This window comes from Zea mays, chromosome 2 (assembly GCF_902167145.1).
Source record: "Zea mays cultivar B73 chromosome 2, Zm-B73-REFERENCE-NAM-5.0, whole genome shotgun sequence".
NCBI lineage: Eukaryota > Viridiplantae > Streptophyta > Magnoliopsida > Poales > Poaceae > Zea > Zea mays.
Genome location: NC_050097.1, coordinates 166891252 through 166962951, shown reverse-complemented (window position 1 = coordinate 166962951; position 71700 = coordinate 166891252). Strand labels below are relative to the sequence as shown.

General features: G+C 49.8%; 1 protein-coding gene, 1 long non-coding RNA gene and 1 pseudogene across 3 annotated transcripts; 2 read left to right on the top strand and 1 right to left on the bottom strand.

Annotated features, from left to right (window-relative positions):
* Positions 1 to 33091: 33091 nt before the first annotated feature.
* LOC109944038 (uncharacterized) lies at positions 33092 to 34933 on the top strand. The gene is made up of 2 exons (XR_002267297.1): positions 33092 to 33691; positions 34104 to 34933. It is a non-coding gene; the product is annotated as an uncharacterized lncRNA (long non-coding RNA).
* A 3577-nt stretch (positions 34934 to 38510) lies between these two features.
* Positions 38511 to 39791, top strand: LOC103647238 (disease resistance protein RGA2-like; annotated as a pseudogene).
* A 17060-nt stretch (positions 39792 to 56851) lies between these two features.
* Positions 56852 to 62422, bottom strand: LOC100502035 (uncharacterized). Of its 2 annotated transcripts, none has more exons than NM_001350118.1 (9): positions 61863 to 62275; positions 60776 to 60894; positions 59952 to 60608; positions 59806 to 59883; positions 59628 to 59717; positions 58472 to 58609; positions 57728 to 57892; positions 57453 to 57653; positions 56852 to 57373 (listed from the first exon to the last, which is right to left on the bottom strand). In NM_001350118.1, exons 1-9 carry the CDS (start codon positions 62125 to 62127, stop codon positions 57122 to 57124), a joined length of 1965 nt encoding a protein of 654 aa, NP_001337047.1. In that variant the 5' UTR covers positions 62128 to 62275; the 3' UTR covers positions 56852 to 57121. The 2 variants fall into 2 exon arrangements, with proteins under 2 accessions (NP_001337047.1, XP_035820881.1); XM_035964988.1 differs by having other exon boundaries at positions 56894 to 57373; positions 57728 to 57874; positions 61863 to 62422.
* Between the last annotated feature and the right edge of the window lie 9278 nt (positions 62423 to 71700).

Here is a 71700-nt window from a genome sequence, read left to right as displayed (position 1 = left end):
GAAACGATTAAGAAAAGTACTACAACTTCTTTATAATTTATAATAAGTTATTCGAAGTTTAAATTGGGCAAACAAGGTCAGCTTCGAAATCTGAACAGAATCTGCACAGATTTCAAGACTGGACTTGAGAAAATCATAACTCCCAAACTACTAGACCTATGGTCATGAAATTTTTACACAAGTAAGATAAAGAAGTTATCTACAACTTTTATATATAACATCTCTACAGAAAAGATGGTTTACTTCATTGAACTAGCTGCATAACTAAAACTGGTCATGCAGTCCCAATAGCAAGCAATAGATTTTATCAGGTTCATTACTCTTCTAAGATTAAGCGTTCATTGAAAGACTAATAACTTTAGGTTCTTCATTACGAGACACCTAGAACAAATATAAGTATAGAAGCAATATGATAACTTTTTAAATCATTTAAGCCTAATCTCACATCATGCAAACAAGAATCAATTTAAGCATGTTATGTCTCCCCACATATTCATCCAAGCACATTCTATACATGATATCATAACTCCCTGCAGCTAACAAAATTTTGCAAATATAAACTCATTGAAAAGATTATAACATTCCCTAGAACTTTTATTATAATGAGTGTCTCAGAATTGGTTTCCAAACCGATAAAACAATGCAACTCTTTTGTTGCAAAACTGATAGGATTGAAACAATGGACAACTAAAATTCAAAAACCTATAACTCCTGCTATACTCAACTTAAACTACAACGAACACGCGTTGGAAAAGTTTTGAAAATTGTCCACAACTTTTGCAATAAAGTTGCACCTAAATTTATCCTTATAGCCCTCAACTTTGCATGACCTACAGCTAAACTCAGCCTGAGATACTGCACATTAGAGATTCGACTTATATCCGGGCAACCACCTCTCCAAATTTATTTAACAGACAGTTACAAGTAAATACCCATTAAAAAGGTACTGAAAAGACCTACAAGTTTTGCTTAAAGATAATTCGCAAATTTGTGCTATGCAACTATCAAAACGCGGTCGATTTATTGGTGATTATAACGACGCCTAAAGTTCAGACACAACAGTGCAACAACTTCAGAGCAACCTAACTCCAATTATATGCAATGAGAATTAGAAACCCATACTCTTTGAAAAGATCATGAAATTACTAAAACTTTCATAATCCACAAAGACCAAATTATACCGTCTTCAATGTCTACTCTTTCGTACAAAATTAAAGACTCACTCTGCTAGAGACATCAACAAAGATGTTTTAAGAAACCCATATCTCTCAAATGTTTAGACCAAACATGGTGATTAAGCATCCTATGGAAAGATGAAGAAACATACTACAAAACATTCTAGATAAGTGAAGCCTGATTCAGCCTCCAACTAATTTAAAATGCCTCCCGAAACCAAACAACACATTATCAACAATAAAAAAACAATATAAAATGAAACCCAAGTCGTTGGCAGGTGCAATCAACACTAGGATTTTCCACTACCAAACTGGGATGCAACTCCACAAAGTCTTTAAATAACACTCTACCAAATAGGTTAGAACACTAAGCACAACAATCAATGAATTCAACAACCTCGTTTGTTAATGCCACTAAGGTCAAACATCCATGTATCGACAATGTATGAAACACCTGACATACCCGTCTCCAGCACTATAAAACATGGTTGTTATTACACTAGAATCCAACTACTAGAAATCTCCAAAACTATTCTGTTGACGTGAAGCAAATGGTGCTCATGTCATATAACATCTTTTTTCTCCTCTCAAAAGAGATAAAATTTGCAATACTCATAAAGCAATGGAGGGATAACAACAAGAAAAACTAATGTACTTCTTGACACAGACTCATGCAAAAGCTTCATAAATATTACTTTCAACACTAAAATAATAACACGATACTATGCTCAACGGGAGTAATTGGACTTCAATAAGACAATCCACCTAACCAAACTACCTTGATTAACCTCACATACAACAATACCTCCTATTATTGCACTTGAACAATTTGTACCTAGTGATGTCATAGGATGAATTCAAAGTAGTAGACATACATGATCTATCAAACCATCATTCATATAAAAAAATCTCCATCTGATGCAACAACCACATCATTATAGAGATAGATGACTAACAAACATAAGCAACTTCCAGTTAAACATTGACTTTGTTTAAGATAAAGCGGTCCAAATAATAATTCAACAAGCATGCATAGAGAACTGATCATATAAAAAAACTATCATATATCATCGGCGATTAAAAACAATATAAAACGGGTTGTCCATATCGTCCACATGACTAGCCTCCAACAAATAAAAATTATGCATAACCTTTTTGGCTATAGAAACAAACCATAGAAGGAAAACATGCATGCCTCTTCAACTATAATATAGACATAAAATCCACTTGAAATCACCCTATTTATTATTAAAGATAAGGTTGCACACAATAAGAAAACCTATCATGTAAACATGGTTGAACTTATCTATCCACGTCATCTTACAAATTCACTTGAGTTCTACCAGTCTCAAGATTTCATAGACAGTACAACATTGTCTTTGCTCTATGGAGACATACCTATTGTACTCTAAGATCAAGTTGGCAAGTAGCCACACTAGCCAAAAAAAGGTGAGGTGTAAAGCACTGCACCCATGGAAATATTACATTGATAAGTTGGGTTGTAACCCAACAGTCAATCAAACTCAACAACACCATAAAACTACATTGTATAGTGTTTTCACACTACACCAAGTCGGATTAGATCCTCTATACACAAGCTCAATAAACAATCGGTCCTACAAGTACTAGAACCCAATAATCCTTTTGGGAAAAAAACATCCACAGTCAAGCATATAGAAATATATGATGGTAATAGCTCAGAGATTAGTAAACATTGCATCCCAAAAAAACATCATGACGATATGTATATAAAACAAGTACATTAGTAGCTTCACTTGCATAATAATTTCAATAACAACCACATCAAGAAACCAATATTAAATAGAAGTAACATTTCATATCAAGCATTACGTCATTAATGACATACCCAATCAAACCATAAAGGGATTTGGAGTAAGGAAATTCTAGTCATCTATACAATAAAATACTAATATGAAAGATATATGAACCCATACCCTTCCTATATGTGCAAGTGTGTCAAATTTATCTTCAAATTGCGTAGAATCTAAAGCCTATCCTCTGATACCAACTGTAACACTCCGGGTTCCACAAACAACCCGGAATGCTACTGAACTACACTTCCGACGTCCATATATAAAATTTCGGCAGCATCCCCTTTGCAAGATTGCATAAAAGAGGGGGCAACAGAGTATAAACATATATCATGACTAAAACATACTAAGTATTATTAATCGACTAGCAAGGAAAGATAAACATACGACCTGAACTGAATTAACCAGTGCGCACGACCATATAAAGAAAACAAACTTCCTTTGACAATAAGTTTCTAATTAAATCATGGCTGCGCCTGGGCAGCGTTATTGTGAGAGTAAAAGTGGACGTGCTGCTACTCCCCTCATTCCCAACATGTATCAAGTACCTGCATTGAGTAATGCAAGAGTGAGATGACACATCTCAGCAAGTAAAATAATATCAAACAATTTAACCACATAAGAACATTGTTTTACCACCACTTGATTCCACAACCTTCTTATTACGAAGGTGCAGCACGTATACAACGTACAACACACCTAGTTACCACACCTCGCAGGTAGAAACCACAATAGTAACATAGTAATGTCACACTTCATATATTCCTCATGAGTGCAAATGTCTGCAAATACAAGGATGACTTCTGCCTTCATACCACTAAGGATATGAAGCCGCATCGTACCCCTCCTCGGGCAACGTACGATGCTAAAAATGTACCGGTACGGTCGGACCATAAGATCACGACATAACTTCAAAATGCAAGATGGATGATGCGATGTGCATGTCATGCCTACAACACTTCATATAACATGATTCAAAAAGATACTTCAACTTCATCCAAGATGGGAATCAACCACATATATCATTACCAAATTATGATCATCCACAATATTAGACAATTGAGAATTAATACTTCCAAACAAATAAACTTCATCATAGAATTCAATGATTAACATAATTAAAACTTATGCATACTCAATGACAGGGAATAGGATGCAAACCAAACGGTAGCAACCACCACTGTATTTACTTGCCTTTACCGGAAGTTCGGGCAAATCCCTAAGTACGATCCGGAAGTCCACCACATGTTTTTGACACCCAACTTAGTGCACCAATTTCACATAATCAGGCTCATAAGCGACGCCGCACCTACGCACAAACTCAAACCCCGCCGCGGGTTACATCTCTCCCTACACCCACCAAACTGCAGCGGCGCTGCTTAATAATTTCATAACTTTAAAATTATGACAGCAGTGGTAACAAACAAAAACTCCAGAGACATCTACATAAAATTCCCCACAAGTTTTGTATACAATTTATAATTAAATTCCAATATCTAATTAGCCCAAAACAGTCCACAAGATGAACCATGTAATCTGTTTTTCTTTGTCTTTTGGACAGCGACATACCCGGATTCAAACAGCGATATCTTTTAAAATATAATTCCAAATCAAGCGCATAAGTACTCATTGGAAAGATAAGACAAATCCCTACATGATTATCATACTGGTTAACACTAATTACCCATGAAAAATTCCCAGAAACTGCTAATACCACTGCTGTTCACCCACCTGCAAAATCTGTTTTTTTGGACAGCAACATAACCGGATTCAAACAACGATATCTCCTAAATTATAACTCCGAATCGAGCGCATAAGTACTTGTTGGAAAGATAAAATAAAGCCCTACATGATTCTCAAACTGATTAACACTAATTACTCCCGAAAAATCCCCAGAAACTGCTAATACTGCTGCTGTTCATCCCCTAAAAATCTGTTTTTTTGGACAGCCACCTACCCGGTTTCAAACGGTGATAACTTTTAATTTATAACTCAAAATTGAGCGCATAAATACTCGTTGGAAAGGTATGCCAAAGTTCTACATGATTCCCAAACTGATTCCCCTTAATTCTCCACGAAAAATGCCCAGAAATCACTAATTCTGCTGTTGTTCGTCCACCCCCTTAAAATTCTGGACAGCCCTTCTACCAAATCGCACACGCAACATCTAAACAATTGGATTGCCGCATAAAATAAACAAGAGATAAACACAAAAATCACCTTGGGTTCTCCCCCTTTTCTTCCTCCCTTCCTCCCTCCACCGAAAACCGTTGAAGATTTGCACCACGCGATGGAGATCCGAGCGGCAACGAATGGCACCATGGGAGGAGGAGATGGGGGGGGCGGCTAGGGTTTGATGTGTGGCTGCAAGTGCTTGAGAAAGGAGGAAATGGGAGGGGGGCGGCCAAGAGGGTAGGGGAATGGGGGGGTGGTTGCACAAAGAATGGGGGGGTTTGGGGGAGGGCGGCTAGGGTTATGGGGGGTTAGTAGGCCGAAACAAGATTTGCGGCCCAACACGCCCACGCGACGGCTCCCGACCCCGATGCAAGCGCCTAACCAAAGAAATTCTACTGCCCTACTGGTGAATGTTTTTCCTCAAATTCCAAATTCCCAAAACGCAACCACCGAAAGAGAGAAAAAAAAACAAAAAGAATACCCTCCAACTTCTCTTCTTTGCAAACCGGGTGTCACATAGACCAAGCAACATTCCAAGTCATATAGTTGACATATTCAAGCCCTCCCAACCACCTCTATTCATTGATCCATCCTATACACAAGATTTAGACCACTACAATCAACACAAGTGCCACAAAAGAGAGAGCAAGCAAAAGAAAGCCTCTCGTGTGAGTTTAGCTCTAGTGCCATGTGAGATTCATTGAGAGAAAGTGTGTGCTACATCTTGTGTTCATTTGTGCGTGGAGTTTTGACTCCCATTGAACTTCCTCCAAAGTTTTGGAGGCTTGTAAAGCTAGCAAGAGACACCTAAGTGTGTGGTGATCCTTGCGGGGTCTTAAGTGATCCTTGAGAAGAAGAAGAGCTCTCCGGTCTTGGAGATCGGTAGAGAGAGGGAAAGGGTTGAAAGAGACCCATCCTTAGTGGACTCCTCAACGGGGACTAGGCCTTCGAGGGCCGAACCTCGGTAAAACAAATCACCCGTGTCTCTTGTGTTTATTGCTTGTGATTTGTGTGTTTTCCCACATTCTAAGTTCTCTTGCACTATTCTTTGCTAATATTATTTGGTATTGCTTCAAGTTAAATTCTCATCTAGTGAAGCAACGCCTTGCAAGAAAGAACTTGTGTTATTGCTCTTCTTATCTAAGCCCTCTTGCTTTATTCTCCATTGACCTATTAGTTGTATTGTTTTATCAATTCCGTATTATTTGAAAGCAATACTCTTTACTAGCAAAGGACTTAGTTTTTATACTCTGATAATTATGTATCTTATTCTAACCACTAATCAAGGGATCTAGTTGGGGTGTAAAGTTATAATTTTCAGGTTTCGCCTATCCACCCCCCCCCCCCTCTAGGCGACTTTCAATTGGTATCAGAGCTAGGTACTTCATATTGAGTCTAACAACTCGAAGTGATGGCTCGAAGAAGATCCCAAAAGAACAAGAATACCAAGGAGAACAAGGAGGTAACTCTTGAGATATTACTTTCTGATTGTTCTAATTATGATTCATGGGCTACTAGGGTGCTAAATGCTTTTAGAACTGTAGATCCACGATTAGAACAAATCTTATACAAGAGTATTATACCTCCTAGTTATGATAAGAAAAATACTTCCGAGGAAGATCAAAGATGTATACGCTTAAACTATCTAGCTTATGACATCTTAAGTAATTCTCTTAGCAATGAAGATTATCGTGCCTTCATATCGAATTATAATGAATCTATTCATGATGCGCATGATATTTGGACTAAAATTAAAATAAAATTTGATGAGTCCAAACATGATAGTTCATTTTGTGCTTCTACTTCCTTTGGTATTTGTGAAACTAACCCTTTGAAGAAAGAAGAAGAAAATGAACGATGGAGACCAAACGATGAATCCACCTCTCCAAAAGGTTTGTCTTCCCATTTCGATTCCCACATATGTTGTGTGGCTAATGAAAATGATAGCGGAAGCACAAATGAGGACGAGGAGGATGAACGAAGCTTCATGCAACTCTACGCTCATCTAAGCCTAGAAGATAAGGCGGTCATGCTCAAACTTCTAAAAAGAGCGAGAGAGCAAAGCGAAGCTCGTCAAATGTTAGAAGATGTTCTCTCCATGAATATGCTACGCTTTGACGAGTTGACTAAAGAACATGAGGAGCTAAAGTGCTCTCATGTTGATTTGGTCCAAAGGTATGAAACTATTTCAATTGAGCAAGATAACTCTTTACATTGTATCGCTCAATTGGTAAATAGGAATACCTTGCTTAAGGACCAACTGGAAAAGCTAAAAAATGAAAATCTAGCTTTTCAAGAAAAATATGATATGCTTCTATATTCTAATGAAAATCTTATGGATGATCATATCATATTAAACATTGCTCATGACGTTGTAATAGAAAACTTAAAATCCCAACAACCTCACTCATGCACATGTATTCAAATTGAAACTATATTACCATGTGCTAAAGCTTGTTGTTCGTCGACAAGCAAATTTTCCTTTAAGCTATAATTTGCAGGAACAAAAGATGATACATTTCAAAAGCTCAAAGAAGAGAATGAGAGGCTAAAGATGAGCTTGACACAACTTAAAGGGAAGTGCTTTGCTCAACCTTCTCAAGATAACCGTGATCACATGGTGAAGAAGCTTGAGACGGAGACAACCGTGGCATGCATTAAATCCCTTGAAGAAAATATCAAGGACTTGAGGATTGCCAAGAGGAGGAAACAAAAGAAGAAAATCAATACCTCTTCCAAAAGCCTCAACCTTGCCTCCATAAAAGGTAACATCCAAGGTAATAATCAAGTTACACTTCACACTAAGAGAAGTAAGAAGTGTAGTGAATGCTTTGAAAAGGGGCACTCGATTAGGTCATGTTCCTATATTAAAATGACTTGATTACTAACAAGGATGATAAACTTTGTTTTAAATGCTCAAAGAAGGGACACTTATTTAAGTCTTGTCCCTATTTAAAACAAAAAGGCATAGTGTTAGAAAAGAAAATATTGACTAACCATGTAGCAAGCAAGAAACAAGGAAAGAAGAAATCTTCAAAACTTGAAGATCGCCTTTGCTACATATGCCGAAAGAAGGGACATCAATGCAAGGATTGTCCCATTGGTAACGATCCCACTTCTAGCTTATCAATTATTTCACATGTAACTAGGCAACCCAAAATTGCAACTTGTGCTAAAAAGGTAATGAGTTTACCAAGTGCTAACACAAAGGACTTTTGGGTTCCTAGATCTTTATTGACTAACCTTGATGGACCCATCAAGCGATGGGTACCAAAATGTGCTTGACAAGCTTTGCAGGAGAAGGAGATGATATGAAGCTTTGGGGTGCTTGAGAGAGTCAATTCAATTTTTATTAACTCAAGCTATCAATCTTCAATGATCTATATCCATCATTGACCCAAAGTTATTTTGAATTGTTATATCTAAAACTCATATCATCTCGGGGAAGATATTGATGTTGTAGGAAATAAAGAATTAATCCTATGCCAAAAAGTCAAGGCCTACAATATGGAGGAAAGCCAAAGGATGGTAACAATTATGCTTTAAAGTGCAAGTATCTTAAATTATCATTTCTTATGTGTCTTGTGTAGTCACATAGAAAAAGAAAGCACTTCAAATGTTTTTAAATTATGTCACCATTCTTTTAGGAAATTCCTCTCATATGGTAGATTGTATATTCATCATTTCTATACCATGGCAATCTATATGCTTTAAATTGTTGTAAGTATCTCATGGCATGCTTTACACTAATCATCCTATTATTGTCATGTTCTAGATATAGAAAAATATTCCATGTTCTTAAAAGAATAAGGTGTCACGTAAGGAATTCAATTCCTTAGGACACTTATAAAGGGAATCTCTCTTTATATCTGGAAATCGTGGGACTAATGTTTTTTATCTAAATAACCTAAGTAGTCTCACATGTAGAGAATAAGTTTCTCTTTGGAGATGCGCAATCTAATATGAAAAGGAAAGTCAATCCAATGATTTATGTTGTTTTGCCTCTTGCTTAAGTTGGATATGATTCTACTATATTTAACGCTCTTCATGTTATGAATTAGATTTATTCCCATAATCTTAAAGAATTATCTATGCTTGTTTTGTAAGCAAAATTAAGCATACATCATGGAATGACCTAGTTCATATTATAAAGTTTACATGCTTTAGTAATCTATTTTCCATTCCTTATCAAAATGATTACACAAAGGGAAACTAGTGGTTGTGTTACTAATGACATATCTCTTGAGCTTACTTATGAAAATCTACAAGAGAGTAAGTGCAAGCCGCAAGCCTCAAGGGTTACTCTTCACCCAAAGGAAGAAAGGTAAAAGCAAAGGTATGGGAACTCATCTTCTTAATCAAATATAGTTCCTATCAATGGTTATTTACTCTAAATTCTACCTATGTGAAGAATGGATTCTTTATTGGACTTAAGTCAGGCAGATGTGCATTCAATCTCATTCTCATAAAATGCACTTGTTCATTAGAATCTAATTCATGTCTTTGCTATATCTGTTCTCATATTGATATGCTTTTAAGTCATGATAATAAATTCAATATGAAGAAGTAAAATTCCTATGATTGATCAAGATATTTAAAAGGTGCTTATCCTCTTTTCTAATAATGTGCACTAATGTTAAGGATTTTACTTCATGTCTGTGTGACTTGTGAATGATGAATTATTTATATTCCTTATCTAAAAGAAATCATTCTTCATCATATACTCCCTTGTGCTATTAACATCTCTCTTGAGTATTTTCAATAAGTTTGGAAGGCAAAAGATTCAACTATAAAGGGAGGATACTCAAATGAAAAAGGAAGACATCAAGAGCAACAACACCTACTTGGATAATTATATCTTCAAAACAATCAATGGTGTGGTTGTAAGCATTCTAAATCTTTTTCATTGTGAGAATACTAGGCACAAATTGTTTATTGCAAATTTTGTAAGCCTTGATCAAGATGAATAATGCTTCTCCCTATTTGTATTTAAAAGTGAGTATATCTATCCAATTCATTCAATTTCTTGATGCATATCTTTAGGGGGAGCCTATTTCTATATCTTGATTATATTGAGACTAACACTTCATCTTAGTAATCTCATATAGTCTCATGTATGAGAACAATTTTATCATGAAGTATGTTACTACATATCAATCCATATTGGTAAAGTAATGTTACCTTTATCAAGGATTGTAGCTTTCATTGTTAAAGTAGCTTATTTACTGGATTCTCCCGTTTTAAGCTTGTTTAATGATCTAATGCCTATGTTGTTCTTTTGATCGCATCTGTTGTTTGTTTGATCATTGAATAACTTCAGTTAACACTTATGTTTCTTAGTGCCTCATATAATTTCAATCAATATCTCTCTTGATATGCACTAAGTTAAAAGGAGAATTCATGATATATTTATACAATTTGTGATCTACTTGATATATAATAACAATGACTTAAAAAGGATCACTAGTTGTAGAACCCTCTCTTGTGCAAAATATTTCCATACACTGTCTTGAATATAGGTCTTAAATAACTAATACTAATGACAATGCACAATGAAGAGAGCGTCTCTATGTGAAGGTACAAAAGGGTAAAACTACTTACTCTCATTTACACATGTACCTAAATCTTCTATACATTCCTTGCATATCTTGTATAAAAGGAAGAGAAAGCATGTCTATGCATAACCCTGCTTCATACCAAGTTTAACCTCTCAAAAATTTCATTCCTGCATTTATGCATTCTTGTTAAAACTAGGTGAAGTGATTTTGTTGTCAAAGAGCTTAAAGCTTAACCTTGTAACGAGGATAAGCTACCTTTGTTTCAAAGGTGGAAGGTCCTTAAGTCTCTTTGAAATCCTTAAGGGTAATTGCTTAAAATGTTTCCAACATGCTTTCATACGTGCATAGTTTGTCGTGAGCATCACACTTTTATTATGACACATTGCACTTCACAGTTTCTATGATAAAGATATGTTCTCATTAACCTAATTATGTGCACTTGGCATTTAAGGCCAAAATTTGTATTCCTCTCAAGGCACATATTTAGGGGGAGCAATCTATATTATATAGAACTGTTTAAGCTTAATTGACATATCCTTTTAATCATGTCTCTTTCCTTTGGTACATTTGCATATTTCCTATCTCTATTGTGCCAAGGCTAAGACTAATATGTTTCCATGAGCATCTCGTGTATTAAGTTTTAGATTGAAAGGGAAATGAAGTATTCGGCAAAGACATCGCTTCCACTCTACATCTTTGGTATTATCCTTCCTTGCCGGTATTCCGCCAGCTCTCCAATTTGGTATAATCTTCACTCATATATTGTTTGCCAAAGGGGGAGAGAAAGTAAAAAGGGCTTATATTTCACTCACAAAGTATCCGTTTTTGGCGATTCATGCCAAAGGGGGAGAAAGTATTAGCCCAAAGCAAAAGGACCGCACCACCACCAATTTCAAAAAAAATGTAGTCTTTCAATTTGTATTAAAGAAGTTTTCCAATTGGAATCTTATTTGATATAAATTCAAATTGGTATGACCTTTTTCAAAATTAATATCTAAAACCCTCTTGAACACTAAGAGGAGAATTACATTGAAGGGGAGTTTTTGTTTAGTCAAAGAAAAAGCATTTGAAACAGGGGGAGAAAATTTCAAATCCTAAAAAATGCTTCTCGAAATCTTATTCATTTACCTTTTACTATTTGCAAAAGACTTTGTGAAAGAATTTCCAAAAACATTTGCGAAAACAAAACATGTGGTGCAAGCGTGGTCCAAAATGTTAAAATAAAGAAAGCAATCTTTACATATCTTATGAAAATGTAAATTGGTTTAATTCCAAGCAACCTTTGCACTTACCTTATGCAAACTAGTTCAATTATGCATTTATATATTTGCTTTGGTTTGTGTTGGCATCAATCACCAAAAAGGGGGAGATTGAAAGGGAAATAGGGTCAAATCTTTTCCTAAATAATTTTGGTGGTTGAAATGCCCAACACAAAGTTTGCTCTAGATCATACATTCTACAGGTGCCAAAGGTTCAACACAAACCAATAAAAAGAACAAGTTAGGCTTCAAAAGAAAGAAGCAAAAAGGAAACCGAAGTGTTCCCTGGTCTGGCGCACCGGACTGTCCGGTGTGCCACCGGACAGTGTCTGGTGCACCAGGGTGAATCAACTCCAATTCCGCAGCTTCGGGTTTCCCAGGCGCAGCTCCGCTATAATTCACCGGACTGTCTGATGTGCCACCGGACTGTCCGGTGCACCAGCGAAACAATGGCTATCTGCGCGCAACGGTCGACCCTGACGGATGAACAGTACATCACAGTACCACGGCAGAAGTCAGAGCAGCAGGTCAGAGGGGCACTGGACAGTCCGGTGTCACACCGGACTGTCCGGTGCCACATGAGGACAAAGCCTCCAACGGTCGACCAGCTCCAAGCCCTAACGACAAGATGACGTGGCGGCGCACCGAACACTGTCTGGTGCGCCCATCGCCAGCAGCCTTCTCCAACGGCTACAATTTGGTTGGTGGCTATAAATACCACCCCAACCGGCCACTTCAAGGTGTGGGAGCCCAAGAAACATTCCAAGTCATATAGTTGACATATTCAAGCCCTCCCAACCACCTCTATTCATTGATCCATCCTATACACAAGATTGAGACCACTACAACCAACACAAGTGTCACAAAAGAGAGAGCAAGCAAAAGAAAGCCTCTCGTGTGAGTTTAGCTCTAGTGCCTTGTGAGATTCATTGAGAGAAAGTGTGTGCTACATCTTGTGTTCATTTGTGCGTGGAGTTTTGACTCCCATTGAACTTCCTCCAAAGTTTTGGAGGCTTGTAAAGCTAGCAAGAGACACCTAAGTGTGTGGTGATCCTTGCGGGGTCTTAAGTGATCCTTGAGAAGAAGAAGAGGTCTCCGGTCTTGGGGATCGGTAGAGAGAGGGAAAGGGTTGAAAGAGACCCGTCCTTAGTGGACTCCTCAACGAGGACTAGGCCTTCGAGGGCCGTACCTCGGTAAAACAAATCACCCATGTCTCTTGTGTTTATTGCTTGTGATTTGTGTGTTTTTCCACATTCTAAGTTCTCTTGCACTATTCTTTGCTAATATTATTTGGTATTGCTTCAAGTTAAATTCTCATCTAGTGAAGCAACGCCTTGCAAGAAAGAACTTGTGTTATTGCTCTTCTTATCTAAGCCCTCTTGCTTTATTCTCCATTGACCTATTAGTTGTATTGTTTTATCAATTCTGCATTATTTGAAAGCAATACTCTTTACTAGCAAAGGACTTAGTTTTTATACTCCGATAATTATGTATCTTGTTCTAACCACTAATCAAGGGATCTACTTGGGGTGTAAAGTTATAATTTTCAGGTTTCGCCTATCCACCCCCCCCCCTCTAGGCGACTTTCACCAGGCCCCGTCACTGTCGTCACTAGCCATCTAGAGCTTGAAGAATTTCATCGCGGAACGAGCAAGTCCCCTACTTGGTACGCCAACTATCGGTGTTTCAAACCTTGCTCCGACAAGTAAATTTGTTGTGCATGTTTTGGGCTCCCGAGGGTGTGCACAGTAGTCGCAAGATTTGTACTAGTTTGGGCAGAACATCCCTACTTCAAGTCATCAGTGGCTTGCGCTACCGGCACCATTGATGATCAAAACTCGTAGTAGGGGTTACAAGCGGGAGAAAGAGGGAGGTGAGGCTCCCAAGTGTCTTTTTTGGGGTGGAAGTGGAGCTTAGAAGCTACAAGTTGGAGTCCTAGCTAAGTCTTGGCTCGACGGTGGGGCTCCGGCCTCTTGGTCCTCGTCGGCGCTCCTCCTCGTGTTCGTCCTTGTGGGTGGCCAGGGTGGGTGTCTAGGTGAGCTCAGTTCCGTCTAAAGGCGTTTGTGGTCATCTAGTTGTCTTCTTAAGTGTCCCCTTGCCTAGAGGCCATCCCCTCCCTTTTATAGGCAGGGAGAGGGGCAGGCCGAGAGAGGGGTCGGCCAGCGGTGGCTTCCTTGGAAAGGAGCTGTAAGGAAAGGGTAAACCAGCGTTCTTCCCGGGGTAAAGCCACGCGTAATCATGGGGCCAAGGATTGTCTGGTTGTTTTGTATTTATCGTGGTAGATGACATGGGGCTGTGATGGTCCCCGCGCCATCATTTTCGCTACGCCGACCCCTGGCCTCCGTAGCTTGGAGCTCGGCACGGCCCGTCACGTAACGCCCTGCTAGAGGTCTACACACTCAGGCCTAGTCCGACATGCCATGAATGTGCCGCAGGCCGAGGGGCGCGCAGGCCATTAATGTGTCGCAGTCCGGGAGGCTCGTAGGTCATGAGTGATATGTGAGCCGAGAGGTTTGTAGGTCATGAGTGAGAAGTGGACCGGTGCTCGCGCTGTGGCTCGGTGCCAGGCGTGGTTAAATGTGGTCAGCTATTTATGGCAGATCAATCTAGGGTCAGGCGTGGGATCCACTTAAGTGGTTCCCTTTTGACACGAACGGTATCCCCGATCAGGCTCTGCCACGCCTGACCCTGGGTCCGGTGTTGCGGGGTTCGGCCGGGGGCAGGTTCTTTCAGGATTGACGCATTCGCCTCTGCCAACTGACTAATGGGCCCTAGGGACCGTGGGCCCTTCCCCTGTGCGCTCTCTGACCTTTTGGTCCTAGTGACCGGGGATCATTTCGCCGATAGTTTGCGTAGAGGAAAATATGTCCACTAATGAGAGATCAACTCCGGCAACACAAAAAAACAAAGCGCAAATCAAAAATCCCATTTTGGTTGGGGGTTTCGACCAGCGATGTCACTCTTCCAGGTTTTCAGATACGTAATAGTGGCTACAAGTTCAGGTTCGTCCCCTCTCTCAGTATTACATACAATTCAGTATATATATCCTTCTCTAAGTGGGCTTTGCCACCGCCAATTATTCCACTGTGCACCAAAGTATTTCAGATTGGGCCGGCTTTCCCTCTTGCTCCTTCTCGCCTCAGTTATAATTATATCTTTCCGCTCATATCCTGCTCCCCAACGCCGGTAGCCTTGGTGTTGCCAACACCCGAGAAGGTCACCTTCGATAGCTTCGAGTGCATAATGCACTTTTTAGTTGAGTTTGTACTCTGCCGTGTGTGTTTGATTTTGTGGCCAATGTAAACGTTTGATGTGATTTCTTAATTCTGATATACATTTCGAAAGTAAGGTATAGAGAAAGGCAATAAAAATCCTTGTAACATATTTTTTAAATTATTTAATACAAATTACCTTTGATACTAATGTGTCTAGAAATAATTATATCAAAAAGAATAATTTATAAAGAAAACAGGTGATGGTGATGACAGAGAGGGTTACATCTCGAGGCATGACGACGTTCTTTTATTGCTCGACTCCCTATGTGGCACCTTAGGTATGCACGATTGTAATAATAGAATGAGTTCCCATACTTCTATGTATGCACGATTATAAAGGAAACAAAGATGTGACACTCTATGTATGCCAGATTGTAATAGAATGAGTTCTCATGCTCCTATATATACACGACTGTAAAGAAAACAAAGACGTGACACCCTATGTATATACGATTGTAATATAATGAGTTTTTCTAATCCTTATAGGTGCGAGCTGGGAAACAACACCCGAAACTTTGGAGACTGCTCCAACTTTTCAGGGATGGTTGATAGAATAACCAAAGCGCACATATAAATGTTGAACGTAAAATGGTAAACAGTCGGTCATGGCACCTACTATTTTCGGGCTATTAAATAGATTGTTAAACTTAAACAGGCCACATATCCATTTAAATGTGCTAGTTTATATAGATAGCTTGTTTAATAGAGTCTTCTATAGGTGGTTTGAAATAGAGCCGCCTTTAATAAAAAAATGGGATAATTTTTCAAACCATTTTTGTAGCAATGTCTTGTTAGTGCTAGTTTGGAATTGTCCGGCTCTAGTTTTTCAGCTCTGATCCCAACTTATCTAGCCAAATATCCTTATTGATGAGGCTCAAAGGATGATATCTCTACCATAGATTATGATGGTTTTTTTCAGAATCATTGTCAATTTGTCATCAATTCCGAGAATTTGGAGCTTTGATAGGTCTTAGTAAAAGGTGTAGGAGTGCAAGGTGGGTAAGTGTCGGGGGGTCCCTAAGCCGACGAGTGAGTGCCGTGTGCCCCAGCCCAGATGGGTCGAGCGCGTGGGCGAGCGCGAAGGGGGGAAGCGAGGTGGCCGGAGACGGGCGTGAGAGAGGTGGAAATCTCGCGGCCTTCGTGTTCGTCCCGCGCCCAGGTCGGGTGCGCTTGCAGTAGGGGGTTACAAGCGTCCACGCGGGTGAGGGAAGCGAGCGGCCCCAAGAGAGCGCATGTCCCGTCCTCGTCCCCGCGCGGCCAACCTTCTCTAAGAAGGCCCTGGTCCTTCCTTTTATAGGCGTAAGGAGAGGATCCAGGTGTACAATGGGGGTGTAGCAGAGTGCTACGTGTCTAGCGGGGGGGAGAGCTAGCGCCCTAAGTACATGCCAATTTGGCAGCCGGAGAGGTCTTGGCACCCTGCTGGTGTGATGTCGTGGCTGTCGGAGGAGCAACGGAGCCTGGCGGAGGGACAGCTGTCGGAGCGGTTGGGTCCTTGCTGACGTCCCCCTGCTTCCGTAAGGGAGCTGAGAGCCGCCGTCGTCACAGGGCTAGCGGGGCGCCATCATTGCCTATCTGGCGGAGCTAGCCAGATGGGACACCGGTCTTGTTCTCTGTGGCCCGAGTCGGCTCGGGGTAGGGTGATGATGGCGCTTCCTGTTGACGTGGCGGGCCTGTGCCCTAGGTCGGGCGACGTGGAGGCTCCTCCGAAGCCGAGGTCGAGTCTGTCTTCCATGGCCGAGGCCGAGTCCGAGCCCCTAGGTCGGGCGAGGCGGAGGTCGTCGGCAGAGGCCAGGGCGGTGTCCGAGCCCTGGGTCGGGCGGAGCGGAGTTCGCCGTCTTCCGGGTCTTAGCCCGAGTCCGAGCCCCTGGTCGGGCGGAGCGGAGTTCGCCGTCTTCCGAGTCTTAGCCCGAGTCCGAGCCCTGGGTCGGGCGGAGCGGAGTTCGCCGTCTTCCGGGTCTTAGCCCGAGTCCGAGCCCTGGGTCGGGCGGAGCGGAGTTCGCCGTCTTCCGGGTCTTAGCCCGAGTCCGAGCCCTGGGTCGGGCGGAGCGGAGTTCGTCGTCTTCCGGGTCTTAGCCCGAGTCCGAGCCCTGGGTCGGGCGGAGCGGAGTTCACCGTCTTCCAGGGCTGAGCCCGAGTCCGAGCCCTGGGTCGGGCGGAGCGGAGTTCGCCGTCTTCCGGGGCTGAGCCCGAGTCCGAGCCCTGGGTCAGGCGGAGCTTCCTATGGTGCCTTTGGCAAGGCCTGGCTCCCTGTCAGCATAACTCTATCAAGTGGCACTGCAGTCGGAGTGGCGCAGGCGGCGCTGTCCTTCTGTCAGACCGGTCAGTGGAGCGGCGAAGTGACGGCGGTCACTTCGGCTCTGCCGGGGGGCGCGCGTCAGGATAAAGGTGTTAGGCCACCTTTGCGTTAAATGCTCCTGCGACTCGGTCGGTCGGTGCGGCGATTTAGTCAGGGTTGCTTCTTAGCGAAGGCAAAGCCTCGGGCGAGCCGGAGATGTGTCCGCCGTTAAAAGGGGGGCCTCGGGCGAGACGGAAACCCCTCGGGGTCGGCTGCCCTTGCCCGAGGCTAGGCTCGGGCGAGGCGTGATCGAGTCGCTCGTATGGACTGATCCCTGACTTAATCGCACCCATCAGGCCTCTGCAGCTTTATGCTGATGGGGGTTACCAGCTGAGAATTAGGCGTCTTGAGGGTACCCCTAATTATGGTCCCCGACAGTAGCCCCCGAGCCTCGAAGGGAGTGTTAGCACTCGCTTGGAGGCTTTCGTCGCACTTTTTTGCAAGGGGACCAGCCTTTCTCGGTTGCATTTTGTTCCGGTGGGTGCGCGCGAGCGCACCCGCCGGGTGTAGCCCCCGAGGCCTCGGAGGAGTGGTTTCACTCCTTCGAGGTCTTAATGCCTTGCGTAATGCTTCGGCTGGTCTGGTGGTTCCCTCATGCGAACTGGCCGTAGCCCGGGTGCACGGTCGGGGCCCAAGTTCTCGGGCTAGTATGTTGACGCTGTCAACGGTTCGGCCGGAGCCGGGTTTGCGAGAGCAGCCCCCGAGCCTCCGCACAGGGCGAGAGGGCGATCAGGGACAGACTCGGCTTTTTTACATACGCCCCTACGTCGCCTTTCCGCAAGGAGGAGGGGGGGAGAGCGCCATGTTACCCTCGATGGGCACCGAAAATGGTGTCTCCGGTGAGCTGCAAGCGGGTGATCCGAGTGCACGTCCGTGCCCCGTTCGTTAGGGGTTGGCTAGGGGCCCAGAGGCATGCCCAAAAGTACCTACGGGTGATCTACCGGACCCGGTCCCCTGGCGACGGGGTCCGAGGGCTCGATGCCTCCCTCCGATGGGATTCCATTACAAGATCGCTCCCGCTGGTCTCGGAAATGTCCTAGGGTACCTCGGGAGCGCAGCCCGAGCCTTGGTTATGTATCGAACGTACCCCTGGTCATCCCTCGCTCGGCGTCTGAGGCGGCTGTGAACCCTTCGGGGGCCAGCCTTCGAACCCCTGATCAGTAATGGGCACGGAGCCCGAGTAGCCTGAGGCGGCCGTGGAACCCTTCGGGGGGCCGGCCTTCGAACCTCTGACCAGTAGTGGGTGTAGGGCCCACGCGATCTGAGGCGGCTGTTGAACCCTTCGGGGGGCCAGCCTTCGAACCCCTGATCAGTAAGGAGGCTCGGAGCCTGGTTCCTTCACGGGGAAGGATCCCTTTCGGGGTATCCCCCTTTCTCGGTCCCTGTCGCAAGAGATAGAGAAAGAGGAAAAAAGGAAAAAGGATACGAAACCGAACGACACGGCGAACCTTTTTTGGCGCGGTTGTTTCGGCGAAGGCGAAGCGTCGCCCGCTGCTCCTGCCAGAAGCGCCGCCTGTCCAGCCGCGGAGTTAATGCGACGGGGCGAGTAGTTGGCGGGGCAGCCGTTGCGCGTGAGCGAGCCGTTCGAGGAACGGACCACGGGCGCGTTGTCTTTACACCGTGAGAGGGGGTTCTCTTGCTGCCCCCGGATGGGACGTGAGCTTGGCCGACGACGTGACCGCTGCTCCCGTGCGCCTGCCACCGTCATTACTGTCGGCCCACTTTTGGTCGCGTTGGCCGCCGCGTCAGGCTGGCGCTGCTGGGTCGCGCGCTGGGTCGCCTCGAGTCGCGGTATTGGTTCCGCAATCGAGGAGGCGCGGTGGTGGCGCAGGCGGTGCAGTTGCTTGCATGCAGCATCCGGCGCGCCGGTTGCGCGACGCGTGGGCCTGGGCCTCCATGCTGGCGTGTCGGGAGTCGGAGAAGCGCGTCCAATTGGCGCGGTTGTATGCCGTCTGCATGGCTGCCCGCCCCTTTCGCCCGTTGGTCTGGGCAAAAGTGGAGGGTCACTTGTAACCGCTGGGTGGTTGCGTGCACCACGCGCGGCGGTTTGGCTTCTTCTGCATGACATGCGGGACCCAGCCCCCGCGCTGCAGGGGAGGGCTTTGGAGCCTATTGGAGAAAACTCAGCCCGTGACGGTTGGGGGCGCAAGCAGGGAGAGTTGCCTTTAAAAGGAGGGTGACCCCTTTCGAAAGGCGACCGTGTCTTCTCGCTCCCTTATGCACCGTGTCTTTCCACCTTCCAAGCCCCCGGATGGGGGATGCCCGCCGTCTTTTTGCCTCGTCGTTGGAGGGACGCAACTCCGTGGGAGTTGGTACCTTTCAGCCATCGTTCGGCTTCAAGGATTTTCATCATGCAGCCCGGCTGTACCCCTCCACCGGCGGTCACCCAAGATGGTGACCTCCGGCTTGATGGTGGGGGAAAGCGAGTCGGGCTGCGGCCTCTGCCCCTCCCTCAGCCTCAAGGATTTTCATCACTAGTGCTGGGGAGGGGAGTGTGTCGAGTTGGGGTCGGCCCCTGCGTGGGCGGTGGCCCGCTTCTTCCCTCAGTGATCGGGGGGAAGGGCGGGAGCCGTCCGTGGTGCTGACAGCTGCACCGTGCCCGGCTCGCTGAGCCGAGCGACTTCGGAGCCGCTCCCGGTGTCGCCTCCCGCCACGGCAGCTGCAAGAGGTTCCGCCGCCGACGAGTTTGCCGGCGCCACCCGCGGACCGACCTCCAACTCTACGGCCTCCTGCCCGTCCTTGCCTCTCGAGTTTCGGCATGGGCGGGGGCCTCCTGGCAGCAGCATCCGCCCTGAGGTCATCGCTGCTGTTGTTCGGCCCCCCGGGACAGAAGTCTTCATCGTCGCCGCTGCTGGGGCGGGCGACGACAAGCCGTTCGTCGGTCTTCCGTTGCTCCGTAGGACTTCCCCCATGGAGTGGGGTTTGTTCGTACCTGCGGAGGGGGAACCGGAGTTCCGTTTGTAATGGCACTTCGAATGCCAGTGTTTTTGTTCATTGCGGCTTTTGGGGCCTGAACATGTATGTAATTACGGCACGGAGCCGTGTTTTTTCCTCATTTTCGAGCGCTAAGACTCGTCTGTTGATTATCTGAATCGCTTCACCAAGCATGAGTCGCCCCGTGTCAAGGTGACGAGTGAGGTATCCGTATCCCGGAGGCGTAGGAGTCCCTCGGCTCGGTCGGCCTTGCTGTTCGAGGCTCCTCTAGCTTAGTTAAAGAGACCCCTCGGTCGCTCTTCGATGAGCCGAGGCCAGGGGTAGCGATATCAGTATGAACAGAGGCGGAGTTGGCTCGAAAATGAAACCTGGTTGGCCGGAGCCTAGTCGAGTTGTCCGTCAACGGGACCGATGCCGGAGTTGATCAGCCGAGGCCTCGGACCGGGCTGGCGCCCTTGGAAGATGGTTGGCCGAGGCCCCGGGGGCAACCGGCCGAGCCGCCTGCTCGGGCCGGATTCCCGAAGAAGTCCCTGGCAGCGATTGCCCGGGCGTGGTGATGACGTCGTCCTTCGGAGCGGAGATCATCGAACCGTGTCGCCGTCCAAGGCTAGGTCGGGCCTCGCCGAAGGTGTCGTCGATGCCGAGGGTGTTGCTGCCCCCTTCCAGCGTCAAGACCCGAGCCTGCAGGGTCAAAGTGTCTTGTAGCGTGTGCCTTCTGCGGCCGCCGAGGCCAGAACACACACCCTCGCTGCGTTGTAAAGCTGCGTCTCTTTTCCTCTTGTTTCGAGTATCTGGACTTTTTGTCGGCAACAGGGATGTTTGTGCGAGCGAGAGTTGCTTCTCGCGGAAGGTGATGAGTGAGGTATCTGTATCCCAGAGGCGTGGGAGTCCCTCGGCTCGGTCGGCCTTGCCGCTTACGCGTACTTTCACCCGTCCATGAGGCCCTGTCACCGACTCGGTCGAGAAGGCTCGAAGGATCGCTTCAGCAGAAGGGCTTCCGAACGTAAAGACTTGTTCGATCCGCGGAGCCACTTTATCCGAACGCGAGTTACTTATCGCAGAAGGTGATGAGTGAGGTATCCGTATCCCGGAGGCGTAGGAGTCCCTCGGCTCGGTCAGCCTTGGCTGCTTACGTGTACTCCGTCGTTTCCAGGACCCATTTTTCGAAGTAGTCAAAAAGCACGAAAGATATTCTGGTAAAAGAGATCTTTTTTCGAGGAAAATTTTGACGCAGAGGGGGTTTCCCCCCTTTTAGCCCCCGAGGGAGGGTCGGGCTTTGCCGAGGCGAGGCCGACCCTTCCTTGTTGACTAAACTTTGCGTGGGTGCGAGGTATATGAACAACTTGGAAACATCTTAAGGGTAGAAGCGACGTAGCTGTTGGATGTTCCAAGCGTTGCCGTAGACCTCGCCTTGACTGTTGGCCAGCTTGTACGTTCCGGGCTTTAGAACTTTGGCGATGACGAACAGCCCCTCCCAGGGGGGCGTGAGCTTGTGCCTCCCTCGGGTGTCTTGCCGCAGCCGAAGCACCAGGTCGCCCACCTGGAGGTCTCGGGGTCGGACCCCTCGGGCGTGGTAGCGCCGCAGGGACTGCTGGTACCGCGCCGAGTGTAGTAAGGCCCTGTCCCGAGCCTCTTCCAGCTGGTCCAGCGAGTCTTCTCGGCTAGCCTGGTTGCTTTGATCGTCGTAGGCCCTCGTCCTCGGGGAGCCGTATTCCAGGTCAGCGGGCAGGACGGCCTCGGCCCCGTAGACCAGGAAGAACGGCATGAAACCCGTGGCTCAGCTCGGCGTTGTCCTCAGGCTCCAGACCACCGAGGGGAGTTCCTTCATCCATCGCTTGCCAAACTTGTTGAGGTCGTTGTAAATCCGAGGCTTGAGCCCTTGTAGAATCATGCCGTTGGCACGCTCTACTTGCCCATTCGACATGGGATGAGCCACGGCGGCCCAGTCCACCTGGATGTGGTGATCCTCGCAAAAATCCAAGAATTTTCTGCCGGTGAATTGGGTGCCGTTGTCGGTGATGATGGAGTTTGGGACCCCGAAGCGATGGATGATGTTGGTGAAGAACGCCACCGCCTGCTCGGACCTGGTGCTGTTCAGGGGTCAGACCTCGATCCACTTGGAGAATTTGTCGATGGCGACCAGCAGGTGCGTGTAGCCCCCGGGCGCCTTCTGCAAGGGACCGACGAGGTCCAGACCCCACACAGCGAAGGGCCAGGTGATGGGTATCGTCTGCAGAGCCTGAGCGGGCAGGTGGGTCTGCTTCGCATAGAATTGACACCCTTCGCAGGTGCGGACAATTCTAGTGGCGTCAGCCACCGCCGTTGGCCAGTAGAAGCCTTGCCGGAAAGCATTCCCGATGAGGGCTCGGGGCGCTGCATGATGGCCGCAAGCCCCCGAGTGTATCTCTTGCAGGAGTTCCTGACCTTCGGCGATGGAGATGCATCGCTGGAGGATGCCCGAGGGGCTGCGGTGGTAGAGCTCCTTCTCATCGCCCAGCAAGACGAACGACTTGGCGCGTCGCGCTACCCGCCGAGCCTTGGCTTGGTCGAGGGGTAGCTCTCCTTGGCGGAGATATTGCATGTACGGGGTCTGCCAATCTCGATCAGGCGTGGCTCCGCTCCGCTCCTCCTCGATGCGCAGCGCCTCGCCTTCGGGGGCTGAGGGTACCTCGGGCTGAACCGAGGACGCCTCAGGCTGGGCCGAGGGTGCCTCGGGCTGGTCCGAGGGTGCCTCGGGCTCGGGCGTGTCGTTGATCTTGACGGAGGGTTGGTGCAGATCCTGGGAGAAGACGTCCGGGGGAACCGTCGTTCGCCCCGAGGCTATTTTTGCCAGCTCGTCCGCAGTCTCGTTGTAGCGCCGAGCGATGTGGTTAAGCTCGAGCCCGTAGAACTTGTCTTCCAGGCGCCGAACCTCATCGCAGTAGGCCTCCATCTTCGGGTCGCGGCAGTGAGAGTTCTTCATGACTTGGTCGATGACGAGCTGCGAGTCACCGCGGGCATGGAGGCGTCTGACCCCTAGCTCGATGGCGATCTGCAACCCGTTGACCAGAGCCTCGTACTCAGCCACATTGTTGGACGCCGGGAAATGGAGGCGCAGCACGTAGCGTAGGTGTTTCCCGAGGGGCGAGATGAAGAGCAGGCCCGCGCCGGCTCCCGTCTTCATCAGCGACCCGTCGAAAAACATGGTCCAGAGCTCCGGTTGGATCGGAGCCGTCGGCAGCTGGGTGTCGACCCATTCGGCTACGAAGTCCGCCAATACCTGGGACTTGATGGCCTTCCGAGGGGCGAACGAGATTGTCTCGCCCATGATTTCCACCGCCCACTTCACAATCCTGCCCGAGGCCTCTCGGCACTGGATGATCTCCCCCAGGGGGAAGGATGACACCACAGTTACCGGGTGAGACTCGAAGTAGTGTCGCAACTTCCGCCTCGTCAGGATCACTGCATACAGCAGCTTCTGAACTTGTGGGTAGCGAATCTTGGTTTCGGACAGTACCTCGCTGACGAAGTAAACTGGCCTCTGAACGGGCAATGCATGCCCCTCTTCTTGCCTCTCGACCACAATCGCGGCGCTAACCACCTGAGAGGTCGCGGCGACGTAGACCAAGAGGGCTTCTCCATCAGCTAGGGGTACCAAGATAGGCGCCTTTGTAAGAAGCGCCTTCAGGTTCCCGAGAGCTTCCTCGGCCTCAGGGGTCCAAGCGAAACACTCGGCCTTCCTTAACAGGCGGTACAGAGGCAGACCTCTTTCGCCGAGGCGTGAGATGAAGCGGCTCAGGGCCGCGAGACATCCCATGACCCTCTGTACGCCTTTTAAGTCCTTGATGGCCCCATGCTGGTGATGGCTGCGATCTTCTCCGAGTTGGCTTCGATACCCCGCTCGGAGACGATGAACCCCAAGAGCATGCCCCGGGGCACCCCGAAGACACACTTCTCGGGATTGAGTTTGACGCCTTTTGCCTTGAGACACCGGAATGTCACTTCAAGGTCGGAGAGGAGGTTGGAAGCTTTCCTTGTCTTGACTACGATGTCATCGACGTAAGCCTCGACCGTGCGACCGATGTGTTCGCCGAACACATGGTTCATGCACCACTGGTACGTCGCACCCGCGTTCCTCAAACCGAACGGCATGGTGACATAGCAGTACATGCCGAAGGGCGTGATGAAAGAAGTCGCGAGTTGGTCAGACTCTTTCATCCGGATTTGGTGATACCCTGAGTAGGCATCGAGGAAGGACAGGGTTTCGCACCCAGCAGTGGAATCCACGATCTGATCGATGCGAGGTAGAGGGTAGGGAACCTTCGGACATGCTTTGTTGAGACCAGTGTAGTCTACACACATCCGCCATTTCCCCCTTTCTTTCTCACAAGCACAGGGTTGGCAAGCCATTCGGGATGGAATACCTCTTTGATGAATCCTGCTGCCATTAGCTTGTGGATCTCCTCGCCTATCACTCTGCGCTTCTCCTCGTCGAATCGGCGCAGAGGCTGCCTGACGGGTCGGGCTCCGGCTCGAATATCCAGCGAGTGCTCGGCGACATCCCTCGGTATGCCGGGCATGTACGAGGGACTCCACGCAAAGACGTCGGCGTTTGCGCGGAGAAAGTCAACGAGCACTGCTTCCTATTTGGGGTCAAGCCCGGAACCGATCCGGATCTGCTTGGAGGTGTCGCCACTGGGGTCGAGAGGGACGGCCTTAACCGTCTCCGCTGGCTCGAAGTTGCCGGCATGTCACTTCACGTCTGGCACCTCTTTGGAGAGGTTCTCCAGGTCGGCGATGAGGGCCTCGGACTCGGCGAGGGCCTCGGCGTACTCCACGCACTCCACGTCGCATTCGAACGTGTGTTTGTACGTGGGGCCGACGGTGATGACCCCGTTGGGGCCCGACATCTTGAGCTTCAGGTAGGTATAGTTGGGGACGGCCATGAACTTCGCGTAGCATGGCCTCCCCAATACCGCGTGGTAGGTTCCTCGGAACCCGACCACCTCGAACGTCAAAGTCTCCCTTCGGAAGTTGGAGGGCGTTCCGAAGCAGACGGGAAGGTCGAGCCGTCCGAGGGGCTGGACGCGCTTCCCAGGAATGATCCCGTGGAAGGGCGCAGCGCCTGCTCGGACGGAGGACAGATCGACGCGCAGGAGCCTAAGGGTCTCGGCGTAGATGATGTTGAGGCAGCTGCCCCCATCCATCAGGACCTTGGTGAGCCTGACATCGCCGACGATGGGGTCGACGACGAGCGGGTATTTCCCCGGGCTCGGCACGTGGTCGGGGTGGTCAACTTGGTCGAAGGTGATGGGCTTGTCGGACCAGTCTAGGTAGACTGGCGCCGCCACCTTCACCGAGCAGACCTCCCGACGCTCTTGCTTGCGATGCCGAGCCGAGGCATTCGCCGCGTGCCCTCCGTAGATCATGAAGCAGTCGCGGACCTCGGGGAACTCTCCTGCTTGGTGATCTTCCTTTTTGTCGTCGTCGCGGGCCCTGCCACCCTCTGCGGGTGGCCCGGCCTTGTGGAAGTGGCGCCGAAGCATGACGCACTCCTCGAGGGTGTGCTTGACGGGCCCCTGATGGTAGGGGCACGGCTCCTTGAGCATCTTGTCGAAGAGGTTAGCACCTCCGGGGGGCTTCCGAGGGTTCTTGTACTCGGCGGCAGCGACAAGGTCCGCGTCGGCGGCGTCGCGTTTCGCTTGCGACTTCTTCTTGCCTTTCTTCTTGGCGCCGCGTGGAGTAGACGCCTCGGGAGCCTCTTCCGACGGGCGGCCCTGGGGCTGCTTGTCCTTTCGGAAGATGGCCTCGACCGCCTCCTGGCCAGAGGTGAACTTGGTGGCGATGTCCATCAGCTCGCTCGCCCTGGTGGGGGTCTTGCGACCCAACTTGCTCACCAGGTCGCGGCAGGTGGTGCCGGCAAGGAACGCGCCAATGACATCTGCGTCGGTGATGTTGGGCAGCTCGGTGCGCTGCTTCGAGAATCGCCGGATGTAGTCCCGAAGAGACTCTCCCGGCTGTTGCCGGCAGCTTCGGAGGTCCCAGGAATTCCCGGGGCGCATGTACGTGCCCTGGAAATTGCCGGCGAAGGCTTGGACCAAATCATCCCAGTTGGAGATCTGCCTCGGAGGCAGGTGCTCCAACCAGGCGCGAGCAGTATCGGAGAGGAACAGGGGGAGGTTGCGGATGATGAGGTTGTCGTCGTCCGTTCCACCCAGTTGGCAGGCCAGGCGGTAGTCCGCGAGCCACAGTTCCGGTCTCGTTTCCCCCGAGTACTTTGTGATAGTAGTCGGGGGTCGGAACCGGGCCGGGAACGGCGCCCGTCGGATGGCCCGACTGAAGGCCTGTAGACCGGGTGGTTCGGGCGAGGGACTCCGATCCTCCCCGCTGTCGTAGCGTCCCCCACGCCTGGGGTGGTAGCCTCGGCGCACCCTTTCGTCGAGGTGGGCCCGACGGTCGCGACGATGGTGCTCGTTGCCGAGGTGGCCCGGGGCCGCAGGCGCGGTGTTGTGCGTGCGCCCGGTGTAGACCGAGGCTTTCCGCATGAATCGGGAAGTCGCGGCATGAGGTTCCGAGGGGTATCCTTGCCTTCGGGAGGCAGAGCTCTCGGCCCGTCGGGCCACAGCGCCTTCCAGAAGATTCTTGAGCTCTCCCTGGATTCGCCGACCCTCGATGGTTGATGGCTCCGGCATCGCGCGGAGGAGCATCGCTGCGGCTGCCAGGTTCTGACCGACCCCACTGGATGCGGGCGGCGGCCTGACCCTGACGTCGTTGGCGACGCGGTGCTGGAGACCCTGGGGCAGGTGACGTATTTCTCCGGCCGGGGGTTGGCCCACCCATACCTGCCCGACGTCCCGGCGGATCGACTCGAGCGCTCCTGCTCCCTCGTCGAGCCTGGCCTGCGCCCCGCGGACTTGCTCGAGCTGTGGGTCGTGACCCCCCGCCGGAACGGGGACCACAGCTAGCTCCCGCGGGATGTCGGCGCGAGGCACCGGCCTAGGGAGATCACCGTCCTCCGGCATGCCGAGATGGTTGCCTTCGGAGGGATCCCCTAGCTCGACGTGGAAACATTCGCGGCTTGGGCCGCAGTCCTCGTCGCCAAGGCTGCGGCTACCGTCGGAACAGTCGGAGAGGCAGTAGTCACATACGGTCATAAAGTCCCGCATGGCACTGGGGTTGCCAAATCCAGAGAAATCCCAGCAGATGCTGGGATCGTCATCTTCCTCGGACCCAGAGGGCCCGTAGGTCGAGACGTCCGTCAATCGGTCCCAAGGCGACCGCATACGAAACCCCAGAGGGGTTGCACTCGCCTCAACGAGAGCGCCCGCCAAAGCGAGGTCGCTAGGCGGGTTGAGGCCGAGTCGAAATGACGTAAGATGGGAATCGGTCAGTACGTTTTGGTCGACGAGGAGCGACATAGTCACGTCGGGGACTGATCGTGTCGTCGTCTTAGGTACGAGGGCGACGTCCTGCAGGCCCTCCGCGAGCGTGATGGCGTCGTCCACTTGCTCGGGATTGGCGTGTCGCGGGGGGACGGCGCTCGCCTTCGTCTCAAACGCGAGGTCGACGCCCGACGCGCCCCCCGTTGGTGCGCTGGGGGCGTCGATTCGCTCGACAGCCGACGAAGCGCGGCCTCCCGCTTGGCCTTGGTTGCCCCGCCTCCTCCTCCGTTGGCGGGGGAGAGGACGGGGCGAGCTCGAATGTCGTTCTTCCACCACGTGGGGAAGATGTCGTCGATTCCACCGCCGGGGGGCGGGTTGTCGGCCGCCATTGTCGTTGTCGCGCGGCGGTGGAAGGAGTATCATGTCGTAGCTGCCGTCGAGGGACATGAACTCAAGACTCCCGAAACGGAGCACCGTCCCGGGTTGGAGAGGTTGTCGGAGACTGCCCATCTGGAGCTTGACGGGAAACTGCTCGTCAACACGCAGCAGGCCCCTACCTGGCGCGCCAACTGTCGGTGTTTCGAGACCGGGGGGTCCCTAAGCCGACGAGTGAGTGCCGCGTGCCCCAGCCCAGATGGGTCGAGCGCGTGGGCGAGCACGAAGGGGGGAAGCGAGGTGGCCGGAGACGGGCGTGAGAGAGGTGGAAATCCCGCGGCCTTCGTGTTCGTCCCGCGCCCAGGTCGGGTGCGCTGGCAGTAGGGGGTTACAAGCGTCCACGCGGGTGAGGGAAGCGAGCGGCCCCAAGAGAGCGCCTGTCCCGTCCTTGTCCCCGCGCGGCCAACCTTCTCTAAGAAGGCCCTGGTCCTTCCTTTTATAGGCGTAAGGAGAGGATCCAGGTGTACAATGGGGGTGTAGCAGAGTGCTACGTGTCTAGCGGGGGGGAGAGCTAGCGCCCTAAGTACATGCCAATGTGGCAGCCGGAGAGGTCTTGGCACCCTGCTGGTGTGATGTCGTGGCTGTCGGAGGAGCAACGGAGCCTGGCGGAGGGACAGCTGTCGGAGCGGTTGGGTCCTTGCTGACGTCCCCCTGCTTCCGTAAGGGAGCTGAGAGCCGCCGTCGTCACAGGGCTAGCGGGGTGCCATCATTGCCTATCTGGCGGAGCTAGCCAGATGGGACACCGGTCTTGTTCTCTGCGGCCCGAGTCGGCTCGGGGTAGGGTGATGATGGCGCTTCCTGTTGACGTGGCGGGCCTGTGCCCTAGGTCGGGCGACGTGGAGGCTCCTCCGAAGCCGAGGTCGAGTCTGTCTTCCATGGCCGAGGCCGAGTCCGAGCCCCTGGGTCGGGCGAGGCGGAGGTCGTCGGCAGAGGCCAGGGCGGTGTCCGAGCCATGGGTCGGGCGGAGCGGAGTTCGCCGTCTTCCGGGTCTTAGCCCGAGTCCGAGCCCCTGGTCGGGCGGAGCGAAGTTCGCCGTCTTCCGGGTCTTAGCCCGAGTCCGAGCCCTGGGTCGGGCGGAGCGGAGTTCGCCGTCTTCCGGGTCTTAGCCCGAGTCCGAGCCCTGGGTCGGGCGGAGCGGAGTTCGCCGTCTTCCGGGTCTTAGCCCGAGTCCGAGCCCTAGGTCGGGCGGAGCGGAGTTCGCCGTCTTCCGGGTCTTAGCCCGAGTCCGAGCCCTGGGTCGGGCGGAGCGGAGTTCGCCGTCTTCCGGGGCTGAGCCCGAGTCCGAGCCCTGGGTCGGGCGGAGCGGAGTTCGCCGTCTTCCGGGGCTGAGCCCAAGTCCGAGCCCTAGGTCAGGCGGAGCTTCCTATGGTGCCTTTGGCAAGGCCTGGCTCCCTATCAGCATCACTGTCAAGTGGCACTGCAGTCGGAGTGGCGCAGGCGGCGCTGTCCTTCTGTCAGACCGGTCAGTGGAGCGGCGAAGTGACGGCGGTTACTTCGGCTCTGCCGGGGGGCGCGTGTCAGGATAAAGGTGTCAGGCCACCTTTGCGTTAAATGCTCCGGCGACTCGGTCGGTCGGCGCGGCGATTTAGTCAGGGTTGCTTCTTAGCGAAGGCAAAGCCTCGGGCGAGCCGGAGATGTGTCCGCCGTTAAAAGGGGGGCCTCGGGCGAGACGGAAACCCCTCGGGGTCGGCTGCCCTTGCCCGAGGCTAGGCTCGGGCGAGGCGTGATCGAGTCGCTCGTATGGACTAATCCCTGACTTAATCGCACCCATCAGGCCTCTGCAGCTTTATGCTGATGGGGGTTACCAGCTGAGAATTAGGCGTCTTGAGGGTACCCCTAATTATGGTCCCCGACAGTAAGTTACCATAGTAGTATTTTTTTTGCTTGAAACAAGTCCTTAAACAATGGTATAAAAAGTTTGACATAACTTAGCTTTTGTGAAATCTGCCATTAATCTCTACTACTTTATAAGAGTCTAATGTAGACCATCCGTGCACCATTGTTCTGCCATCTCCTCTCTCTCGCCGACGGGTGGACCCATGTTAGCATTCGCTCGCATTCCCTCGCGCTTGTCCACGAAAATCCAACTAATCGTGAATCTCCAGTGCCTGCCGCTGCCGCCTCTACGTCTAGGGTTTCCTCACCATAAGCTTCGCCGCCGCCGCCTGTTCCTTCCCTTTTTTGCTCTTCGCTTCCGCACCCGGCTCCGGAGGCTAGAGCTGCCCCGTCTGAAGGAGAAGGATCCCTCTACCTCTACAGGCGCCACCACCCCCGCACTAGAGATGAGCAAGCGCTACGCGGAGGTTTCTCGGCTACTTATGGCGGGCGGGGGCCGCATGTCCGGCGTCGTCAACCCATCGCAGCTCATATGTTCCCCTCGCAAGGGCGCAGCCTTCGCTAATCGCTTCTCCATGTTCTCGATCCGCTTTTCGCAGATCTGGGACAACCTTGGCCGCTACTACGCGCCGAACCCGGACGACGACCTGGTCACCGGCTACGACGACAGGGACGTGGTGGTGGAGAACCTGCGTAAGCTCTGCGTGCACCGCGTCGCCAACGCCTTCGGTCTACCCTGGGTGTGGTGGGACTACGTTGTCGACTACCACCTCCGCTGCTCCATGAAGGTATGGACAATCTCGATCCGCTTTTTGCAGATCTGGGCCAACCGTGGCCGCTACTGCGCGCCGAACCCGGACGGCGACCTGGTCACCGGCTACGACGACAGGGACGTATTGGTGGAGAACCTGCATAAGCTCTATGTGCACCGCGTCGCCAACGCCTTCGGTCTACCCTGAGTGTGGTGGGACTACGCTGTCGACTACCACCTCCGCTGCTCCATGAAGGTATGGACAACAAGTACAACCGCGCCTACGTCGAGGACGTCGTTTGGTCACTCGGTGCACGCCCTTCTCTCTCTCACATGATGACCGATGTTCAGGTTTATCATGCTAACTGAATACAACTAAGCGATCAAAACAGTGGTCGTGTTCTTGGTAGCAATTTTCGCTCACATGGTAATGATGGTTAGGTTTCAATTCTTGGAGGAATATAGGTGGCAAGGAGCATATTTGTCCACATATTAGCATCGCTTTCAGCGGACTGTTTCTTTAATGACAGAGTGAGTGCCATCACTAACCCACAATATGTTTTCACTGTCTGTTGAATGCTGTTGGGATATTTGCCTTTTCTTTTGTCAAACTTCAGTTAATGTATTTTCCTTGTATTGTATGAAATGCGATGTTCAGAAGCACAAAGAGATTAGTAAAGTCGAGAAGGACATCGTTCTCAGGTGTGTTCTTATGTTTACTTTACATTCGAGGACATTCTATCTGAAGCTCAACTTATCGTGCAAATTGGTTTCAAAGATCAGCGAGTATTGTGATGTTTGGCATTTTCGTTCTTCACACCCCTTCGCCCATGTCGCGAGGTGCAAGACGGTGGCGGGTGGTGTAGCGTTCGTGAGGCCCTCGTCGTCGAAGCTACAGGTCAACCGCTGTGGCAGAGCCAAGATTTGCCTTTGTTGCAGCCACCTTTGCCTTCTAGGACCACCAATCGCTCGATAGCGAGTACAAGGTACACCCCTCTTGCCCCACAAGAAGAGTCCTGATCTAGGTTGGGGATTTTTTTAATGACATGATCTGATTAGCCCTATCACGCATTGCTTTCCAATTTGATTTATTGCCAGTCTGATTTGTACCTGGAAATCATTAATTGAGAACATGTGGTTATCCATGGATCTTAGTGCGTAAGTTAAAGGACTACAAATGTTTGGGGTGGTCTATTGTGTTTGGGTAGTGGGAGATAATTATGTTCAAGGTTTGACTGTTTATTTCAAGAAATTGTATTCGGATATTATAAGGTGTGACATGAATTCCTCGCAAACAGAGATGATATCGGATAGGACCAGAGTGGAAGGAGTGGCATACATCAAGATGGAAAGCACTGATGGGTGCTTTGATGTTGAGGAGCTTTTCTGTTTCAATATTTGAAGGCAACCACGAGCGTCCTCTACAAGTCATGAGTAATGAAAATTGGATGCCATGGTTGCTCCTTGAGCCCTTTAAATTCTTTTATATCTGTATGTTAAATTAATTGGTGTTGTTATTTGTTGTATCACTGTTTGTCATTATGTTTGGTCCATCTTGTGTTCTCATGTCCATTTGTGTATCTTGTTTTTTTGGAGGTAGGGACGATGTTTGAATCGGAGTTGGGCTGACTATGCTTTAATCTGAGCTCCCTCAAGTAATCAAGCACTGTCACCAACACAACCTTCTCTCTTGCAGGTATGAAACTTCAAGTGTTTAAGGCTTATTAGGCTTTCATCAACTAGCTGATCATTTACTGAACAAGTTTTGTGAGAGAATTGAAGAAAATCTGTGGCACATAACACACTCCAGTTACAGTTACTCTGTGTGAACAATCTAGAGCTACTACTTACATCTCCAGCATGCTATTGTTTACCTAATGATACATTCCTTTAATGATCCTACACACTCACACACTTTTGTGTTCCTTGCTTAAGTTTATTTTCTGAATCAGATGCCTTATCTGGTGTAAGAACATAATGCTGAATATTATATTGTTTTCTCTTGGTCCTTGTATGAAGGAAATATTCTTCAGCTGGACTCACAAGACCGAGCATTTCCAAAAGATCCATAGGAAAACTGAGATTCCCTACAAATCCATGTTTTTTATGATGAGAACAGGAAGGAATATTGAATCAGTAATCACTTATTTGTTCTAAAACTGTCATAAAGAGTGCATACATCATAGTTATGGTTTCAACTGTGATTTGATGTCCTATAATATTGAGTGTCCTATAGTGTGTTGTTCTGAAACAGTCACAAAGAGGGCCTAAGAAGCTGATGGAATCCTCATTCACCGCCGCTAAGGAGTTTGAGCGGGATCGAAGAGGAGACGTCAGTTCTTCCTCCTCTGCTCAATGCGGCCATTCGCCATGTCCCCCAACCCTGAACTCCACACTGCCACTCCGTGCTCATTTTTTTCTGAAGGGGAAATATTCATCTCCTTGTTGTTTTGTACCATGGATACTTTAGCATCATTCTCATACTACTAGGAGTGTAGGTAAGGAGTCCACACACGAGTTTGCAAACACCATTAAGCCTATTTTGCTTGATTAGTGCCCTGCAACACTTCATATGTTCAAGACAAAATCCATACCCATGTCTATTGTTGTATGATATTATTTGCATTGACCGTCGCTGCTCTTCTTGATTGCAGTCACTAACATTGCATTAATCTATGTGATACATTTATTCAGGCGATTCCCATTTCTCAGTGATGACGATGTCCTGTACTCCTGTATATTTGGATTCAACAATATGCCATTAGGTGTGTACTCCCACTTCATTGAGTTTTCCTCTGTCAGAATGCATACTCATTGTTCTTGCCATACACTTATCATTTTGAAGCTACAGTGAATAAATTGAACTTTGTTGGAGTCATCGATGTGTTGTGTTTTTTTAGATGCTGGTATGCTGGACATGTTAGTTTTTTTGCTATAATGCTAACATCTACGTGCTTGACACTTGTAAATAGCAAAGGCATGAAATTTGCTCTTTAACTGAAGACGGTGTTTAGTTGGAAACAGAAAACAATAGATTTATGATGTTTTTAGATGCTTGAACTCTGCATACATCCACATATAGTATTTGTCTAAACAGTGAACCCTCGGTTGTATATATAAATGATGAAAACTGCCGTTTATTGACGACGAACATGCATATCTATACTACTTCTTAAGAACCTAAGGAGGGCGTCCACCATCCGGTGAAGCCTGCCCCCGCTCGCGTGGTCCCCCTCTGCGTCTCCTCCATGTTTGGTCTCCCTCTACTGGAAGCACATTCTTTCACGTCTCCTCTCACCCCATACGATGTGGGCATGATTCAGGAGGCGGGTATTGGTGTTGGGATTAGCGGCGCAGAAGGAATGCAAGTTTGTTGCTGCTTCTCGCTACCAGTTTACATGCTATCCTGTTTTTACAAAAAAAAAGACTTGATTACAATTTATGACATGCTAAGTTAAATCATGCTACGTCTTGTCCGGACTTAAAAGGTACTCCATGTTATTTAATAAATGTATCATGTAAAAATTATTGGGTTTTGTCACTTCATCCACTGACAGAGTATGTTCTTTAAAAATAAGGTTAATGTGAGAAGTAGAAGTTCTAATTAGAAGTTAGAACTATTGATGTCGGCCTTGAGGGGAAGCTTGATGTCGTAATATTAGAATGGATAGGCTATATGTTTCTGTACGAGGCTTTTCATTGCATTTCAATATTCTCTATCTTTTTTCAGTTCTAAATTCTTCTTGTTTTTCCTATAGCGTATGCTGTCAAGCGTCCTATTTGCAAGAGATAAATGGCTTACGCCCGAGGGGCTTATTCTTCCTTATCATGGTATGATATAATTATCATACAAAAATGTTACACTGCTTTTACAGGGTGTACCTCATCTATTTGCTTGTACAATTCATCTTACTACTGCTTTGACAAACATTGGTCTGCTCTGCTTTGGTCTGTGCTTTAGGATTCTGTTTCATTGGGAGAAACAAATGCCCTTGCTTACTTTTATTTATGCTTTTCTGAATAATTAAGAAGACTAGCCTCATGTTGGAATCTTCAGCGTTATATATAATACAAAAAAAGAGGTTTGCAATGAAAAGTTAAAAAGGGGACTTTTCTCCAATACAAGGAATCATCTTGACAGAATATAAAACTTTTCTTCTAAACATAGCATACAATGGTTTTAGCTGATTATTGTGTATTTCAGAAGATGGTGAATTGTGTGAATACTTCCCTAGCCCTTTTTGCTACATCGAGGTCTTCAGGAGGAACCTTGCTTTTGACACCAGGAATGTTGTAAGCATTACAGTATGCAATTAGTTCCTTCTTTATTACCATATATATGAACTTAGGTGTTCCTCTACTGACCAGGCTTCAGACCAATCTGGAGAAGTGTCAGGTCATACCCATCCAGTTATCCATGGTCAAACTTGCCTTTGTACAGGAGATTTTCAGCTGTCAGATTGCTCCTTTCCCCTGCCACTACTTAGGTGTTCCTCTCTCAATCTACAAGCCTGAACACAGTAAGGATTAAGGAGCAGCCGTTGTATACTTGTATATAATTGTGGATAGAATTCCCACTTGGATGGGCAACATGCTAAATTTAGCTGGGCGGGCTACCTTGGTGAAGGTCACACACTCTGCAATTCCGATATTCATCTCCATTGACACCTGTTTGTCGGTATGGGCCATTGAACAGATTGATCTGTCACCCTACTGAGCTTGGTAGGGTATGCCCTCATATTAAGGTGGGAATGGCTTCACATAACTGACCCATATCGTACTTGGATTGATCTTCTGAGTCTGGCTTGATGGTTCCTCAATTAAGCATGTGGCTGTACTGATCTGTGCAACTGTGGGTAGATAAATTCATTGGATTTTTTTTGCTGAGGTTGCTTCTTTTGCATCCGTGTCTATGTCGACATAGAGGCATCATTATGGTGCATGATAATAAAAACTATGTGTAAACCTTTGTTGTACATGCCCAGATTGGGGAAGACTTTACAGTCGATAACTTTACTATATACCCTTCTTTGTCAAGGCTTTGATGATAAGCCAATGGTTAAAAGGGCTGTCATTGTAACCCCCACAAGCTTAGTTAGCAACTGGGAATCTGAGATAATTAAGTGGTTGAAAGGCAGAGTGCAGGTGCTGGCCCTCTGTGAAAGCACACGTGCTGATGTTCTTTCCGGAATTGAAAGTTTCTTAAAACCCTTGAGCCGTCTCCATGTTTTCTTTTGCTTACTAATTATTTGTTAATATACACTATACTAAATGAAAATGTAGCTGCAAGTTAATGACAATTTCTGTGGTGCATGAATAATCTTCAGGTACTTATCATATCTTATGAGACTTTCCGCATGCATTCTTCAAAATTTCAATCTATTCATGTATGCGTTTCCGAACTTTCGATGCTTCAATTCATTTGCGGGAATAAGTTTGGTTTAATCTAGAAGACTGTTTGATCTTGCTTATATGCTTACTTGTGATATTTCTTTTTCTTATCTTCAAGTAATCGTTATGCACTAACATTTTAATAACGAGAGCATAGAAACGATAAATAGTGTTTCTATATTCCAATGTATCTTATTATTATATGTTGACTCCGTAGCAAAGCACGGGCATACAACTAGTGAGGCTAATATGTGTGTATTATTGACATGGTGAGGATGGGTCATATGTCGATGACCTTTGGTAGAAACGTTCGTACCATCAATTGGGTCATCTCTTTTTTTAAACATATTACAACATATAGATTCGAGATATTAATTTTACCTACGTTGCTTGTAGCTTCTGATCAATTCTACAACAAACCTTAGAGCAACTAAAAGTGCATGTCAAACTTAGTTTCATTTCAAAGGATCCCAACAATCAAAGTTATCTGTCACTAGTGAACCTACCATGTGTTCTCTTTCTAATGCTTTAGAATAAACATGTGCGAATAAGTGCTCTAATGCTTTAGCCCACCATTTTTCTATCCCAGCCACCGTTCCTACGGTTGTCTTCAGCAATCTAATATATCACCTCTTCTATTTTAAACTTCACTTTTTGAACAATATTTATTGCAAAACCGTATTTTGTATGGCCATATACACAATCTGCTAGCCACGATCTACTGGATGTTTGACATCAGGCACTTTAGGCCATCTAGACCGTTGGATATTCCATTTGCACGGTCAAGAAGACCCATGGCCCCTCTCTCTTTCTGAACCATGGCCCGACATGGAGGTAGAGATGGCCAAACGGGTCGCCCGGCCCGTTTTGGGCTGGTCTGCTAGGCACGGTTAGAAAACCGGAGCGAGCCATCTAAGCCCGCCGGCTTGTTTACCTGTTCGAGTCTGGCCTGCTGCGAGCCTAAATGGGCCGGGCCGTTAAGTACGGAAAAATCGGGCAAAACGGGTTAAACGGTCCGGTAAGCACGGTTTAATACAAAAAAACGGGTTTAATGGACTTAGAGGTAAACGGTCGTGTCAGGCTAGCCCGCTTATTCGTGCCCCGAGCCCGTATAAAAGCGGGCCGGATCGAGCTCGTATCGGGCCAAAAAAACATGATTCGGGCGGGCTTTCGTGTTTCATGATTTCTGTACGTCTATACACGGAGATGGCCAAACGGGCCGCCCGGCCCGGCACGGCACTATTAGTAATCGTGTCGTGCCGTGCCGGCACTAGTGCCTAGTCAGCGGCCCAGGCACTACACTATAGTGCATAATCATGCCGTGTCGGCACTATACGGCACTAATACCTAATAGTGCACGTGTCAGCCCAAGCACTATTTCATTTTAAAAGCTCAAAAAATATAGAAGATCTTTAAGATTATATATATAATTTTAAAACTTGAATATTTATATCATTATAAAGTGAATTCATTATGTGTAAATTATAAAAAATAACAATGTACAACCACATGTACATATCATAGTCACATCTATAAACCACATGTTGGTCTAAGTCGTGCCTAACCGTGGCGGCCAGTTAATCGTGTCGTGCTCGTGCCAGCTCATCGTGCCAGGTGACGGCCCAAACGCAGTACTAGACTCGTGTCATGTCAGCACTGACACTATATAAATCATATCTGTGTCGTGCCGAAGCACTATGGACCGTGTCGTGCTTAGTGCCGGCCCATTTAGCACGACCCGTTTGGCCGTCTATACAGGCTGGAGGGTGGAGAGCTCAGCGGCGCGCCAGAAAAGGGTGCAGAGCACGGGGAAGTAGATCAACATTCCCTCACCTTCTGCGCCGCCGGTCCACCGCCATGGAAGCTGATCCTGCGCCGACGAGCGTGATGGAGGAGGAGGTCCTACTACGCTTCCCTCCCGCGCTCCAGCCCAACCCGCTCCTCTGCAGGTTTGCTGGCGCTCTGCTTTGCATTTCTAGGCGGGCACGACAGTCCTTGGGTAGGAAATCCCTAGTAAGTGTGGACACCTGCTTTAATTAGGAGTGACGAACATGCATTACTTGCTAATCTGACAATCTGATTTTTTTTGTGACATTCATATTATATATATGGTGATGGCTCAGTGGTTCACTCAGCCAAAGGGATCGGTTTCAGCAACATCAGAACACATAGGGTTGTCCTGCTGAGGAGAGCGAGACAGAGCTCCCAAATGGTTCCGAGAACAACTACAGGAGGCGCTAGACGGGTTGAGTTCCATGATTGTTGATCTGAATGAGTTGGTGATGTTCTTGGCGAGCTACCCTCGTCTATATTGCCAGCCTTACAACATGCATACCCTGCTCGGTAACTGCATGTTTGGTCGCCAAGTGGAAGCAGAGCTTGTCATTAAGTTCCTGTTGCACACGCAGCCTCACTCATAGTTTCCAAGAATGGAGGTCCTGCCAATTGTTGGTCCACCCAAAGTTGGCAAGAGTACCCTAGTCGCGCTCATGTTTGCAAGGATGAAAGAGTCCGTGATTATTTCTCAGAAATCTTGTGGCTGCACGACCATGATTTTACAGACGACGAGCTAGCTTTCAGACAAGGATATGCAATGGAACGTCAAAACCAAGTGTCAAACTTGAACAAAGGCAGGCGAGTGCTAGTTGTTATAGAACTATCTGGAGACCTCTATGAAGATGCTTGGAATAGGTCGTATCTTGCTTCCAAATGGAGCCTTTGTAGCGGGAGTAAACTCATAGGTACAAGCCGTTCTGACAAGATTGTAAAGTTTGGGACAACACGGGCTCTGACTCTGAACAGTTTGTCCCATGCGGCATACTGGTATTTCTTCAAGGTACTTACGTTTGGAAGCACACCCAAGGCTTGCCCAAGTGGCCAGCCAGAATGCAATTTTAACATATGTCACCTCTTATTTGTTGAGGGACAATTTTAACATACACTTTTGGTGTAAGGTTCTGAGCTTTATAAGCCGGTGTGTCCAGAAGCATATCTCCAAATTTGGGGTGCATCGTTCTGTACTTCTGTTCTTCTAAATCAAAATATACATGAACAACTTGGGAGAACGGTTGCGCCTTCTGAAGATTTCATGGTTCGTCATCAGTATCACCGGTCTTCCCAAGAGGAGGTTCCAGAGATAAGAATCCAAGATGTGTTGTATGGAAGCATCAAGAGACATGGAAAATTTGAGGTCCTAGCATGGAGATCTCAGATACCTCCCTACTACAGCTATGTCCATGCTTGTGAGATTTAGGTGCGAAAAAATACAGGTGGAAGGGAAGAGGAAGCGCTGTATGAATGGAGTCATATTCTGTTAATTTTGTCATTTTCTGGTCTATGCAGGAACATATATATATTTTGGTTCACTTTTTTGGGGTAGGATGTCATAAGTTACAGGCCTACATTTTAATATCTTAAGTGTAAGTGCTTATTTACATAATAACGCATGAGCCTGAGCATAATATTTTCATGGAACATGGTGAATCCTTCCCTGTATTTGGTTTAGCCCAGATAGCCGCGTCAGCCTAGGCTTGGGCTTCAGTGTTCATGCCTGTATTTGGCTTTATATTTTGAGTTCATCCCATTAGCCCATTCTGTCAATAGAGCCGGTATGACCCAGAAAGAGTTGGAAGTGACTGGAGTTAGTTGTAATCAATTTGTTTTCATATCACATGATTCAAGTGTAAACAAAGAAATAAAAAGTCAACGGAATAATCAAGTGAAGGTGAAAGGTGTCCCAATGGTCATACATGTGAACGGACTATTGACTCTCTCAATTTAGTTGGTTATCGTAACCTTATCTGTACCTGCTTCTTGAGACCAATTCTTCCAATATACCATGTTCTCTTTGGAGATTTAGATGTCGTTTGGTTTACATATTTATAGCGTAGTGGGTAACTAATAACGTTATATTATATTTATTTATGATCAACCGTAATCAGATATCACACTAGAAACTAATACCAACCTATTTAAATTTTTACCACTGGTACTTGAGTGTGAATCACTATCATTATCATTTACGTTACATTTGGTGAACCAAACGGTACCTTAGAGAGAAGCACAGAATGAAAGAATTTCCCATATGTTGGTTTGTACGGTTTGCACCAAATGGCTTTAGTTTAGACAAGATGTTCGCTTGGCTTTAATCTGAAACGGCTTGTACTATTTCTACAATGTTTTGTCTATATAGATTGCAGATGTAGCAATCCAAACAGCTGGCTTTAATCCGAAGGAATAGCCTAAGAGTTCATCCTCAGAATATCTTCTTATTGCAAGTATTTGCTTTCCATTTTTCAGTTCAACCCTGAACCAACACAGGAAAAGTGGGCAAGGGTACTGGGCTGGAGCTCAGTCAGTCAACGACCCATTGGCAATCTCACTTGAGTCCTCCACATTTTCCCTAAGGCTTTGTTTAGATACTCTAGTATTCACCTCAATCCACATGTATTGAGGTTAATTGGGGTGTAAATTAAACTTTACACCCCAATCCATCTCAATACATGTGGATTCTGGTGAATACTAGAGTATCCAAACAAAATCTAAGGGCAAGTTTGGAAGAAAGGGAGGCAAACCTAGAGAGCCAAAACCCTCCATAAATAACTAAATATTTTATTCAATTGCCACTCATTGGAACTACCCGGGAAAATGACAGCCCGGAGAGGATTTGGGTTCCCAAACTAGACCTAAGTTAATAAATATACTTCGGGGTTAATTTGAAACTACGTGAATTCCATTCGACTTCAAGAGACTTGTGCAGCAGAAAGGTATAAAGCATAAAATCAGCATGGACTTTTCCTAAGAAAAAATGAATGTAGTTCTAAAAGTTATATAGTCATTTCTATATAACCCCAAATCCATGATCTCAACCATCAAAACTTCATAATATATAGCTAGGCTACAGGGTTGGTAATACTCTACTATATACCTCATTAAAAAATGCAACACAACTCCTGTAGATTATATTGTAGAATCTGACAGATCAACACAGCTCCTTAACATATTGTTTTGTGAAATACACTTAACCACTAAACTACACATTATAATGGTGTTAGAGAAAACTTAATGCATGTCCTTTTGTACACACATACTCCAGGTTTGAGTACGAATGCAACGTACCAAAGGTCATGGCTATATGTTTATGGAAAGATGTGAAATAGTTTCCAACTACTAATCTGAAAGGTTTCGGGCAGGACTAAGGGCTGGTTTGGAAGCCCAATACCTTGGGAGAATTTGGTCTTTTCCTGGGGAAACATGTCGTGCAGATGAGCCCCCCCCCCCATTCTTTAGCCTATTTGGACCACACTCCCTCGGGGCCACCGCTCCCTCTGACTCGACCATTCACTCGGGGATCGTTCCCACGACCCGTGACCCCAGGCAGGTTTCCCCACGGACCGAAAGGACGCGAGCGAAACGAGGCGACGTGTCGCCACTATCTGATCTCCCGTTGTTCGCTCTGCCTTCAACATGGTCACGATTAGGACATGAGGCGACCACGCCCTCCATCGTCGTCCATTTCCGCTGGTTTAGTGTCCTCCACCGCCGTGTTCAACCCTCGGTTTGATGTCTTCTGTTGTCATCTACGGCACGAGGTAATGACTTCACCCTCCCGTACGTACTTATAGGGTTTCCCATTCTCATGTTACCATGTTTTTGTTCTTGATCTCCAAGATCCGGTACAAGATCCACTCTCCTCCAAGTCTGCGCCATAGCTACAAGATCCATTACTTGATCTCCAAGTCTTGTTCCTTTCTTTTCCGGTGATTGGGGTTCTGGTGGTTGTGCGCTGAATTTTTACTACTGGATTTTTGTACTTCTGCAGGTTCTAATCAATAGTTGTTGATTCTAGAGGTGAGAACATGTCCATTCAATTTTATGTTATTTCGTTTTTTATGTTGGTCCATAGCTCCGGTTGAATCTTTAATATGTATACAAAGTTGGATGTGTTCTCCTTCAGACGTTGTGGATTTGAGAAAATATATAGAGGAAACCTAATCCTATGAAAAAATTTGAAAAATGTGCATACCTCTTGTTGTAATGTAAACATGGGTGACGGGGACCATAATTAGGGGTACCCTCAAGACTCCTAATTCTCAGCTGGTAACCCCCATCAGCATAAAGCTGCAAAGGCCTGATGGGTGCGATTAAGTCAGGGATCAGTCCATTCGAACGACTCGATCATACCTCGCCCGAGCCTAGCCTCGGACAAGGGCAGCCCACCCCGGAGGATTTCCGTCTCGCCCGAGGCCCCCCACCAACGGCGGACACATCTCCGGCTCGCCCGAGGCCCTGCCTTCGCTAAGAAGCAACCCTGACTAAATCGCCGCACCGACCGACCGAATCGCAGGAGCATTTAACGCAAAGGTGGCCTGACACCTTTATCCTGACGCACGCCCCCCGGCAGAGCCGAAGTGACCGTCGTCACTTCGCCGCTCCACTGACCGGCCTGACAGAAGGACAGCGCCGCCTGCGCCACTCCGACTGCAGTGCCACTTGACAGAGTGAGACTGACAGGCAGTCAGGCCCTGCTAAAGGCACCATAGGAAGCTCCGCTCCGCCCGACCCAGGGCTCGGACTCGGGCTAGGTCCCGGAAGACGGCGAACTCCGCTCCGCCCGACCCAGGGCTCGGACTCGGGCTAAGACCCGGAAGACGGCGAACTCCGCTCCGCCCGACCCAGGGCTCGGACTCGGGCTAGGTCCCGGAAGACGGCGAACTCCGCTCCGCCCGACCCAGGGCTCGGACTCGGGCTAAGTCCCGGAAGACGGCGAACTCCGCTCCGCCCGACCCTAGGGCTCGGACTTGGGCTCAGCCCCAGAAGACGACGAACTCCGCTCCGCCCGACCCAGGGCTCGGACTCGGGCTCAGCCCCGAAAGACGATGAACTCCGCTTCGCCTGACCCCAGGGCTCGGACTCCGCCCTGGCCTCTGCCGAACGACCTCCGCCTCGCCCGACCCAGGGGCTCGGGCTCGGCCTCGGCCATGGAAGACAGACTCGACCTCGGCTTCGGAGGAGCCTCCACGTCGCCCAACCTAGGGCGCAGGCCAGCCACGTCAACAGGAAGCGCCATCATCACCCTACCCTGAGCTGACTCAGGCCGCAGAGAACAAGACCGATGACCCATCTGGCTAGCTCCGCCGGATAGGCAATGATGGCGCCCCGCATGCTCTGTGACGACGGCGGCTCTCAGCTCTCTTACGGAAGCAGGAGGACGTCAGCAAGGACTCAACCGCTCCGACAGCTGTCCCTCCGCCAGGCTCCGTCGCTCCTCCGACGGCCACGACATCACACCAGCTGGGTGCCAAAATCTCTCCAGCTGCCACATCGGCATGTACTTAGGGCGCTAGCTCTCCCCCGCTAGACACGTAGCACTCTGCTACACCCCCATTGTACACCTGGATCCTCTCCTTACGCCTATAAAAGGAAGGACCAGGGCCCTCTTAGAGAAGGTTGGCCGCGCGGGGACGAGGACGGGACAGGCGCTCTCTTGGGGCCGCTCGCTCCCCTCCCCCGCGTGGACGCTTGTAACCCCCTACTGCAAGCGCACCCGACCTGGGCGCGGGACGAACACGAAGGCCACGGGATTTCCACCTCTCTCACGCCGGTCACCGGCCGCCTCGCTCCTTCCCCCCTTCGCGCTCGCCCACGCGCTCGACCCATCTGGGCTGGGGCACGCAGCGACACTCACTCGTCGGCCCGAGGGACCCCCCGGTCTCGAAACGCCGACAGTTGGCGCGCCTGGTAGGGGCCTGCTGCGTGTTGACGAACAGCTTCCCGTCAAGCTCCAGATGGGCAGTCTCCAGCAACCTCTCCGACCCGGGACGGTGCTCCGTTTCGAGAGTCTTGAGTTCATGTCCTTCGACGGCAGCTACGACATGATACTCCTTCCACCGCCGTGCGACAACGACAATGGCGGCCGACAGCCCGCCCGCCGGCGGTGGAATCGACGACGTCTTCCCCGTGTGGTGGAAGAACAACATTCGAGCTCGCCCCGTCCTCTCCCCCACCAACGGAGGAGGAGGCGGGGCAACCAAGGCCAAGCGGGAGGCTGCACCTCGTCGCTGTCGAGCGAGTCGACGTCCCCAGCGCCCCAACGGGGGACGCGTCGGGCGTCGACCTCGCGTTTGAGACGAAGGCGAGCGCCGTCTCCCCGCGACACGCCAATCCCGAGCAAGCGGACGACGCCAGTGCGCTCGCGGAGAGCTTGCAGGACGTCGCCCTCGTACCTGAGACGACGGTGCAATCAGTCCCCGACGTGACTATGTCGCTGCTCGTCGACCGAAAGGTACCGATCGATTTCCCTCCTACGTCATTTGGACTCAGCCACAACCCGCCTAGCGACCTTGCTTTGGCGGGCGCTCTCGTAAAGGCGAGACCAGACCCTCTGGGGTTTCGCATGTGGTCGCCTTGGGACCGGCTGACGGACGTCTCGACTTACGGGCCCTCTGGGTCCGAGGAAGATGACGACCCCAACATCTGTTGGGATTTCTCTGGATTTGGCAACCCCAGTGCCATGCGGGACTTCATGACCGCATGTGACTACTGCCTCTCCGACTGTTCCGACGGTAGCCGCAGCCTCGACGACGAGGACTGCGGCCCAAGTCGCGAATGTTTCCACGTCGATCTAGGGGATCCCTCCGAAGGCAATCATCTCGGCATGCCGGAGGGCGGTGATCTCCCTAGGCCGGTGCCTCGCGCTGACATCCCACGAGAGCTAGTTGTGGTCCCCGTTCCGGCGGGGGGTCACGACCCACAGCTCGAGCAAGTCCGAGGGGCGCAGGCCAGGCTCGACGAGGAAGCAGGAGCGCTTGAGCCGATCCGCCGGGACGTCGGGCAGGCATGGGCGGGCCAACCCCCGGCCGGAGAAATACGTCACCCGCCCCAGGGTCTCCAGCACCGCGTCGCCGACGGCGTCAGGATCAGGCCGCCACCCGCATCCAGTGGGGTCGGTTAGAACCTGGCTGCAGCAGCGATGCTTCTCCGCGCGATGCCGGAGCCATCAACCACCGAGGGTCGGCGAATCCAGGGAGAGCTCAAGAATCTCCTGGAAGGCGCTGTGGTCCGACGGGCCGAGAGCTCTGCCTTTCGAAGGCAGGGATACCCCTCGGAACCTCATGCTGCGACTTCCCGATTCATGCGGGAAGCCTCGGTCTACACCAGGCGCACGCGCAACACCGCGCCTGCGGCCCCGGGCCACCTCGGCAACGAGCACCATCATCGCGACCGTCGGGCTCACCTCGACGAGAGGGTGCGCCGAGGTTACCACCCCAGGCGTGGGGGACGCTACGACAGCGGGGAGGATCGGAGTCCCTCGCCCGAACCACCCGGTCCGCAAGCCTTCAGCCGGGCCATCCGACGGGCACCGTTCCCGACCCGGTTCCGACCCCTGACTACTATCACAAAGTACTCGAGGGAAACGAGACCGGAACTGTGGCTCGCGGACTACCGCCTGGCCTGCCAACTGGGTGGAACGGACGACGACAACCTCATCATCCGCAACCTCCCCCTGTTCCTCTCCGACACCGCTCGCGCCTGGTTGGAGCACCTGCCTCCGGGGCAGATCTCCAACTGGGATGACCTGGTCCAAGCTTTCACCGACAATTTCCAGGGCACGTACGTGCGCCCCGGGAATTCCTAGGACCTCTGAAGCTGCCGGCAGCAGCCGGGAGAGTCTCTCCGGGACTACATCCAGCGATTCTCGAAGCAGCGCACCGAGCTGCCCAACATCACCGACTCGGATGTCATCGGCGCGTTCCTTGCCGGCACCACCTGCCGCGACCTGGTGAGTAAGTTGGGTCGCAAGACCCCCACCAGGGCGAGCGAGCTGATGGACATCGCCACCAAGTTCGCCTCTGGCCAGGAGGCGGTTGAGGCTATCTTCCGAAAGGACAAGCAGCCCTAGGGCCGCCCATCGGAAGATGCTCCTGAGGCGTCTACTTCGCGCGGCGCCAAGAAGAAAGGCAAGAAGAAGTCGCAAGCGAAACGTGACGCCGCCGACGCGGACCTTGTCGCCGCCGCCGAGTACAAGAACCCTCGGAAGCCCCCCGGGGGTGCTAACCTCATCGACAAGATGCTCAAGGAGCCGTGCCCCTATCATCAGGGGCCCGTCAAGCACACCTTTGAGGAGTGTGTCATGCTTCGGCGCCACTTCCACAGAGCCGGACCACCTGCGGAGGGTGGCAGGGCCCGCGACGACGACAAGAAGGAAGATCACCAAGCAAGAGAGTTCCCCGAGGTCCGCGACTGCTTCATGATCTATGGTGGGCATGCGGCGAACGCCTTGGCTCGGCATCGCAAGCAAGAGCGCCGGGAGGTCTGCTCGGTGAAGGTGGCGGCGCCAGTCTACCTAGACTGGTCTGACAAGCCCATCACCTTCGACCAAGCTGACCACCCCGACCACGTGCCGAGCCCGGGGAAATACCCGCTCGTCGTCGACCCCATCGTCGGTGACGTCAGGCTCACCAAGGTCCTTATGGACGGGGGCAGCTGCCTCAACATCATCTACGCCGAGACCCTCAGGCTCCTGCGCGTCGATCTGTCCTCCGTCCGAGCAGGCGCTGCGCCCTTCCACGGGATCATTCCCGGGAAGCGCGTTCAACCCCTCGGACGACTCGACCTTCCTGTCTGCTTCGGAACGCCCTCCAACTTCCGAAGGGAGACTCTGACGTTCGAGGTGGTCGGGTTCCGAGGAACCTACCACGCGGTGCTGGGGAGGCCATGCTACGTGAAGTTTATGGTCGTCCCCAACAACACCTACCTGAAGCTCAAGATGCCGGGCCCCAACGGGGTCATCACCGTCGGCCCCACGTACAAACACGCGTTCGATGCGACGTGGAGTGCGTGGAGTACGCCGAGGCCCTCGCCGAGTCCGAGGCCCTCATCGCCGACCTGGAAAGCCTCTCCAAAGAGGTGCCAGACGTGAAGCGCCATGCCGGCAACTTCGAGCCAGTGGAGACGGTCAAGGCCGTCCCCCTCGACCCCAGTGGCGACGCCTCCAAGCAGATCCGGATCGGTTCCGGGCTCGACCCCAAATAGGAAGCAGTGCTCGTCGACTTTCTCCGTGCGAACGCCGACGTCTTCGCGTGGAGTCCCTCGGACATGCCCGGCATACCAAGGGATGTCCCCGAGCACTCGCTGGATATCCGGGCCGGAGCCCGACCCATCAAGCAGCCTCTGCGCCGATTCGACGAGGAGAAGCGCAGAGTGATAGGCGAGGAGATCCACAAGCTAACGGCAGCCGGGTTCATCAAAGAGGTATTCCATCCCGAATGGCTTGCCAACCCTGTGCTTGTGAGAAAGAAAGGGGGAAATGGCGGATGTGTGTAGACTACACTGGTCTCAACAAAGCATGTCCGAAGGTTCCCTACCCTCTGCCTCGCATCGATCAAATCGTGGATTCCACTGCTGGGTGCGAAACCCTGTCTTTCCTCGACGCCTACTCAGGCCTCAGGGTATCACCAAATCAGGATGAAAGAGTCCGACCAGCTCGCGACTTCTTTCATCACGCCTTCAGCATGTACTGCTATGTCACCATGCCGATCGGTTTGAGGAATGCGGGCGCGACGTATCAGCGGTGCATGAACCATGTGTTCGGCGAACACATCGGTCGCACGGTCGAGGCCTACGTCGATGACATCGTAGTCAAGACAAGGAAAGCTTCTGACCTCCTCTCCGACCTTGAAGTGACATTCTGATGTCTCAAAGCGAAAGGTGTCAAGCTCAATCCTGAGAAGTGTGTCTTCGGGGTGCCCCGGGGCATGCTCTTGGGGTTCGTCGTCTCCGAGCGGGGCATCGAAGCCAACCCGGAGAAGATCGCAGCCATCACCAGCATGGGGCCCATCAAGGACTTAAAAGGCGTACAGAGGGTCATGGGATGTCTCGCGGCCTTGAGCCGCTTCATCTCACGCCTCGGCGAAAGAGGCCTGCCTCTGTACCGCCTCTTAAGGAAGGCCGAGTGCTTCGCTTGGACCCCTGAGGCCGAGGAAGCTCTCGGGAACCTGAAGGCGCTCCTCACAAAGGCGCCTATCTTGGTGCCTCTAGCTGACGGAGAAGCCCTCTTGGTCTACGTCGCCGCGACTACTCAGGTGGTTAGCGCCGCGATTGTGGTCGAGAGGCAAGAAGAGGGGCATGCATTGCCCGTTCAGAGGCCGGTTTACTTCATCAGCGAGGTACTGTCAGAGACCAAGATCCGCTACCCACAAGTCCAGAAGCTGCTGTATGCGGTGATCCTGACGAGGCGGAAGTTGCGACACTACTTCGAGTCTCATCCGGTAACTGTGGTGTCATCCTTCCCCCTGGGGGAGATCATCCAGTGCCGAGAGGCCTCGGGCAGGATTGCAAAGTGGGCGGTGGAAATCATGGGCGAGACAATCTCGTTCGCCCCTCGGAAGGCCATCAAGTCCTAGGTATTGGCGGACTTTGTAGCCGAATGGGTCGACACCCAGCTACCGACGGCTCCGATCCAACCGGAGCTCTGGACCATGTTTTTCGACGGGTCGCTGATGAAGACGGGAGCCGGCGCGGGCCTACTCTTCATCTCGCCCCTCGGGAAACACCTACGCTATGTGCTACGCCTCCATTTCCCGGCGTCCAACAATGTGGCTGAGTACGAGGCTCTGGTCAACGGGTTGCGGATCGCCATCGAGCTAGGGGTCAGGCGCCTCGACGCCCGCGGTGACTCGCAGCTCGTCATCGACCAAGTCATGAAGAACTCCCACTGCCGCGACCCGAAGATGGAGGCCTACTGCGATGAGGTTCGGCGCCTGGAAGACAAGTTCTACGGGCTCGAGCTTAACCACATCGCTCGGCGCTACAACGAGACTGCGGACGAGCTGGCAAAAATAGCCTCGGGGCGAACAACGGTTCCCCCGGACGTCTTCTCCCGGGATCTGCATCAACCCTCTGTCAAGATCGACGACGCGCCCGAGCCTGAGGCGACCTCGGTCCAGCCCGAGGTACCCACGGCATAGCCCGAGGCGCCCTCAGCTCGGCCCGAGGCGCCCTCGGTTCAGCCCGAGGTACCCTCGGCCTCCGAGGGCGAGGCACTGCGCATCGAGGAGGAGCGGAGCGGGGCCACGCCTGATCGGAATTGGCAGACCCCGTACCTACAATATCTCCGCCAAGGAGAGCTACCCCTCGACCGAGCCGAGGCTCGACGGGTAGCGCGACGCGCCAAGTCGTTCGTCTTGCTGGGCGATGAGAAGGAGCTCTACCACCGCAGCCCCTCGTGCATCCTCCAGCGATGCATCTCCATCGCCGAAGGTCAGGAACTCCTGCAAGAGATGCACTCGGGGGCTTGCGGCCATCACGCAGCGCCTCGAGCCCTTGTCGGGAATGCTTTCCGGCAAGGCTTCTACTGGCCAACGGCGGTGGCTGACGCCACTAGAATTGTCCGCACCTGCGAAGGGTGTCAATTCTATGCGAAGCAGACCCACCTGCCCGCTCAGGCTCTGCAGACGATACCCATCACCTGGCCCTTTGCTGTGTGGGGTCTAGACCTCATCGGCCCCTTGCAGAAGGCGCCCGGGGGCTACACGCACCTGCTGGTCGCCATCGACAAATTCTCCAAGTGGGTCGAGGTCCGACCTCTGAACAGCATCAGGTCTGAGCAGGCGGTGACGTTCTTCACCAACATCATCCATCGCTTCGGGGTCCCGAACTCCATCATCACCGACAACAGTACCCAGTTCACCAGTAGAAAATTCTTGGACTTCTGCGAGGATCACCACATCCGGGTGGACTGGGCCGCCGTGGCTCATCCCATGTCGAATGGGCAAGTAGAGCGTGCCAACGGCATGATTCTACAAGGGCTCAAGCCTCGGATTTACAACGACCTCAACAAGTTCGGCAAGCGATGGATGAAGGAACTCCCCTCGGTGGTCTGGAGCCTGAGGACAACGCCGAGCCGAGCCACGGGTTTCACGTCGTTCTTCCTGGTCTACGGGGCCGAGGCCGTCTTGCCCACTGACCTGGAATATGGCTCCCCGAGGACGAGGGCCTACAGTGATCAAAGCAACCAAGCTAGCCGAGAAGACTCGCTGGACCAGCTGGAAGAGGCTCGGGACAAGGCCTTACTACACTCGGCGCGGTACCAGCAGTCCCTGCGACGCTACCACGCCCGAGGGGTCCGGCCCCGAGACCTCCAGGTGGGCGACCTGGTGCTTCGGCTGCGGCAAGACGCCCGAGGGAGGCACAAGCTCACGCCCCCCTGGGAGGGGCCATTCGTCATCGCCAAAGTTCTGAAGCCCGAAACGTACAAGCTGGCCAACAGTCAAGGCGAGGTCTACGGCAATGCTTGGAACATCCAACAGCTACGTCGCTTCTACCCTTAAGATGTTTTCAAAGTTGTTCATATACCTCGCACCCACGCAAAGTTTAGTCATCAAGGAAGGGTCGGCCTCGCCTCGGCAAAGCCCGACCCTCCCTCGGGGGCTAAAAGGGGGGGAACCCCCTCTGCGTTGAAATTTTCCTCGAAAAAAGATCTCTTCTGCCAGAATATCTTTCGTGCTTTTTGACTGCTTCGAAAAACGGATGCTGAAAACGACGGAGTACACGTAAGCAGCCAAGGCTGACCGAGCCGAGGGACTCCTACGCCTCCGGGATACGGATACCTCACTCATCACCTTCTGCGATAAGTAACTCGCGTTCGGATAAAGTGATTCCGTGGACCGAACAAGTCTTCACGTCCGGAAGTTCTTCTGCCGAAGTGATCCTTCGAGCCTTCTCGACCGAGTCGGTGACAGGGCCTCATGGACGGGTAAAAGTGCGTGTAAGCGGCAAGGCCGACCGAGCCGAGGGACTCCCACGCCTCCGGGATACGGATACCTCACTCATCACCTTCCGCGAGAAGCAACTCTCGCTCGCACAAACAACCCTGTTACCGACAAAAAAGTCCAGATACTCGAAACAAGAGGAAAAGAGACACAGCTTTACAACACAGCGAGGGTGTGTGTTCTGGCCTCGGCGGCCGCAGAAGGCACACGCTACAAGACAATCTGATCCTGCAGGCTCGGGTCTTGACGCTGGAAGGGGGCAGCAGCACCCTCGGCATCGACGACAACTTCGGCGAGGTTCGACCTAGCCTCGGACGGCGACGCGGTCCGAAGACTTCCACTCCGAAGGACGACGTCATCACCACGCCCGGGCCATCGCCGCCAGGGTCTTCTCCGGGAATCCGGCCCGAGCAGGCGGCTCGGCCGGTCACCTCTGGGGCCTTGGCCAACCATCTTCCAAGGGCGCCAGCCCGACCCGAGGCCTCGGCTGGTCAACTCCGGCGTCGGTCCCGCTAACGAACGACCCGGCTAGGCTCCGGCCAACCAGGTTTTCATTTTCGAGCCAACCCCGCCTCTGTTCATGCTGATATCGCTACCCCTGGCCTCGGCTCGTCGAAGAGCGGCCAAGGGGTCCCTTTAACTAAGCTAGAGGAGCCTCAGACAACAAGGCCGACCGAGCCGAGGGACTCCTACGCCTCCGGGATACGGATACCTCACTCGTCACCTTGACACGGGGCGACTCATGCTTGGTGAAGCGGTTCAGATAATCAACAGGCGAATCTTAGTGCTCGAAAATGAGGAAAAAACACGGCTCCGTGCCAAAATTACATACATGTTCAGGCCTCGACAGCCATAATGAACAAAAACACTGGCATTCAAAGTGCCATTACAAACGGAACTTCGGTTCCCCCTCCGCAGGTACGAACAACCCCACTCGATAGGGGTGGGCCTGCGGAGCAACAGAAGACCGACGAACGGCGCGCCGTCACCCGCTCCAGCAGCAGCGACGACGACGACTTCTGCTCCGGGGGGCCGAACAGCGGCAGCACTGACCTCAGGGCGGATGCTGCTGCCAGGAGGCCCCCGCCCATGCCCAAACTCGTGAGGCAAGGACGGGCAGAAGGCCGTAGAGCTGGAGGTCGGTCCGTGGCCGGCCTTGGCTATCTCGCCGGCGGAAGAACCTCTTCCAGCTGCCGTGGCAGACGCCGGCGCCGCGAGCGGCTCCGAAGCCACTCGCGTCCGAGAGCCAGGCACGGTGCAGCTGCCGGCGCCACGGACGACGACCGCCCTTCCCTCCGATCACTGAGTGAAGGAGCAGGCCGCTGCCCACGCAGGGGCCGACCCCAACTCGGCACACTCCCCTCCCCAGCCCTGGTGATGAAAATCCTTGAGGCTAAGGGAGGGGCAGAGGCCGCAGCCCGGCTCGCTTCCCCTCACCATCAAGCTGGAGGTCACCATCTTGGGTGACCGCCGGTGGAGGGGTGCAGCCGGGCTGCAAGATGAAAATCCTTGAAGCCGAACGATGGCTGAAAGGTACCAACTCCCACGGAGTTGCGTTCCTCCAACGATGAGACGGAAAGACGGCGGGTATCCCCCATCCGGGGGCTTGGAAGGTGGAAAGACACGATGCATAAGGGAGCGCGAAGACATGGTCGCCTTCCGAAGGGGGTCACCCTCCTTTTAAAGGCAACTCTCCCTACTCGCGCCCCCAGCCGTCACGGGCTGAGTCTTCTCCAACACGCTCCAAGGCCCTCCCCAGCGGCGCGGGGGCTGGGTCCCGCATGTCATGCAAGCCGGCTCAGAGCAGAAGAAGCCAAACCGCCGCGCGCGGCACACACGACCGCCCAGCGGTTACAAGTGACCCTCCACTTTTGCCCAGACCAACGGGCGAAAGAGGCGGGCAGCCATGCAGGCGGCATGCAACCGCGCCAAGTGGACGCGCTTCTCCGACTCCCAACGCGCCCAGCCTGGAGGCCCAGGCCCACGCGTCATGCAGCCGGCGCGCCGGATGCTCCATGCAAGCAACTGCACCGCCACTTGCGCCACCACCTCGCCTCCTCGATTGCGGAACCAATACCGCGACTCGAGGTGACCCAGCGCACGACCCAGCAGCGCCAGCCTAGCGCGGCGGTCAATGCGGTCAAAAATGGGCCGGCAGTAATGACGGCGGCAGGCGGGCAGGAGCAGCGGTCACGTCGTCAGCCTAGCTCACGTCCCATCCGGGGGCAACAAGAGAACCCCCTCTCACGGTGTGAAGACAACGCGCCCGTGATCCGTTCCTCGAACGGCTCGCGCACGCGCGATGGCCGCCCCGCCAACCACTCGCCCCGTCGCATTAACTCCGCGGCGGGACAGGCGGCACCTATGGCAGGAGAAGCGGGCGACGCTTCGCCTTCGCCGTAGAAACCGCGCCAAAAAAGGTACGTCGCGTCGTTCGATTTCGTATCCTTTTCCGTTTTTCCTCTTTCTCTATCTCTTGCAACAGGGACCGAGAAAGGGGGATACCCCGAAAAAGATCCTTCCCCGTGAAGGAACCAGGCTCCGAGCCTCCTTACTGATCAGAGGTTCGAAGGCTGGCCCCCCGAAGGGTTTCAACAGCCGCCTCAGATCGCGTGGGCCCTACACCCACTACTGGTCAGAGGTTCGAAGGCCGGCCCCCCGAAGGGTTCCACGGCCGCCTCAGGCTAGTCGGGCTCCGCGCCCATTACTGATCAGGGGTTCGAAGGCTGGCCCCCGAAGGGTTCACAGCCGCCTCAGACGCCGAGCGAGGGATGACCAGGGGTACGTTCGATACATAACCAAGGCTCGGGCTGCGCTCCCGAGGTACCCTAGGACATTTTCGAGACCAGTGGGAGCGATCTTGTAACGGAATCCCATCAGAGGGAGGCATCGAGCCCTCGGACCCCGTCGCCAGGGGACCGGGTCCGGCAGATCACCCGCAGGTACTTTTGGGCGTGCCTCTGGGCCCCTAGCCGACCCCTAACGAACGGGGCACGGACGTCCACTCGGATTACCCGCTTGCAGCTCACTGGAGACACCATGTTCGGCGCCCATCGAGGGCAACATGGCGCTTTCCCCCCCCCCTCCTCCTTGCGGAAAGGCGACGCAGGGGCGTATGTAAAAAAGCCGAGTCTGTCCCTGATCGCCCTCTCGCCCTGTGCAGAGGCTCGGGGGCTGCTCTCGCAAACCCGGCTCCGGCCGAACCGTTGACAGCGTCAACATACCAGCCCGAGAACTTGGGCCCCGACCGTACACCCGGGCTATGGCCAGTTTGCATGAGGGAACAACCAGATCGGCCGAAGCGTTACGCAAGGCATTAAGACCTCGAAGGAGTGAAACCACTCCTCCGAGGCCTCGGGGGCTACACCCGGCGGGTGCGCTCGCGCGCACCCACCGGAACAAAATGCAACCGAGAAAGGCTGGTCCCCTTGCAAAAAAGTGCGACGAAAGCCTCCAAGCGAGTGCTAACACTCCCTTCGAGGCTCGGGGGCTACTGTCGGGGACCATAATTAGGGGTACCCTCAAGACTCCTAATTCTCAGCTGGTAACCCCCATCAGCATAAAGCTGCAAAGGCCTGATGGGTGCGATTAAGTCAGGGATCAGTCCATTCGAACGACTCGATCATACCTCGCCCGAGCCTAGCCTCGGACAAGGGCAGCCGACCCCGGAGGATTTCCGTCTCGCCCGAGGCCCCCCTCCAACGGCGGACACATCTCCGGCTCGCCCGAGGCCCTGCCTTCGCTAAGAAGCAACCCTGACTAAATCGCCGCACCGACCGACCGAATCGCAGGAGCATTTAACGCAAAGGTGGCCTGACACCTTTATCCTGACGCACGCCCCCCGGCAGAGCCGAAGTGACCGCCGTCACTTCGCCGCTCCACTGACCGGCCTGACAGAAGGACAGCGCCGCCTGCGCCACTCCGACTGCAGTGCCACTTGACAGAGTGAGACTGACAGGCAGTCAGGCCCTGCCAAAGGCACCATAGGAAGCTCCGCTCCGCCCGACCCAGGGCTCGGACTCGGGCTAGGTCCCGGAAGACGGCGAACTCCGCTCCGCCCGACCCAGGGCTCGGACTCGGGCTAAGACCCGGAAGACGGCGAACTCCGCTCCGCCCGACCCAGGGCTCGGACTCGGGCTAGGTCCCGGAAGACGGCGAACTCCGCTCCGCCCGACCCAGGGCTCGGACTCGGGCTAAGTCTCGGAAGACGGCGAACTCCGCTCCGCCCGACCCTAGGGCTCGGACTTGGGCTCAGCCCCAGAAGACGACGAACTTCGCTCCGCCCGACCCAGGGCTCGGACTCGGGCTCAGCCCCGAAAGACGACGAACTCCGCTTCGCCCGACCCCAGGGCTCGGACTCCGCCCTGGCCTCTGCCGAACGACCTCCGCCTCGCCCGACCCAGGGGCTCGGGCTCGGCCTCGGCCATGGAAGACAGACTCGACCTCGGCTTCGGAGGAGCCTCCACGTCGCCCAACCTAGGGCGCAGGCCAGCCACGTCAACAGGAAGCGCCATCATCACCCTACCCCGAGCTGACTCGGGCCGCAGAGAACAAGACCGGTGACCCATCTGGCTAGCTCCGCTGGATAGGCAATGATGGCGCCCCGCGTGCTCTGTGACGACGGCGGCTCTCAGCTCTCTTACGGAAGCAGGAGGACGTCAGCAAGGACTCAACCGCTCCGACAGCTGTCCCTCCGCCAGGCTCCGTCGCTCCTCCGACGGCCACGACATCACACCAGCTGGGTGCCAAAATCTCTCCGGCTGCCACATCGGCATGTACTTAGGGCGCTAGCTCTCCCCCGCTAAACACGTAGCACTCTGCTACACCCCCATTGTACACCTGGATCCTCTCCTTACGCCTATAAAAGGAAGGACCAGGGCCCTCTTAGAGAAGGTTGGCCGCGCGGGGACGAGGACGGGACAGACGCTCTCTTGGGGCCGCTCGCTCCCCTCTCCCGCGTGGACGCTTGTAACCCCCTACTGCAAGCGCACCCAACCTGGGCGTGGGACGAACACGAAGGCTGCGGGATTCCCACCTCTCTCACGCCGGTCGCCGGCCGCCTCGCTCCTTCCCCCCTTCGCGCTCGCCCACGCGCTCGACCCATCTGGGCTGGGGCACGCAGCGACACTCACTCGTCGGCCCGAGGGACCCCCCGGTCTCGAAACGCCGACAATGGGTTTGTTTGGTTATGTGGGTTGTAACCATGTAAACAAAAATGTGTGTCAATTGATGTTACTTGCAGGTGCTAGGTGGAAGCAACACATGAAGCTTAATACAGAGAAAGAAACCACAGTGAAGCTTATGAAAAATGAGTTGAACTCATAATTTATTCAACTGCCAGGGTTACTAATGAAGAGACTTATTTTATATTATATTGTCTATATGAGATAACCTAATGTTGTGTTGATAGATGGATTACCTTCATTGGATAATAGATGATATTCAAATTAAATTTTGTGAACCATATTTGGTACTTTTTTTTTGATTTTAAGTGATGTTTCATTGTGTTTATGATCTGTCTAAATATTTCTTTCTTCGATTTTTAGTGATGTGAATCATATCTGTTTCCTTTGCTTTTTTCTGAATTTTTAACTATTTCTTTTACTTGGTTACCAAACAACCGCATGTTTAACCCTTCCCTAGTTTTTTTCCTCACCTTTTGCAGTCAAACCAGTCCTTAAAAAAATCCAATTTACTCCTTCCACATCTTAATCCATATAACCAAACAGACCCATGTAGTAGAATTTGCTTGTGGCGCTACACTTAACGGTAAATAGGGTAATGAAATATCAGCTAGAAAACCAATGACGCCCAAAAACTCAACTGTTGTAATTCGAGTAACAATCGGACAATAGATCCAAACGAAACGATTATCCATGCAACCAAAATAACAAAGTCAAGACAAAACCAACCCCTAGTAATAGGAGCAGCTAAAACTCCAACAAACCAAGTAAACAAAGTCATTACACTCTAGATAGGGTAGTATTCAAGCAAAAACTGGCAGCACTTCCGAAACATCAGAAACATTAACGTTCAGCTGGAGACGACGCCATCATTCAATGATAGATTAGCCAGCTGCTGCTCAGTAGAAACATTGCTCTGCTGGAGATGCTGGGCAGAGCGGAGGACCTCCATGGCTTCAGCAACCTTGGCTTTCAGAGCATCTGGCGACTCCAGCAGGTGAAGAACCTCCGTCTGATCCATCTCCAAAAGCATGCCAGTGACCTTGGCAGCCTGCTCACGTTCCAGCTGTTCAACAAGAGGATACAGGTTCTCACCAAGCATCTGCAACACAGAACAGTAATGAGCACCATTGATTAAAAGAAATAGGAGCAACCAATAAATAGTTTGATCATTCTCATACAAGTCTCTGCTGATCTGGTGGGGCGTTAGCAAGTGCAGTGGCTAGCGCCCCAATTGGAACAGGTTGGGGGGCAGCTTCTCTCATTGGCATCCCTCCCATCTCATATGAAGGTGGCATCACAGCACCAACACTGTGCATGCCAGGATCAGGCATTCCACGTCCAGTAGGATAGCGATAGCCACGACCACCTCTAGGGAACACCTACAGCAATGCAATAAATTCAGGCCACAGTTCAACGAACAAAACTGAAAAATGACAAGAATGATACAGCATACCTGTTGCTGACCACCCATTGGCATGGGCTGCTGCATTCCACCAGCACGTCTACCAGCAGGACGCTGTGGTTGCTGTCCTTGCTGAACCATAGGCATCATAAAGTTCGGCATTGGACCACCAGGCCTCATACCAGGCATCAGAGGTTGCTGGAAAGCAAATCCAGCCTAAGAAACAATATAGAATTCATCAGCTCAACAGATAGGACAATGGCATTAATATGGACCATGGAATCTAGTCAAGTAGTTTCAGACTATCAGGGAAGAAATCATCATGCATCTTATACAAAACATAATTTTATATGTTTCCGTCAACTTTCAAAGCAAAGAAACAATAAATTTAGAGAGCAATAGTAGATGTATGATTGTCAAGATTGCAGGTTAACATTATGTTTATTGTTATGGAAGTAAAAAATAAAATAACACAGCTTCAGCTACATTTGGCCAGCGATGGTGCAAGCACACCAGAAAAGGTAGTTTAGCTACAGAAGAACTGCAAGGAGACCAGAAGCACACAAGAGATTATATCGGTATATCATAGTAACAATGCTGTCAAAGAAAAATATACCGCGAGATATATGGCATCCATTCCAAATTGTAAGATGATTTAGCTTTTCTAGGTACATTGCTTTTATTATGTATCTAGACATAATATATTTAAGTGCAAAAATTATGATCTATAAAACCCAAAATGTTGTATAATTTGGAACAGTGGGTGTACATGTACATCATAAAATGAGCATGTACCTGAGGGTTGATGAAGGCTGGTGGTGGCTGACCATAGAACAGCTGCTGACCAACTCCAGGGACACCAGGTGGAAACATGGGCATGCGAGGACCTACTGAAGGCGCCATTGCAACAGGACGCATTTGTGAAAATTGTGCCTGCAAAGCAGCAGTAACATTAGAATAGATTTACACGATTGCAGCAAAATGAATTTTGCAAGGATCATAAGTACATTACATTTTACATTAAATAAATAGCACAAAAGATCATGAGGGTTCCAGCAATTTTGCCAACACTTTAGAAGAGTAAAAAACTGAACCAAGATTACAAGTCATGCCAACACATGCAACAATTACCACAGCTAACGTAAAACTTCATAACTAGGCCCCAGAATATAATTTACAGATCTGAACCATGAACTAGAATGCAAAGCCAAATATTTCTGGCAACAAGAGATCATCCCTGCAGTGGCCATTACACAGGGCAACTATTCTTTCCAAAATTTGTAATCCAAACTAGTGTTCTCCCTTCACCAAGTGAAGATATATTTTATTGCCTTGGTGTAGAAGCTACAATTTGACCAGTGATCTATCGCAAATATATCAATTTAGCCACAATACTAATATAGCATGATAGCAATTTGAAACATGAATATAGCTGTAAAAACTTGTACACTAAACATATTGGTCAAATAGTAGAAAGTTTGACATTTCAAAAGAGTGCATTAGTAATCCTTAACAACCTGTTTGGAATGCGGGGAAATTTTCTGGTCCCTGAGTTTACTGTGAAATTGATGAACGGTTCATGTGAAATTCCTGTGTTCCGATCAGGCCCCAAAACTTTTTGGGGGCTGTCACATGGGTCCCATGAAACAAACCTAGCTAATAGATCAGCTAATTAGCTGGGTGGAGCTACTAGTGTAATTTACTCTTTTCAGAATAAAATACATCATAAATCTTTGAGCCAAGGATCTCATAATAATTAAGCTACAAATGGAAGGCACATTTTAATCACTAGAAATTTATTTGTATACTAACATGTGAAATAGGAGTAAGAGGCAACATATGGAGCTATGTGTACTTTAGTAATAATAGATTCACCAGACATTCTGCATTGTGAAAAAGCATACAAAAGTGCAAGCTGTATAAATCCAAGTACATGCAGGAATATATTTACCTGTAGCTTTGCCTTTCTGTCTTCTTTACGCTGCGCAAGAGCTACATAAAGGGGCTTGCTTCCAACCATTTTGCCATTCATCTCCGTAAGCTACATGGGAGAAATCAAGATAAGAAAGTTATTTTATGTGTTTGCCAAATCAAATCAGTATTACTAAACACATGACAAAACAGCATACAGCTCGGTTAGCATCTTCAGCAGATTTGAAAGCAACAAATCCAGAACCTCTGCTGACACCATTCGAATCCCGCATAACCTACAAAACAATTCCTGTCAGAGACCAATATGAAACATCTTGTGAGTAACTTAACAAAATAAACAGACCTTGCAGGAAGTAATATTGCCATACTCAGCAAAGAGTTCACGCAATTTCTCATCATCAATGTTCTCCTCTAAGTTCTTCAAATACAAGTTTGTGTTTTGGAACTTCTCAGCTACCTCTTGAACATTCTTTTCAAATTTCTCCTTCAACTCCATCTCTCTTTCAGACTTCTTCTGTGCTCTTCCAACATACAGTTCCTTATCATTGAATATCTTGCCATTCAACTCTTGAACAGCCTGAGCAGCAGCATCTGCATTTTCAAAATTGACAAATCCAAAACACCTGGATTTTCCATCGCTATCCCGCATAACAACAGCACTAGTTATGGTTCCATATTTTCCAAACATCTCCTTCAACTCATCATCAGTAACAGTATCTGACAGATTCTTCACATATACATTACTAAATTTGATATTACTCGAGACATTTTCCCTGTCCTGCTTGCGAACAAAAGGTCCAACAAACACTTTCTTGTCATTGATAAGCATCCCATTGAGTTTATCAATAGCAGACTGTGCAGATTCATCCTTCTCAAACTGAACAAAACCATAGCCCCTTGATTCTCCTGAAGGGTCTGTTGCAATTTTACATGAAAGTATATTCCCAAATGCACAGAATGTGTCATATAAAGCTTTGTTGTCTATTGACTTATCAAGATTCTGCAAAATTAGAACAAAGGGGATCAGGTACCATAACTGGAAAGTCAATGTGGCGTATAAAAATTCAGAAGTCAGCTTATGCAACCTTCTAGTCCCAAGGAAGTTGACGCAATCTACAGATGACCTCGCAAGAAGTTAAGCAAAGAGGATGAAATCAAGGAACACACCTTAATAAATATATTTCCTGTGCCGCTTTTGCGCGAGCTAGGGTCACGGTTAGAATACATGATCCTGATAGGCTTTCCATTGATAGGAGTGAAGTTAAGCAGTTCAAGTGCTCGTGCAGCTGCAATAAATCTCAGATCAATATAAGACTATAAAGAATAAAGAGTGTGAGGGGCTCCAAACTGAAATATCATATGCAGAAACACAATTGCGGCCAAAAAGGAAACTATAATCTTTTACCGCATGAATTTTAAAGACCTCTTCGGCATAACAAAATAGCTTGGAACGAGGACAATAATAAAAGTTTAAAAATATATCAGGGGTAATTAAATAGATGTTTTTTGGCATTCATAACATAATCTGAGGTTGCAACAAATCTATGTGTATATATAGAATTATAGGTACATGCATACATATATAATTAATAGATTTATATATTACATATTATCGAATGAAGCAACAACAACAAATATCACGCATAAACAATTGGAAAAAATTGTTTCTTATAGATTAATATATGATTTTTTTCTGAAGTCACCAATATCCATCAACCAGCACAACCCAACTTAACCAATGAGAAAATTTAGCTAACAATCACTTCCAACATCTCCACTGATCAAACAGCACATTAAACCACATGAATTCAACAGAATGAAACGAATCCCAATAACTTCACATGTACAGCACAGGAAACAATTGCACATGACAAAACTCAGCTACTCTGAAGAATAGGCACCTATTCAAGTTATTCCACAGGGCACAGGATCTATCCAGCAAGGTAATTTTCGGTTGTGTGGCACTCAAGCTAATTATTTTAATATAAGTTTAAAGCTAACCGTATGAAGCCACTAAAATTCACGAGACAACTTTTAGCAATCGCAACCAACACATCAAACGAAGCTACAATCCTAATCGCATCAAAACGCCATCGAACCCTTGTTGTGTGACAACATCACCGAGACAGCCGATCGATGAACCGGCATTTAAACACTAACAACCGCCAAATCCGACGGCTTCTCGCAAGGGGTCGACAGCGTCCGCAGCACCGAAACCCTAACCGACAGATCGAGAATACTGCAGAGTTCTCACCGTCGCCCTGGTTGTTGTAGTTGACGTAGGCGTACCCGAGCGACTTGCGGGAGTTGATGTCCCTGCAGACGCGCACGGAGACGACGCCGCCGACTTGGCTGAAAACGTCGAAGAGCTGCGCGTCCTGCACGCTCTCGTGCAGATCACCCACGTAGAGCGAAGTCGCCGGGAACGCGGCCGCCGCCGCGGCTGCTGCAGCTAAGGCAGCCGGAGAGCCGCCGGACTCGGACGCGGATCCAGCCGCCGCTTGCCCTTGCGTCGCCATCTCCAATCAAGTGGTGATTTTTGGGATTTTTTTCTGGATTTTGCGGATTTTTTTGGGTAGTTTTTGATTTAGGGTTTGATAAGGGTTGGGGCTCTCCCGAAGCAGGGCTCCCAACGGCGGCGTCGTGAGGAAAGAGAAAGAGCGCGGTGGCGGCGCGGGGTGGGAGGCTCCGTATTTGTACCGTCTGGGGCAAAACCCTCGTCATCGAAAGCCATCCGATCGAACACGGACCTTAATGGACGGAGGCGATCGGGACGCGTGAGAAAGCCTCCGGTGTCCGAGCCGGACGTTGCGCGGCACGGGCTAGGAGGCCTAGGGACGCCTTTGTAGGCGCTTTCAACCGAACCATGCAGAAGTTTAGCCTTGCGGTCCGTGTAAAAGGTCAATTTCCTGCATCAATCTCCTCGACTTCAATTAAAAAAATACACCGGTAATTTTTAATTTTTTATCCCTAAAATATATACTCTTTTAATATTGGTTGTAAATCTCTATATCTGTCTATATCTTTATAAAACATCAGTTATCACAGTTTTTCAATAATTATACATAAAAATCCTTCTACTTCTATCGTCCAAATCTCTTCTCTACTATATTAATAGTCGTGCTCATCCGCCACCGCCTACAAGACTCCGCGTCACCCGCTAGCCGTTGGCCAGTACCCACCCCTCTCCCTACTATTATAAAGTACAAGTTGTCATGGTTTTCACTCACGTCACTTTTATATAAAGTTCTTCTGCTTCTATCTAACCAACATGTCGTCCAAATCTCTTCTCTACTAAATTAATGGACACCCTCACCCCCCACTGCTCCAAGAGAAAAAAAACTACTGAGCTCCAAGGACTATGGCACTTGCCGAAACAAAACATCAAGGGTTCCAAATTGAAACTGCTCTTTGGTCTATGATCACTCTTTAAAAAATCTTTGAAAGGTGGATCAGTTTGAGCGTCTACTAGCACGTGCATTTATTGTTGCACACATAGCACAACATCACTTAGAGCATCTTTACACTCTGACTGGTATAATTCTAAAGCTCCTACATTTTCTACTCTCTCTTTTGCATCTCTGCATTTTCTCAGGGGATCTCTTGTCGAGGGGGAATTTTTGTTTCTACCCTTGGATGTGTTTGATGAGTTCATTTGTCAATAAAGGGGAGAGCCTTTGACTTTCTTGGGCTCCTAACAAGGGGGAGAAATTTCTGGATTTTTGGGGATTCTGAATTTTTGGAACTCCTTTCTTGGGGAATAGACTTTGAGATTCTTGTGCTCTTTTCAAGGGAAATCAGCTAGGGGGAGAAATTTGAGCCTTTTGGAGCTTTCGCTAGCTGTGTTAAGTCGTTTGCCTCTTTCTGGATAAACTAGCTTTGATTTCAGCACTCGTGCTGATTTAGTGATCTGATTTGGTTTTGACGTCTGGCTAGTGGTGTTGAGCCCTTCTTTTGCCTCTTTGACTAACCAGAGTACGAGCTATGTGTTGTACAACCATGTCTGTCGGCTTATGGTGTGTAGGTGCGGAGCACAGGGACGGTGGTCGGCGACAAAGGTGAAGGTCATGCGGGTTTGTGCCGATGGACCAGGTGCGACGAAGAATGAGCGTTGGGACTTGACCAAGGGACTGGGGTGACTAGTCGTGGTGGCTGACACCTGAGACACGCAGTGTCGTGAGGACATTAGGGTGGATCGTGTCGCCGGCATGGTCATGGACTGGCAGGACACGTGTATAGGACGTGGCGGACGCGCATGCGGTGCGGTACTCAAGGCGGTTTGGTGGTTGAGCCTCAAAACCACCCAACGTTGCGGATGGCGGGTTCTGACCGATATGGGCCTCAAAACTCGACGGTGCGGTTCGAGCAGGAATCGAAGGCGGCATGTGTCATCATCGTGTAGAGTGCGTCGAGGCGAAGCAACTTCTTTTGGAGCGTATGACCGTCAGATCAATATCTCGGGAGTTGGTCCATTTTGCCTCCAGAAGAGTGGATAGGCTCTATGTACCTCGTGGTAGTTTAGTCAATGTAAATAACCCTCTATAAATAGAAGGGTGGGCCATAGTAGACAATCATCTCTTTGGTTATTTTGATTTGGCACTTGTTTAGAAACTCTAGTTTCCATTCTCTAGTTTAGCTGAGATCCACAGGTGTTTTGTTCACATCTATGTCTTGTGATCTTCAACTCTATATCCAAAAGAAGGGTGGACAAATCCATCCATGGAGTAGTTCGAATCATGTGCTCAATTTTGTCTGTTGCATTTTTTATTCGAGTTTGTCTTCATTCTCGTTCCCTCCCTTCTCTTTTTGATTTGTGGAATAACCATCGAGTTCTTGAATTGTGAGTACAGTTAGCGATTGTTGGGTGATGAGATACGCTCTTTGGATCACTACATACACCCTGTTGGTGCAGTTTTTGGTCGTGATCCGAGTTGAACTCATTTTGAGTTCGTTCTAGAAACCCCAAATCTTTCGGGTAATCTGATCTACACTCGGGGTTTTGTGTTGTTCTGGTTGATACTTGAGGAATCATCTTATTTCCCTCTATGCAAACTTCTTGTGAAGTTTGTGAGATTCTGCATAGTTTTGCTTGAGCGGCACTGTCGCCCCTATGAGCGGCACTGACAGCCCTCTGTGCGGCACTAGCACTTGGCTTTGCACTTTTTCCTCTAAATTTGTGCAGACACTTGTGCAGGTTCCTGAGTATTGGTTTGGTATATTCAATCGACCTTTTCTTCTCTACCTTCTTTCCCTTGGTGTTCTTCTCCTTGTCCTGGTCATTCTCATTATCGGGCAGTTAGCAATGAAATGATCGGAATAACCACACTTGAAGCAGGCACACTTCCCTTTGATTTTCCCTTGTTTGAGTAGTCCTTGAGCCCCTGTAGTGTGTTCTTGAAGCGCTTGATAACAAGCACCATCTCCTAGTCGTTGAGGCCAACCGCCTCAACTTGCGCCACCTTGCTAGGGAGTGCCTTCTTGTTATTTGTCGCTTTGAAAGTGATGACTCACGGTTCGTTGGAAGGGAGGCTCCCATTGGCGACGTCGTTGATTTACTTCGCGTCCTTAACTATCATTTGATGGCTAACAGACTTGCTTAGCACCTCTTTGGGACTCATTTTTGTGACCTAGAGTTTTTGAGGGCTTGGGAAACAAGGTTAGCATCAAAAACAGTAAAAGACCTGAGCATAAGTCGAACGACTTCATGGTTCATCCATCGCTTGCTCTCGTAGTTACGAACCTGGTTCACCAATGACTTGAGCCTATTGTACATTTCTTATGGCCCTTCGCCTCTCTTCATGGTGAAATTCCTAAGTTCACCCTTGATGACCTCCATCTTGGTGATTTTGGTCATCAAGGTTCCTTCATGGGCAATGCACAAAGTGTCCCATATTTCCTTCGTGTTTTCCAAAGCCATTAACTTTGTTATACTCTTCCCTGCATAAAAAGGCCAACAAACAATAGTGGCTTGGGAATTTCTATGAATTAATTCTTATACTTCTACCTCATTATAGTTTTAATCATCTACATCAGATGTATTCAATCCATTTTCTATATTGTCCTAAATGCAAGGGTAGAGCGAAAAAAGATGGCTACGCATTTTGTGGCTCTACCACAAATAATCCTCCCCATCAAAGTGAGGAGGCTTACCTAGCGAAATAGAAAGCAATTGGGCATTAGAAGAAAGAGAAATGCGAGAATAATTAAGTGGAGTGCGGTTGAAAGAAGTTTTGACTGTCATTTGCTTGGAAGAAGAAGAGTCGTCCTTTTGCGACGTCATTGAGGATGTAGACGTGTCACTCTCATAGTAGGCTATCTTTTTTATGCGCTACTTCTTCTCGACCTTCTCTTGCTTGATTCCTAGTCGACAAGCTTCTCTCCTTTGGGCTCGTCGTCGACGGGGATCTCTCCTTCACATCATGTATGTCGACCACCTTTCCCTTCCCTTTGGAGTCGATCTCTTCATGCGGTTAAACCCGAAATGAAGAGACCAGCTCTGATACCAATCGAGAGCACCTAGAGGGGGATGAATAGGTGATCATGTAAAAACACAACTTCAAACACAAACTTGGTCGAAATTAGGAGTTAGTGCAAAACTAACCCAAGTTTTGAGTGAGAATAAGAGAGAAGTTCTCTTCACTTGATTCCCAAAGAACCCCCATAGCCATTGTTCCTTCCATGTAAATGGGAGATGAAATTGTGCCCTGCTCGGGGGCATAGGATCAGTCCGGTGCGCCACCAGACTAGGAACAGTATCAGCCTCCCCGGGATTTGACTCGCGACCTTCCTTAGCTGATTATCACTGGACCGGTCCGATGTAACTCCACACCGAGTGCCACGTTAACTAGCCGTTGGCTAGCACGCGCTCGTGGGAGATAGTTGTTGAAGACGGTCTGGTGCACCACCAGGCCGGTTACTGTGGACGGTCCGATGATTTTTATAATTAAATCTCGTGATTTCGAAGTTTAGTCATACTGGTGGTCCGGTGCTAGGCCGCCCGGTGCCCTAGGCCCCTGCAGACCTGGTTTGGTGCACCACCGGACCGGTTCGATGAGGCCTAGAACAACCCAAGTAAGGCTCTTTTGAGACTACAACTTAGACAAACATAATTATCACATAATCCAATTGACTAAGTGTAGAGAACTTACCTTTTCACCATAGTTTTATCAGGATTTGCATTTTTGCTCAAATCAAGTCCTAGAAGCACTTTTCTCACAGAATATAGTTAGAGACCAAAAAAGTGCTAGAAACATATTATTAGGCATATGCAACTTATCTAAGTACTCAAACCTCATGGTTTTACCATTTTACCCAAAGTTACACTTTCTAGCCTTCATTTTAGCTATTTAAGACTTAATGCCTTCAAATTGCTTTCAAGTGGACCTGTGCTCATACTCATAGCAAAGAAGTTAGTTCATGTTGGTGTGTTGGACACTTAATCACCAAAACAAGTAGAAATGGCTATCTAGCACATTTACCTTTCATTACCCAAATGCTTTGCTCAAGATCATACACTAGCTCTTTTCACAACACTTCTTTTTATCTTCACATAAGCACAATATCAAAACACACCTCTCTATGACTAGAACACACACTAATCACTTGATCTATCAAAGAACACACTAGATAGGGCTAGAATATGAGTATGCACTTGTTTGCTACTTGCTTGGTGCTTGGGGTGTTCTTGTTGAGAGCATAGATGGTCCTATTTATAGCCCCAAAGCTAATAGAGCCTTAAGGTTTGGTGCACCACCAGACCCGGTCCGGTGATTTTTAGCTCCAAAACTCGAGAGTGTTATCTGCAGCCTTCTCTAGCAAAGAGGACTAGTGCACTATCGGACTGTTCTGTTGCACCAAGCCACCAAACTTCTTCTGCTATCTTCTTTGCGCACATGGTCTGGTGCGCCACAGACAATAGACTTTGGTCTTCTTTTTCTACATATTCATGCATTCATATTAGCCGACTTTGAGCACCTTCCTATGACTTAGATAAACATTATTATAATGTAATAAAATGGAGTAAGTCATGGATACATACCTTTTACTTGTCTCCAACTCCAAATCACTTATATTCTTCATCCTTTCGCTCTAAAACTCACTTGGAACCACGAACTCTGAATCTGATCAAATGTGTCTCAACTTCAGTTACAATATGTTTCAATGGCCACCAAGAACTTTTCGAAACACTGGAATGACCCGTAATCTTGTTCTTTCTAAGATTCTCACTTTTGGCCCCTAAATTAAAGTATGCATACCTGAAAGTCTTTCCAGGTTCTGACTTTGATACACTTACCTTGATCTTTCGACCATGGCCTTTTCTTGAGCTAAGATATCTTGAGCCTTATGACTTGAACCATCCGATGCATAAGAGTTATCCCAAAGGTTTCAAGTAATGTTATGTTGTGGTCTTCAATGCAACATAACTCTTCTCAAGTTGATGAACCTTTGACCCTTGCAAGTAACATCTTCTTCGTCTTAGCTCTAGGTACCTCAGTCCTATTGACCTTCTCCTTTGATTTAGTCCCTCAAAGTTCTTCCTTGCCTTTGTCCTTGGTTCGCCAAACTGACTCCAAGTCATGCACATTGATTCTCAATTCATCAATGTCCATCCTTCAACTTCATAACCTTTTTTTCCTGTGATATCCATAATCCATATTCTAGCTCAGCTTATATGGAATATCACATTAACTACCTATGTTGAACCTTGCAAGCTTTTCACTAAGTTCTCGTCCAACACCTAATACACTGGTTAGTCCTTTAATTGTGTTGTCATCCAAACACTAAAACCCACAAGGGACTTTCAGATCCCTATACTGCAATTTGTACATGATGCCCTTCGGGATGTATGCTAGAGGCTAGATGTAGATGGATGGGGGCCTTGTGTGACATCTTGGAGTAGTAGATGTGGAACTCTCTGCCTTGGTGCCCTCAGGGCACTGATCTACATTGTCTCTATTGGTTGGTGTACAATTTCTTCTTGTCCTGATGGGATCCAAAAGTGGGCCCTAGAGCGATGCAGTTTTTCATCAAAATGGATCTGGCCACTCGCGCAACAACTCCCCTGGCACGTAGCATGAACCTTCGTGTCACATCCAGATTTAAGGGGTAAACCCGGGTGCGTCTCATATGTGCGCCAAAGAAGAACGACATATATAATGACCAAGTGTATAGAGATAAATGTCACAAACATTATTACATAGTGGAAGTGTCTTACAAAAATAAACGATAACAAACAAGTGAACTACTTTTATTTCCTTGGTGCCATTAAGCTGACTGAGAGACGCCACCTAGACTTCATTGAACTCGTCGCAGTAGTCATCTTCCTGGGCACCTGCTCTTCACCAATGGTGGGGGGGTTATATATCGCAAGGGTGAGCTCACAAAAGTTAATCGCTCAACAAATGTGGGGAATAATGTGCATGAACTCACCAAATTGGGGCTCATGTGAAGTTTAAGGCTGATCAACAAGTAATGGTTAAAACTGAGCATTGCTTTTAATAAGGTGGCCAAATTTTATTATCAGCTACTAAATGTAAGTGTATACCAACCCAAAGTAATAATATATCAAAATTAATAATAAAACCACAATGCGACACATATGACAAATTAAGTTTAATTCCATAAGTTAGTCATGCGAGAGTCCTGAGTCGCTCTTGACCGCGAGCACGACTAGTATACTAGTTTTACACTCTGCAGAGGTTGCACATCTTTACCCACACGCCATGCTACCCATTTGCCAAGGGGTCTAAAAGTCCCATTCATCTTTATTGAGGAGACGAGGTAGGGTAACACTACGAGGCCTTTCCAAAGTTCCACTAGTTTGAGAAAACCCGCTACGAATTCAGGAAGAAGGAATCATATTGAAAGGGAATTAGGCTTACACCTAGTTCCTAAATGATTTTGGTGGTTGAATTGCCCAACACAAATAAATGGACTAACTAGTTTGCTCTAGTGTATAAGTTATACAGGTGCCAAAGGTTCACACTTAGCCAATAAAAAGACCAAGTATTGGGTTCAGCAAAAGAGCAAAGGGGCAACCGAAGGCACAGTGTCCGGTGCACCAGAGGACTCCAACTCAAACTCCTCAGCCTCGGGAATTTTCAGAGTCGGCGCACTATAATTCATCGGACTGTCCGGTGTACACCGAACAGTGTCCGGTGCTCCAAGAGGACGCGGCTCTGGAACTTGGCAGCCTCGGGAATTCGCGACGGCTGCTCCGCTATAATTCACCGGACATGTCCGGTGTACACCGGACTGTCCGGTGTAACAGCGGGGCAACGACTACTTCGGCGCCAACGACTACCTGCGGACGCATTAAATGCGCGCCAGCGCGCGCAGAAGTCAGGCACGCCCATGCTGGCGCACCAGACACTCTACAGTGCATGTCCGGTGCGCCACCGGACATCCAGGCGGGCCCAGAAGTCAGAGCTCCAACGGTCAGAACCCAACGGCTTTGGTGACGTGGCTGGCGCACCGGACATGTCCGGTGTGCACCGGACTGTCCGGTGCACCATACGACAGATAGCCTCCACCAACGGTCATGTTTGGTGGTTGGGGCTATAAATACCCCAACCACCCCACCATTCATTGCATCCAAGTTTTCCACTTCTCAACCACTTACAAGAGCTAGGCATTCAATTCTAGACACACCCAAGTGATCAAATCCTCTCCAATTCCACACAAGGCTTTAGTGATTAGCGAGAGAGATTTGCCGTGTTCTTTTGAGCTCTTGCGCTTGGATTGCTTCTTTTCTTTCTCACTTGTTCTTGTGATCAAAACCCAATTGTAACCAAGGCAAGAGGCACCAATTGTGTGGTGGCCCTTGAGGGGGAAGTTTTGTTCCCATTTGATTGAGAAGAAGAAAGCTCACTCGGTCCGAGGGATCATTTGAGAGAGGGAAAGGGTTGAAAGAGACCCGGTCTTTGTGACCACCTCAACGGAGAGTAGGTTTGCAAGAACCGAACCTCGGCAAAACAAATCTGCGTGTCACACTCTTCATTCGCTTGTGATTTATTTTGCGCCCTCTCTTTAGGACTCATTATTATTTCTAACGCTAACCCGGCTTGTAGTTGTGATTAATTTTGTAAATTTCAGTTTCGCCCTATTCACCCCCCTCTAGGCGACTATCAATTGGTATCAGAGCCCGGTGCTTCATTAGAGCCTAACCGCTCGAAGTGATGTCGGGAGATCACGCCAAGAAGGAGATGGAGACCGGCGAAAAGCCCACTACAAGCCACGGGAGCACTTCATCGGAAGAGTCCCACACCAAGAGGAAGGAGAAGAAGAAGGACTCCTCCAAAGGGAAGGAGAAGAAATCTTCTTCACACCACAAAGAGAAGAAGGAGAAATCCTCTTCCCACAAGCCGCATCAGAGTGGGGACAAGAAAAAGAGGATGAGGAAAGTGGTCTACTATGAGACCGATTCTTCATCGGCATCCACCTCCGGCTCCGACGTGGCGTCCGTCACTTCTAAGCGCCAAGAGCGTAAGAAGTATAGTAAGATTCCCCTACGCTACCCTCGCATTTCTAAACATACACCTTTACTTTCCGTCCCATTAGGCAAACCACCAACTTTTGATGGTGAAGATTACGCTAGGTGGAGTGATTTAATGCGATTTCATCTAACCTCACTCCACAAAAGTATATGGGATGTTGTTGAGTTTGGTGCACAGGTACCATCCGTAGGGTATGAAGACTATGATGAGGATGAGGTGGCCCAAATCGAGCACTTCAACTCCCAAGCCACAACCATACTCCTTGCCTCTCTAAGTAGAGAGGAATATAACAAGGTGCAAGGGTTGAAGAGTGCGAAGGAGATTTGGGACTTACTCAAGACCGCACACGAGGGTGATGAACTCACCAAAATCACCAAGCGGGAAACGATCGAGGGGGAGCTCGGTCGCTTCCGTCTTCGCCAAGGGGAGGAGCCACAAGACATGTACAACCGGCTCAAAACCTTGGTGAACCAAGTGCGCAACCTCGGGAGCAAAAAGTGGGATGACCACGAGGTGGTTAAGGTTATTCTAAGATCTCTTATTTTCCTTAACCCTACTCAAGTTCAATTAATTCGTGGCAACCCAAGATATACACTA

Coding starts and splice junctions, on each gene's coding strand:
- LOC100502035 (NM_001350118.1), bottom strand. CDS start 62,127: ATGGCGACGCAAGGGCAAGCGGCGGCTGGATCCGCGTCCGAGTCCGGC. Junction 59,884..59,951: donor GCAATATTACTTCCTGCAAG/GTCTGTTTATTT, acceptor ATTGTTTTGTAG/GTTATGCGGGATTCGAATGG. Junction 59,718..59,805: donor CTGAAGATGCTAACCGAGCT/GTATGCTGTTTT, acceptor TCTCCCATGTAG/CTTACGGAGATGAATGGCAA.